Consider the following 72089-nt stretch of genomic DNA (forward strand, 5'->3'; position numbering starts at 1 on the left):
AAGACCCTCAACATCGAGTAATTTTCCGTCACCGGCCCTGCCCACCCTACTGTTCCTAGACCTGCTTCAGCTCCTGGTCCACGGTTTCCTCATTGTGGTTCCGCTTTTGGCTCTCGAAAGACACCAGGTGTTTTTGTTTGGAGTGACGGGCCAGATTTTGTTCCACAAATTCCTGTCTTTGATAATTCGGATGTTGGGATTACAGACCTTTTCCTTCATAAAGGTGCAGATATGTGTGAAATGGACTATTTTACTGCATATTTTGATGAGCCGCTAATGGAATATATTGTTCATGAAACGAACAAATATACGACTGATCTCATTGATGAGGAAGAGTTATCCGATTTTTCACGTTTGCAGCGATGGAAAGATACGACTGTAGGTGAAATGTATGTGTTTTTGGCACTGTATGTTGATGAAACATTGTGTCAAACACGTAATCGACCATTATTGGAGCAAAGACCATACTGTTCCCACACCGATGTTTGGCAAATATATGTCTCAAAACCGATTTGCGATAATCCTCAGGTGTCTTCACTTTGCAAATGATGAAGACCAGAATGATGATAGACTTTGGAAGGTAAGGCACATCCTGAATGAACTTATTGGAAAGTACAGGGATTTCTACGTACCAGCTCAGAAGCTTGTGATTGACGAATCTCTTGTGCTTTTCAAAGGATGTCTTGCCTTCAAGCAGTATATTCCCTCCAAACGCCACCAATTTGGATTGAAATTCTTTGTATTCCGTGACTGTGAAACAGGAATGGTATTACACATGATAATGTATACGGGTACAAATGTAGACATTCCTGCTAAGGACCAACATGGCTTCTCGGGTAGTGTTTTGAAGTCACTGCTTGCACTATATCTGAACAAGGGCCACATATTATACACAGATAACTATTATACCAGTCCCTTGCTAAGTAGGTTCTTGCTTGATAATAGAACTGGAGTGTGTGCCACAGTGAAGGCAAAACGAAGGGAAATGCCAGTGATTCCAGGTGCTATGCAGGCTGGTGATTGAGTTCAGAAAAATAGGTGGAATACTTTCAGTGCGGTGGAAAGACAGGCGTGAAGTAAACATGTTCGCCACCATTCATGCTGAAACCAATGCTGGACAGTGGCAAGGTGAACAGAATCACCAGAGAAATAATCTATAAGCCAGATTGTGTCTTGCACTATAACATCAACATGCGTTTGGTGGATAAATGTGATTATGATGGTGGGGGCAGTGGAGTGTGTACGGAAAAAGTGAAGTGAACCAAGAAAATGTTTTTCCACCTTGTTGACGTAACAATGCTGAACAGTTACAATATGTATCTTGTCAAAACAGGTGGTAAACGTATTTTCCGTGCATTCAATTTTACTGTAGTAACACAACTACTACAAAAGTTTGGCAAAGTAATTCCTGGCATACAGAGGCCTATTCTGAACCCGGCATTGTACCACGCTCCAACACCCAGGCTTGCTTTCAGGGATGCCTTTATGACACACAATCTAAGGTTTTTACCACCAACCAGAAGGCATGAAATAGGCCAGCGTGCGCGTGTTGTATGCTGGTCAACAACTAAGAGGGAACAGAAACGAAAAATGATGATGACTTGGTGCATAGCGTGTCAGGCCCCTGTGTTCTATGTCAAATGTTTTAACGAGTATCAGTCTTGATGACTTCCAAATGTCCAAGACTGGTGCAAAAACATGTAAATATAGAATAAGTGGGTGTATATATAGTGAAAATAAATCATAAGAAATTGTATATTTTATCGAGAAATAAGACATTTGTGCAAATACTTGACACTGATATGTGGATACAATGTACATTGACAACAGTTTTATGATAATAAATCTTCATGTGAGAACTTATTGAACCACACCAGTGATAAAAATGGGTGTAAAATACGCCATACTGTAAATAATAACGCAAAAATAAACTCGCGGCAACTCTGACTCCTCCTCCGTCACGCCTGACTCACCCCGGGCGCACAGCGGTTCAGCGACGATGATCTATGACGTCATCGACCATCTTCTCGGCTCATTTACGTTAACGGTAAGTGCAATTATATTTATTATTATTTTTCCCGTGCTCAGGGAACACAAATAAAGAGATTAATAAGAAAAACAAATTTGGATATTTTTTTTTTTTTTGTGCCTTTGGGTGTTAAAGCCATTTGGACCCCTAGCAGTTTGAGGGTTAATAATATAATATAGAAAATATAGAGTAGATAAAAATTTTCCTGTTAAAATATAAAAAGTTTCTACTGGACGCGCTCCAATTCATGTTTTTTTTATTTATTTATGCATATACAAGAATGTACATAAGGAATGTGAGGATACAATTATGGTAATTACAGTCTTGTAAAGCCACTAGCACGCGCAGCGTTTCGGGCAGGTCCTTAATCTAAGAAAATTTTAAGGAGGTAAATACTTGCAAAATTTATAGACAAAAAAATGATAACAGATTACATGGAATGAAAAAAAAAAAAGATGAGAGAAAATTATAGGTACAGTATATTAAAGCACATAGGTAGCTATGATTGATTGCAATGACAGCTTAAAATGGTAGTTGACAACAAATTGGTAGGCACAATACAGCAGAAACAATATAAGATTGATTGCAATGACAGCTTGAATGGTAGTTGACAAAAATTGGTAGTCACAATACAGCATATGGCTAGCACATAAAAGAAGACAGCAATGAACACAATGATAAGGTTGTTTGATATTACATAAAAATTAGGAGATTGGGTACCACTAGGTACAGAGCAAATTTAAAGCTCAGTGTAGGAAACTAAATAGATGAAGTTAGGTACTTTTTGGTTTTGCTTTTAAATAAGGCAAAAGTTTTACAGTTTTTCAATTCACTAGGGAGTGAGTTCCATAGACTAGGTCCCTTAATTTGCATAGAGTGTTTACACAGATTAAGTTTGACCCTGGGGATATCAAAGAGATATTTATTTCTGGTGTGGTGATAATGGGTCCTATTACATCTGTCCAGGGAGAGTTTCAGAGCATGGTTTGCATTTAAGAACAGGGTTTTGTAAATGTAGTTGACACAAGAGAATGTGTGGAGGGAGTTAATATTTAGCAAGTTTAGAGATTTAAACAAGGGAGCTGAGTGTTGTCTGAAAGCAGAGTTAGTTATTATTCTGATAGCAGATTTTTGCTGTGTGATGATGGGCTTAAGGTGGTTTGCAGTGGTAGACCCCCATGCACAGATACCATAATTAAGATAGGGGTAGATTAGTGCATAATATAGTGAGAGGAGAGCAGAGTTAGGAACATAATATCTGATTTTGGAGAGTATACCAACTGTCTTAGAGACTTTCTTAGTTATGTGTTGAATGTGGGTGCTGAAGTCGAGTCTCTTGTCTAGGAATAGGCCAAGAAACTTGCCATCATTTTTATTACTGATGTTAATGTTGTCTATCTGTAGCTGAATTGCATTTGATGATTTGCTTCCAAATAAGATGTAGTAAGTCTTTTCGATGTTAATGTTAGTTTGTTCGTTGACATCCATAAGTGGACTTTTTTAATTCATTATTCACAACATTATTTAGTGTATGTGGGTTGAGGTTTGAGTAGATAAGGGTAGTATCGTCAGCTATGTTAATAAAACAAATACTAAATATCAGAAAGTAATTTGGCTAATTGGGTAGAATGTTCTTCTCCGGAACATGAGTTATGAGTAGAGGGTAAAATTATTAAATAGCAATTGAAGCTACTAAGGCAATAGTAATGCTCAAGCATTTCTCTGCATGTGGTTACATGCGAGTAATGACAACACACTGAGTGGTGGCGTCGGACTCTCACAAGGACCTTAAACCACACGTGGTTACATGCAAGTGTTATGGCCTCAATGGGTCGCAACCGGGTTCTTTTCTGGTGGTATAAAAGTTCTGGTATCCGGCCACAAGTTAGTAGTGGCTTTCAAAGGGTGAGCTCAGTAATGCAAGTAAAACGAAGGAGGAAGGTACATTAAATACAACAGTTCATCACTTTATCCATATATAATTATTTTCCCATCACCATATATATATATATATATATATATATTTAACTCTTAAAGGGAAGTATAACTACACTATAAGTACACGGACGTCTCTCTCAGAAGACACTAAACACTCGGCGAAGCTCAATCGATGCAGTCTTGTACTTTGTTTCCTCATCCGTGGTACTGCTCTCAATAGGGTACCGGGAAACAACAATGAGTCTACCCTGGCCACGGGCCAGCCAAGCCACAATCCCACTAAGTGCCTCTTCGTGAAGGCCCACAACCACAGTCCAGCCTGTTGCTGGCAGATACCAATCAGCCTCGCGCTGTTGGGCCACTTCACTTGCAGATACTAGGGTAGGGGCCCTAGGCAGGAGCTTTGTGCAACTTGCTGGTTACTCTCCTCTTCGGCATCTAAGTCAGTTGTCTCTTCTACTAGCCAGCCCTGGGTACGGCGAATCCCGTCACTACCACTCCACAGGTAGACAGTAGAACACTTTACAGTTCTCCGGCGGCGGCTCACTGCTTTCTAAAAGCAGACTGGTGTAGAGACCTTGGCTGCCCTGGGTAGACTGACTGTCCTTGTATCCTAGCAGCCCTAGGTCGACTCTGTGAATACAGACACGTCATCAGTACACTGGGACACTACATGGGACCATTAGGAAACATCACTTACTGGCTTAGACACATACATCCAACTCTGCTTATGACAGATGACGCTGCTTTTCTAAACACCATCTCACTAGAGGTCAGCACCAGCTACCTCAAGAGTCGACTAGGACAGAAATCTAGCGTCTCTTGCCGGTATATTCCTGTCGCCCCTAGATGGCGTCGTCCATGTTGTGGGGGGTTTCGGGAGCGGACTCACAGATGGCGTTGACGTCACTGCTCCGTGCTCTGACAATGAGCTTGGGTTCGTAACAGCGAGTAATGACAAACACACAGGGTGGTGGCGTCGACTCTCACAAGGACCTTAGACAGCACGTGGTTACTTGCGAGCCATGTAGGGATAAACCAAGTGGTTGGTGCGATGTATCGTACAGCACTGGGTTGCCTGTAGCATCAACACAGCTGGGTGGTGAGTGTGGGTTTACACACACACACACACACACACACACAAAGGGTAGAATTGGCACTGGGTGGTAGCGCACAGTGTTGGCGGCACGGTTTCAGGGAGCAAGCTCTTACAACCAAAAAATATGTCTTTAAATACAGTTATCTCACTCAGAGAAACTGACAGCACAATGTGGAATACATGTTGGTCCCTCCTTGATAACTATCGACGCAATAGACGTCCGGAAGTTACCGATAATCACAGATGAACACTTGGCAGTCTTGATGCAAGTGCATGAACATGTGGTGAATACAATCTATTCTCGTTCATTTATCAATCAATATCAGGAGAATCTCCCACTACTGATCAGATTCTAGGTGTGTTACGGCCACAATGGGTCACAGCCGGGTTCTTTTCTGGTGGTACTAAAGTTCTGGTATCCGGCCCCAAGTTAGTAGTGGCTTTCAAGGAGTGAGCTCGGTAATGCAAGTAAAACACACTGGGGGAGGTGCATTGAATACTACACTTCATTAATTATCAATACATTCATATATAATCACTTTCCCATCACCTCATGTATAATCCTAGAAGAAGTATTACTACACTTAATATGTACACAAGTGTCTCTCTCATAGGACACTATGTGCTATTCGATGCTCAATCGATGCAGTCTTGTCAGCTACATGTTTCCTCAACACAGTACCGTCCTCAACCAGTACTGGGAAACATCAACGAGTCTACCCTGGCCACGGGCCAGCCAAAACACAGTCTCACTAGGTGCTCTCCGTGCACGCCCACTATCACCCTCCAGCCTGGAGCTGGCAGAGAACATCAGCCTTGTGCTGCTGGGCCTCTTCATGTACAAATACAAGGGTCGCGAACCCCTGGCAGGAGCTTCTTGCAACTCGCTTGTTACACTCCTCAGTAGCACCTTAACTGTCAGTCATCTCTTCCGTTAGCCAATCCCGGGTACGCCGAATTCCGTCACTGCCACTTCACAGGCAGACAGTAGAAACACTTCACAGTTCTTCTCCAGCGGCGGCTCACTGCTTCCGTAAAGCAGAATGGAGTAGAGAGACATTGGCTGCCCTGGGTAGACTGACTGTCCTCGTACCACAGCAGCCCTACGTCGACTCTGTGGACTCTGACAGACACGTCATCAGTACACTGGGACACTAGGAAACAACACTTACGTACTCTGACATAGACATACAACTCCTCCTTCAAAAGATGGCGCTGATTTTCTAAGCACCACCTCACCAGAGGTCAGCACCAGCTACCTCTCAAGCTAACTAGGACAGGAATCGAGCGTATATATAATTATACCAGCGTTTAATATTGCTGGTATTATCCTGTCACCACTAGATGGCGTCGTCCATGTTGTGGGGGTTTCGGGAGTGGACTCACAGATGGCATTGACGTCACTGCTCCATGCTCCGACGATGGAATCGGGTTCGTAACAGGGTGATATGCGTTAGGTGACTCTTTGTAGATAACGAGATTTAGTTTAATGTCACGATAGACGAATATTCCAGGCTGCTGGAAGACAGCTGTGAAAATCACGTCCTCTCAGGTATGGCTTCAGAATGTCGTTGACAGCATGGGGCTGGGGGCTTCTCAGTTCCCTTTCCTTGTTCTTGGAAAAGAACCAATCGGGCAACAGGCACTAAGGACTGGTCAATCAGAGCAGCCTCTCGTGGTGACGCTATATCGTGACGTCACTACTACTTCACAGAACAAGCCTATTTGTATACAAAACCGTTGGGAATTTGTCGCCTTCCTCAACCGCAACTTCACAAAAGTACAACTCCACTCTAAATCTGGATTTTTACATTCTTGGAGTTTCAAGCTGTACTTCATAATACACCTTGATGTAATTGCTGAATGGAAATACACACGTCGGCCAACGTAGTACCAATGGAATCCTAATGTCACGAGCTGTCACAGGATACCCAACATGGCAGGGTCAAGTTTTGCATTAAAGAAACTTGATCTCGTGCACGCACTCCGGTGCAAATGGTCAGGATCTCAAAATGGAGCTGTGCACTCTCTATCGCACATTTAAGACAGCTAGTGATCTACCTCCTCACATACGTGAACAGTAATAAAAGACACATTAAGTCTTTGGGTGGAACTCCGGTCTGCGAGGCCGCGGAGGACGCTCCCACAGCTGGGCTACGACAGCTTCTGTTTTATCTTTCATAAACACAGATCTTATCTTGCATAAACACCAAGAATCTAATAAGCTAAATGAAATCTAGTGTTGTTTGTTTTGTGTCGGTTGGTAAGTTACAAAATTAATAAATAAGTAAACTGTATATGAATAATATTTCTTCAATTGTTACTATTCATGAACTTTGGAATGTGTTTGAATGTAAAAGTAACGTAAATGATGTCTATATATGTATGGTCCAGCCATAATTAGCACACAAACACCAACACAAACAGTCACTCAGTCATTCACATGAGCATGCAAGTGCTGATTTAATGAGTACCTAAATAAAAAGGTACAAATTAAATCAGATTTTCAATAAGGCAGAAAAAGTTGTAAAATACATTTTATATATGTTTACTATAACATTCGGACCATAAGCACTCATCCACTGCCTTACTAATATCATCATAAAAATCATGAACACTCATCCACCACCTTACTCTAAGAAGCATGGGAGTTGTGGGAAATTTTTACCCACCATATCTAATAATCATCTAAGAAATGTATAATTACTATATCATTTCTATATCATATCAAAATCATATCTAAATCGTATCAAAATCATATTAGAATCATTATATAGCTTGATCCTAGATGACAATGTCACTATGATCACGTATGCTACAGGGCCCTATTGATGCCTACATGACTTTGTGCATGATCTCTCAAGGATCCAGAAGCTTCTAGAAGGATTTGTTAATTAAAAAACTATTGGAACATTTATTCAATATCCGGTAGGGATAAAATCGAATCCTTAATAAGAATCAGTGGTACTATCAAGTACTACTAATAATCTTTATATCCTATATCTAATTATATTATAATCACATCTTATCTCAATCATAAGTCTAGACTGTAAAAATAATCAATCAATATTCATAGAAGGCTACCGTGCTCAAGGGAGAGGGAGGAGCATCTTGGGAGCAAGAAGCGCCCACGAGACCCCTGGGCACTTGTTGTTGTTGTGTTGATTTAGGGGCGACGACGATCGTGGGATCGGATGCGCCCCGGCTGCCCGATACCGGGAAATAGCGGAGGGATGGGGTCCCTATAGTCTCTTCAGGCCTTAGACCCTACAATCTCCTCTGGCGACAAATTTTACAGTCTCTTCAGGCCGCGGACATGACGGATGAAGCGGAAGGTATGGCGAAGGATGTCATGACGGACGTCTTCGTCCTCTCGCACCTGCCCCGTCAAGGAGAACGGGAACTGTGAGGCGGGGAATATTCAGCCTACGAACGGAACTCTGTAGTCTGACGCGAGCGCTATGAAATCGAGGGCAGTGAAGTAGAAGGTGCTCCACTGTATCCTCCTGGGTCAGACACCACTGGCAATATGGGGAATCTACCAGCCGTAGACGATGGAGATGTGCGGCCAGGCAAGTGTGCCCAATCCGGAGACGAGTGATGGCAGTGTCGAAGAGTCGAGAATGATGACGAGTCCATGGACGCGGGGAGGAATCCTCCCGTAGACCCGCCAAAGAGGAGGACCTGAGTGCTGGCTCCATCATTGCCTCCCAACTCGCGAGGCAAGCCGCCCGGAGTTGCGGGAGAATTTCGGAAAGGTCTAGAGTCACATTTGTAGAGTCATGGAGAGCATGCGCCATCCCTGCTGCTGCGTCGGCTACCTCATTGCCTTTAATACCGACATGTGACGGAACCCATTGGAGATAGATGGACCAACCTGGAGTAACAGAGTATGACAGCAGTTCTCCACGGATCTGTGACACAGTATGACGATGGACTCGTGGACGCCGAGATGATATCAGATGTAGTGCTGTGATTGAGTCCACGTAGAAAACCACTGCAGAGGGCCCTGAAACTTGTCGAAGGAGTTGTAAGGCTAGTAAGATTGCAAACAATTCCCCGGCCAGGCACGAGTGAGCAGGGGAGAGTTTCCACATCTGACAGAAAGAAAAAGGAGCAAAGTATGCTGCCGCAGATGTAGATGGTGGCTGATCTTTGCGGGACCCATCTGTGTAAACCTCTAAGTATCCAGAGTATAAGGAGGCTCGTAGGTCGGCAAAAAATAAAGGGGCCAAACCCTCTAAATCTCTCTTCCGACGAGGAGGCTTGGAAAAGTCGACAGAAACTCGAATGATCTCTTCTGCCCACGGAGGCACCGGTGAGATGATCGGGCCAGGGGTGAGTACAGGGACGGGAAGGGAAAACTGTGAATATGCATCGAAGGCCCGGACAACGAAAGGCAACTGACGGCGTCTGGAGTGTCCAGCCGGCACATTCCACCAGTTAGCCTCGAGCTGGAGGCGAGTAAGTGGATGGGTAGCAGGGAGACGCACTATCCGTTGAAGTTGGCGGCAGTGGGCGAGAAGACGTTGAAAGCTCAGGGGCCATAGCCCCGACTCGGCATGGAGAGAAAGAACTGGCGAGGAGGGCATAGCTCCTAACGTTGAGCGAAGGGCACCATTTTGAATGGGATCCAGCCTTGCCAAGACAGATGCTGCTGCTGAGCCATAGACTTCACTCGCATACATGATCTTGCTACGAATGAAGGCCTTGTAGAGAGCTAGGAGCGACTCCCGTGAAGCCCCCCAAGCCGCACCAGAAACCCGTTTCATGATGTTCACGCGACGAAGGCATGAGGCCCGAAGGTAGTCGACATGGTGCCTCCACGTCAGCCGAGGGCTATCTAGAACGACCCCCAGCCACCTGTGTTCGGTAGCGATCGGGAAACGACAGCCCCCGAGGGTCACCACTGGCTGGTCTGGTAAGCGGGTCCAGGTGAAGCTCATGACGCAACTTTTCACAGGGTTAATGGAGAGCCCCTTCCCCAGCACAATTGCTGAGAACACAGTCACGGCATTTTGCAGGGAGCCTTGTGCCTCTAGGAGAGTGTCACCATCCGCCACGAGGGTTACATCATCGGCATAGGCTAAAACCTGGACCCCCCGGAATACATGGAGATCAGACAGAAGAATAGAGAATAGTAGTGGGCTCAGAATCGCTCCCTGAGGGACACCACGCGAGACAGGGCGGGACGTAGAGACGACTCCACCAACCGCCACTTTGAATGAGTGGCCCTGTAGATAGTTTTGGAACCACCTTAACACCGGACCCGAGAGACCTAGTCGAGCCAGACTCTGAAGGACAGCAGAATGAGAAGCAGAGTCAAATGCACTCTTGATATCGAAGAATGCTGCAAGGAGTACTCTTCTCCGGCGATAAGTGTCCATTATTCGATGTTCCAAGGAGAGGAGGCAGTCCATCGTGCTTCTTCCCAGCCGAAATCCACTGATACCTTCAGGTAGGAGACCTGAGGTTTCGACCACCCATTGTAGCCGGGTGTGAACAAGACGTTCCATCAGTTTCCCGAGACATGGAAGCAAACTTATGGGCTGATATGAAGTCGGGACAGACGGATCCTTCCCTGACTTGGCCAATGGTAGAAGAATGGCGTGTTTCCACGGGGCAGGGAAGACACCAGAGGACCAGCAGGTGTTGTAGAAGTAAAGGAGGTGGGACTGAAAGTTCTTGGGTGCCCTCCGAACAAATTCATATGGGACGTTGTCTATCCCTGGCATAGTGCCCGACCTAGAGAGTGACAGAGCGTCCTTCAGCTCAACAGATGTAAATGGGCGATCCAGGTCCTGAGCTAGTCCTATACCCTGTCGGGAGCCCCAACCTATGGAACTCACAGAGAGGAGCGGGGAACGGTAAACATCTTCAAAGTGGTCAGCCAAGAGTTCGGCTATTTGTACTTCCCCTAGGCCCCCATTACCACTGGGGTCTCTGAGTGGGATGGTAGGCCGGGAGTACCTACCTGTCATCTTACGAACAAAGGCCCAGGCTCCCGCAGAGGAGGAGTCGAATCGGAGAGAGGCACAGTAATCAGCCTAGGCCTCGCGTTTGGCAAGGAGGACTGTTTGTCTACACCTGGCGTCCGCCCTGTGGAAGGTCTGCCGCTACAGTGGAGTAGGGTGGCGCCGCCACGAATTCCACGCACGTCGCCGGTCCAGTACTGCCTGCCGACATTCAGGAGTCCACCACGGTGCCCCACGGCGGGAAGGATTGGTTGTCTGGCCACTAGTCCTCCTGAAATGCCGAGAGCCTACACTGAAGAGGGACTCGGAGAGAGCATCTGCTGACCCATGGAGATCTGCAGTAACTGGGGGAAGGGTCAACCAGTCATCCGCCTCATAGCCATGCCACCCCTCTTCCGAGAAGATCCATTTGGATCTACGGGAGGTCAGAGCAGGACGAACAGTGCCCCCGAAGGAGATGACAATGGGCAAGTGATCACTACCCAGGTACGGCCCGGTCCATATCTGCGCCATCATGAAGGGGCCTCTTCCAATGCAAAGATCGAGTGTTGAAGTATGGCCATTTAGTGGGTCTATCCGAGTTCCCAAACCTGGCGGCGTCAGTAAGGAGAGGTCTGGGGAGTCAAGGAGAAACTGAAATAGGGCTCGGCCAGCCATGTTGTGGTGGCGACCCGATAGCATGGGTTGCCATGATGAGTGCCGAGCGTTAAAGTCACCCATGACGAGGCAGGTGTCTGTGATCTGACCATAATAGTGTTCTAGTTCCTTCTTCGTTACCGGTAGACAGGGGTTATACAGAACTCCAAAGGTGCCCCACCCATGGGAGAGGGCGACCTTCACTGCCATGAATTCTAAATGTCCACCCGGGAAGGAGTGAATCCGGAGCAAGGAGCTGGGAACTGAGTCCCTGACCAAGAGGGCAAGTCCCCCTCCACCCCGTATTGGCCGATCTAGTCTATAGACAGAATACCCCGGCACTGTGAAGGAAAGATCGTCTGTAAGCCAAGTCTCACAGAGTCCCACGATCAACGGTGGTGCGCTGGCGATAAAATTGCGTCTTCTTAAAAAGGGAGCGGGCATTCCAAAACACCACAGTATTCTCCGGATGGGGCGCCATTATCCCTGAAATACAACAGCTAACTTTTTGACCACCAGTGCACAGACGTCTCCAAAGGGGAAACCACTAGAAAAAGCCATAAAACCCTCATACAAAGTAAGTAATATGTGTGGTATCAATGACTTCCAGTCAAGAGGATGTTGATCTATGCTTCTCTCTGCCTGACGGAAGCGGTGGTCGGCTCGCGAACTCTCTTGACGGCGTCTGCGACTGGTGGGAGCCTCACTCTGGGCCTCATGTTTCCCCAGTGTCACAATCCCTTGGGAAAGTGCCTGGGGGACCAGAGGATCATCAGGGCTGTCTGTTGGAGCAGTACCTCCTGATCGATGGGTGTGTCGACGACGCCGGTGTTGGCTTCTTTGAGGAAAGGCAGGAGGGTGACGAGTGCTAGGCTCCGGCCGAGACTGAGCGTCCATGTCTGTATCCGTGGATGAGTTTCCGTCAATGTCAAGGCTACCCAGGAGGGAAAATCGATTAGCAACCTGGGCGTATGTGGCATGTGACTGGGACAGGCAAGAGCGTCTGCTAGTTCCTACTTGTGAAGAGGCCCGACCAGGGGGAACCTGGAGGCGAGAAGAAGCGATAGGCTGATTGAGGGTGCGCAACTTCTGGAACAGCTCATGTCGAGGTGACCCCGCTGTTTTATGATCGATGTCCAACTGGAGGGCCTCAAGATATACAGGGCAACTCTTAGACGTAACCTTATGATGGCCATGGCATAAACAGCAGCGAGGTGCAGCAGAGCACCCACCGTTATCTCTGTCTGAATGGCCTGTTTTGCCGCAGTTTGCACAACGTGCTGTATTACGGCAGGTCAGGCGACTGTGGCCCAATAGATGACAAGCGTAACATCGTAAAACAGGGAAATTGTAGGGCTGAATCTGATACGAGGTCCTGTGTAGTGCCACTCGGTCAGGGAGGTGCCCATCGAACTTTACACGGACCATGGATGTCGGCCCTGCTGCTCCGCGAATCCTGGTAACTTCCAATAATCTCGCTGATGCACCCACTAATACCTGCAGAGCGGCCTGGATGTCATCCACATCTACACTCTGGTCAATTGGGCCAATCTTCCCATACCGGGCCCGAGACTCCTCCTCCTGCGACAATACCTGTCGGCACCTGACAGGCCAGTCCCCCAACTTAATAATGTCGGATACACAGATGTGTGATAGAGCCTCCTTTCTGATATGTAACTTCAGTGCTGCACCCCTACCCAGGGTACGTATGGTCTCAGGCAGGCAATGTGGCCACAATACGGAAGCCTCGATTGCTGCACCTAAGGTACGAGGATTTGCAAAGACGCACTGACCTGATTCTGACTGGATTAGGACTACCACAAACGAGGAACGGGGTATCACAAGACTAAGGTCTTCTGAAGGGGAGGATATCCTCTTAGCATCTCGCTCTGGGGCAGCATCTGCCGACTCATTTTCCAGCAGACGTTTTCCTCTCTGGGACTTGCTGTCAACATCCATGGCGCCCCCGCTCGGGGAGGCGTCCATTAGGGAGGCTCCGGCCTCCCCCGGTCCTGTGAGCCCCTGGGTAGCTGCAGTGAGCACACACTGGCCCAAAGAAGCCAGCTGAATTCAAAGATGAGTTCCAGGTAAGGTGTGGAAAGAAAGTCCAGCCAGGAGCGTTCAATCCGCACTCCAAGATGGCCGACCTCCGGCCCGCCCCCCGGGGCACTTCGCGTTTGTTTACAACTCAGTGAACAAGTGACGGATCCTTAGCGAACATTACCAGCTCAAGGACACCTTATCTAATATCTTTATCACCAGTGAACACTCTCTAGAACTGGGGGAGTACCTGGACAATATCTACAAGGAAAATCCTTGAACATTTATATAAAATAAGAGTGTATAGTGGAGATCACAGTGACACGGTTTCCACAACCTTCATTCCTAATCTTTATCAACTATCATTCTTCTGCAACTGCAGGGACAATCACGTAGCAACGCTACCAGATCATCATACAGCAACGCTGTGACAAAATACCGTGCCTAAACTCAACAAGAGAGAGTTAATCAGTCTGGCACCTTGTCAGACAAGGCACCCCGACTGGCAGAGAAGTATATTGAAGGTTATTTTGGTATATGATTGGCCAATTGTATGCTTGTGTGACTTTAATATCCTATAAATCTGTCTGTCGGTTAAAAAGCGAGCCTCACATTTCAGTAAGTCTATTAAAATTGTAGTGTAGCTGTGAATCTTTATCCAAGCACTACACCTCATGAGTGTCCATTGTGTCAGAAAAGAATTCAGCTGCAATAAGTAAATAACCTCATGAGTGTCCATTGTGTTGGAAGAGATTCAGTCAAGCTGACTGTACCTTATTCATATAAATTGAATAAATACATTGCATATATACTTGAATATATGCAACATTATAGTAAGTAAATATACCATATTTCTTCATTACTTACGTAATGCTAGGAGGATTTGGGTACTTTTGAGCCGATTTGGGTCGATTTGGGTAATTCTATGGACCGACACCACCTGCCTCCCCTGACACCGCCTGCCTCCCCTGACACCGCCTGCCTCCCCTGACAGCGCCTGCCTCCCCTGACCCCACCTGCCTCCCATGACACCACCTGCCTCCCCTGACACCACCTGCCTCCCCTGACACCGCCTGCCTCCCCTGACACGGCCTGCCTCCCCTGACACCGCCTGCCTCCCCTGACACCGCCTGCCTCCCCTGATACCGCCTGCCTTCCCTGACACCACCTGCCTCCCCTGACACCGCCTGCCTCCCCTGACACCGCCTGCCTCCCCTGACACCGCCTGCTTCCCCTGACCCCACCTGCCTCCCATGACCCCACCTGCCTCCCCTGACCCCACCTGCCTCCCCTGACACCACCTGCCTCCCCTGACACCACCTGCCTCCCCTGACCCCACCTGCCTCCCCTGACCCAACCTGCCTCCCCTGACACCGCCTGCCTCCCCTGACACCACCTGCCTCCCCTGACCCCACCTGCCTCCCCTGATACCACCTGCCTCCCCTGATACCACCTGCCTCCCCTGACACCGCCTGCCTCCTCTGACACCACCTGCCTCCCCTGATCCCACCTGCCTCCCCTGATACCACCTGCCTCCCCTGATACCACCTGCCTCCCCTGACACCACCTGCCTCCCCTGACACCACCTGCCTCCCCTGACCCCACCTGCCTCCCCTGATACCACCTGCCTCCCCTGATACCACCTGCCTCCCCTGACACCGCCTGCCTCCCCTGACACCGCCTGCCTCCCCTGACACCACCTGCCTCCCCTGACACCGCCTGCCTCCCCTGACACCGCCTGCCTCCCCTGACACCGCCTGCCTCCCCTGACCCCACCTGCCTCCCATGACCCCACCTGCCTCCCATGACCCCACCTGCGTCCCCTGACACCACCTGCCTCCCCTGACACCACCTGCCTCCCCTGACCCCACCTGCCTCCCCTGACCCCACCTGCCTCCCCTGACACCACCTGCCTCCCCTGACACCGCCTGCCTCCCCTGACACCACCTGCCTCCCCTGACCCCACCTGCCTCCCCTGATACCACCTGCCTCCCCTGATACCACCTGCCTCCCCTGACACCGCCTGCCTCCTCTGACACCACCTGCCTCCCCTGATACCACCTGCCTCCCCTGATACCACCTGCCTCCCCTGACACCGCCTGCCTCCCCTGACACCGCCTGCCTCCCCTGACACCGCCTGCCTCCCCTGACACCACCTGCCTTCCCTGACACCGCCTGCCTTCCCTGACACCGCCTGCCTCCCCTGACACCGCCTGCCTCCCCTGACCCCACCTGCCTCCCCTGACCCCACCTGCCTCCCCTGACACCACCTGCCTCCCCTGACCCCACCTGCCTCTCCTGATACCACCTGCCTCCCCTGATACCACCTGCCTCCCCTGACACCACCTGCCTCCCCTGACACCGCCTGCCTCCCCTGACACCGCCTGCCTCCCCTGACACCGCCTGCCTCCCCTGACACCGCCTGCCTCCCCTGACCCCACCTGCCTCCCATGACCCCACCTGCCTCCCATGACCCCACCTGCGTCCCCTGACACCACCTGCCTCCCCTGACACCACCTGCCTCCCCTGACCCCACCTGCCTCCCCTGACCCCACCTGCCTCCCCTGACACCACCTGCCTCCCCTGACACCGCCTGCCTCCCCTGACACCACCTGCCTCCCCTGACCCCACCTGCCTCCCCTGATACCACCTGCCTCCCCTGATACCACCTGCCTCCCCTGACACCGCCTGCCTCCTCTGACACCACCTGCCTCCCCTGATACCACCTGCCTCCCCTGATACCACCTGCCTCCCCTGACACCGCCTGCCTCCCCTGACACCCCCTGCCTCCCCTGACACCGCCTGCCTCCCCTGACACCACCTGCCTTCCCTGACACCGCCTGCCTCCCCTGACACCGCCTGCCTCCCCTGACCCCACCTGCCTCCCCTGACCCCACCTGCCTCCCCTGACACCACCTGCCTCCCCTGACCCCACCTGCCTCTCCTGATACCACCTGCCTCCCCTGATACCACCTGCCTCCCCTGACACCACCTGCCTCCCCTGACACCGCCTGCCTCCCCTGACACCGCCTGCCTCCCCTGACACCGCCTGCCTCCCCTGACACCGCCTGCCTCCCCTGACCCCACCTGCCTCCCCTGACCCCACCTGCCTCCCCTGACCCCACCTGCCTCCCCTGACCCCACCTGCCTCCCCTGACACCGCCTGCCTCCCCTGACCCCACCTGCCTCCCCTGACCCCACCTGCCTCCCCTGACCCCACCTGCCTCCCCTGACCCCACCTGCCTCCCCTGACCCCACCTGCCTCCCCTGACACCGCCTGCCTCCCCTGACCCCGTCTGTCTCCCCTGACCCCGCCTGCCTCCAAAGAAGAGTCTTCCCTATGAATAAGCATAGGGAAGACTCTTATCTATGAATAAGACTTGCTTATTCATAGGGAAGACTCTTCTTTAAAGTTTAGTGTTTACAGAAAACCTACGAATAATTTATCTTTTGTTCATTATTTTTCAGGGCATAGATACAATGTGAAAAAGACAATTTTTTCTTCAATGTATCTAAGAGCTCTTCGAGTTGTGAGTCCAGAATTCTTACACGAAGAGTTTAAGAATATTGATTCGATTGGTCTTAAGCTTTGTTACCCACTGAATTTTTTGGAAATTTGCCGTAACAAAGCACGTCGTTCATATTATAATAATGTATGCAGTGAAAGGATTCGCCCAAAGAATGTGTTATGTTTACCATATTTCTCCGGGGTTGAGAATATTGTCAAGGCCTTGAAACTTTTTAATATAGATCGATGTAATGTTTAGCTACGAAAACACTGTTGGTAAGCTATTAGTTAGGAACAGCCCTTGTAGTGATAATTGTGTCATTTATAAAATACCTTGTAAGGAATGTAATAAGTTCTATGTTGGGCAAACATCTAAAGATTTAAAATGTAGAATATCGCAACATAAATACTCTGTAAAACATGGCCAATTGTCTAATGCTTTGTTTGTTCATTTGTCAGAAAATGCTCACCAAATTGATTGGGAGAGTGCTTCTTCAATAACAAATTGTAAAAGCACCTATAACAGAAACATAATTGAATCTGCTTTCATACAGATCACTAAAGAAAGTAATTTGAATATTAGCAGTGGTCTATATAACTTAGATCCATTTTTATAGATCAGTTAAAGGGCGATTTAAGTAAGATCATTGGAACGCATTTGTCTCACTAATTCATTGTATATATTTGCCATTTTATGCTATAATTATCTATGTATTGTGCCTGTGTATGTTTGCTGTATCAGATGGGCCATTGGGCTACATCGGATGGGCCAATTGGCTGCATCTGATGGGCCAATGGGCCGTCTGCGTTGTCCACGTATTGTACCTCACCTCACTTCACCACTCTCGCCTGCCTATTTATACCCATCACTCGATCTGTAAAATCACTCTTTCTGAAGATGTATTAATATACGAAAGTACTTAAGGAAATTCCTGTTTCATTTTTCCTCCGTGGTCTGACATTGTCACATTTTATATATATATATATATATATATATATATATATATATATATATATATATATATATATATATATATATATATATATTCTCCAAAATTCATTTTTATTTCTAGTCTGACGCGACACGAGCGCGTTTCGTAAAACTTATTACATTTTCAAAGACTTTAGTTTACAAATACACAACTGGCAATCCGGCGGACATAAACAATTATAGACCAATATCAAATCTACCCATTCTATCAAAAATATTTGAAAAAATTATTTACAAACAGCTCTATTCCTACCTCGTAAAATTCGACATACTCAGCCCCTGCCAGTTTGGCTTCCGGTCCCAAAAGAGCACCAACGATGCAATCATTAGTCTCCTTGACGTTATCTACTCAGCCCTTGACAAAAATGAGTTTCCGATTGGACTCTTCATTGACCTAAGAAAAGCCTTTGATACTGTTAATCACAACTACCTCTTACTTAAACTCCAGCATTATGGAATCCGAGGCCTTGCCCTTGACTACATCCGATCCTATCTTAGTGACAGACACCAATATGTAACCATCAATGATACAACTTCGTCCACTCTACCAATTACCGTTGGAGTGCCACAGGGCAGCATCTTAGGACCTCTTCTATTTCTTATATATATAAACGATCTGCCTAATGTCTCTAATATTCTCAAACCTATACTGTTTGCTGACGATACTACTCTTATCTATTCAAACCTCAACCCACATACACTAAATAATGTTGTGAATAATGAATTAAAAAAAGTCCACTTATGGATGTCAACGAACAAACTAACATTAAACATCGAAAAGACTTACTACATCTTATTTGGAAGCAAATCATCAAATGCAATTCAGCTACAGATAGACAACATTAACATCAGTAATAAAGATGATGGCAAGTTTCTTGGCCTATTCCTAGACAAGAGACTCAACTTCAGTACCCACATTCAACACATAACTAAGAAAGTCTCTAAGACAGTTGGTATACTCTCCAAAATCAGATATTATGTTCCTAACTCTGCTCTCCTCTCACTATATTATGCACTAATTTACCCCTATCTTAATTATGGTATCTGTGCATGGGGGTCTACCACTGCAAACCACCTTAAGCCCATCATCACACAGCAAAAATCTGCTATCAGAATGATAACTAACTCAGCTTTCAGACAACACTCAGCTCCCTTGTTTAAATCCCTAAACTTGCTAAATATTAACTCCCTCCACACATTCTCTTGTGTCAACTACATTTACAAAACCCTGTTCTTAAATGTAAACCATGCTCTGAAACTCTCCCTGGACAGATGTAATAGGACCCATTATCACCACACCAGAAATAAATATCTCTTTGATATCCCCAGGGTCAAACTTAATCTGTGTAAACACTCTATGCAAATTAAGGGACCTAGTTTATGGAACTCACTCCCTAGTGAATTGAAAAACTGTAAAACTTTTGCCTTATTTAAAAGCAAAACCAAAAAGTACCTAACTTCATCTTCTTAGTTTCCTACACTGAGCTTTAAATTTGCTCTGTACCTAGTGTTACCCAATCTCGTAATTTTTATGTAATTTCAAACAACCTTATCATTGTGTTCATTGCTGTCTTCTTTTATGTGCTAGCCATATGCTGTATTGTGACTACCAATTTTTGTCAACTACCATTCAAGCTGTCATTGCAACCAATCTTATATTGTTTCTGCTGTATTATGCCTACCAATTTTTTTGTCAACTACCATTCAAGCTGTCATTGCAATCAATCTTAGCTACCTATGAGCTTTAATATACTGTACCTACAATTTTCTCTCATCTTTTTTTAATTTCATGTAATCTGTTATCATTTTTTGTCTATAATTTTGCAAGTATTTACCTCCTTAAAATTTTCTTAGATTAAGGACCTGCCCGAAACGCTGCGCGTGCTAGTGGCTTTACAAGACTGTAATTACCATATTTGTATCCTCACATTCCTTATGTACATTCTTGTATATGCATAAATAAATAAATAAACTGAATAGAACTTACGCATCTCCGATTTTATATCTACATTTGAGTGAGGTGGATGGGGTGAGGTGGCATTAATAGGGTAATAATTTCATCAACACAAGACAGAACAAGAGGTGGTATTAAGAGGGTATTAATTTCATCAACACAAGACAGAACACGAAACAATGGGTATTGAATAGAAGTGTTTGTAGAAAGCCTATCGGTCCATATTTCTTGATGCTTCTATATTGGAGCGGAGTCTTGAGGTGCGTAGAATATAGTTGTGCATTAATTGGCTGTTGATTGCTGGTGTTGACTTCTTGATGTGTAGTACCTCGCAAACGTCAAGCCGCCTGCTATCGCTGTATCTATCGATGATTTCTGTGTTGTTTACTAGGATTTCTCTGGCGATGGTTTGGTTGTGGGAAGAGATTATATGTTCCTTAATGGGGCCCTGTTGCTTATGCATCGTTAAACGCCTAGAAAGAGATGTTGTTGTCTTGCCTATATACTGAGTTTTTTGGAGCTTACAGTCCCCAAGAGGGCATTTGAAGGCATAGACGACGTTAGTCTCTTTTAAAGCGTTCTGTTTTGTGTATGGAGAGTTTCTCATGAGAAGGCTGGCCGTTTTTCTGGTTTTATAGTAAATCGTCAGTTGTATCCTCTGATTTTTGTCGGTAGGGATAACGTTTTATACTATTAACAATATCTTTCAGGACCCTTTCCTCCGTTTTATGAGCTGTGGAAAAGAAGTTCCTGTAAAATAGTCTAATAGGGGGTATAGGTGTTGTGTTAGTTGTCTCTTCAGAGGTTGCATGGCGTTTCACTTTCCTTCTTATGATGTCTTCGACGAAACCATTAGAGAAGCCGTTGTTGACTAGGACCTGCCTTACCCTACAGAGTTCTTCGTCGACTTGCTTCCATTCTGAGCTGTGGCTGAGAGCACGGTCGACATATGCGTTAACAATACTCCTCTTAATTGTACCTGTCTGGGCAGTCACTGTTGGCATTTAGGCACATTCCTATGTTCGTTTCCTTAGTGTAGACTGCAGTGTGGAAACCTCCACTCTTTTCCATGACTGTTACATCTAGAAAGGGCAGCTTCCCATCCTTTTCCATCTCGTAAGTGAAACGCAACACGGAACTCTGCTCAAATGCCTCCTTCAGCTCCTGCAGATGTCTGACCTCAGGTACCTGTGTAAAAATGTCGTCAACATACCTGCAGTATATGGCCGGTTTCAAGTTCATGTCGACTAAGACTTTTTGCTCGATGGTACCCATGTAGAAGTTTGCAAACAGGACACCTAGGGGAGAACCCATGGCGACCCCATCTACTTGCTTATACATGTGCCCATCCGGGCTCAAGAAGGGTGCCTCTTTAATACAAGCTTGGAGTAGTTTCCTCAGAATATTTTCTGGTATGTCAAGAGGAGTACAGGCTGGATCACGATACACTCTGTCGGCTATCATCCCGATTTTCTCGTCCACAGGTACGTTGGTAAACAGCGATTCTACCTCCAACGAGGCTCTTATCCCTGTGGCCCGTGTGCCCCACAGTAAGTCAACAAATTCCTTTGGAGACTTCAGGCTGAAGGCGCAAGGAACATAAGGAGTCAGCAGGCCGTTGAGTCGCTTCGCCAGTCTGTACGTGGGTGTGGGTATCTGGCTAATGATTGGCCGAAGTGGGTTTCCTGGCTTGTGTGTCTTGACATTGTTTACCAACGTACCTGTGGACGAGACAATCGGGATGATAGCCGACAGAGTGTATCGTGATCCAGCCTGTACTCCTCTTGACATACCAGAAAATATTCTGAGGAAACTACTCCAAGCTTGTACTAAAGAGGCACCCTTCTTGAGCCCGGATGGGCACATGTATAAGCAATTAAGTAGATGGGGTCGCCATGGGTTCTCCCCTAGGTGTCCTGTTTGCAAACTTCTACATGGGTACCATCGAGCAAAAAGTCTTAGTCGACATGAACTTGAAACCGGCCATATACTGCAGGTATGTTGATGACATTTTTACACAGGTACCTGATGTCAGACAGGAGCTGAAGAAGGCATTTGAGCAGAGTTCCGTGTTGCGTTTCACTTACGAGATGGAAAAGGATGGGAAGCTGCCCTTTCCAGATGTAACAGTCATGGAAAAGAGCGGAGGTTTCCACACTGCAGTCTACACTAAGGAAACGAACATAGGAATGTGCCTAAATGCCAACAGCGACTGCCCAGACAGGTACAAGAGGAGTGTTGTTAACGCATATGTCGACCGTGCTCTCAGCCACAGCTCTGAATGGAGGCAAGTCGATGAAGAACTCTGTAGGGTAAGGCAGGTCCTAGTCAACAACGGCTTCTCCAATGGTTTCGTCGAAGACATCATAAGAACATAAGAACAAAGGTAACTGCAGAAGGCCTATTGGCCCATACGAGGCAGCTCCTATTCTATAACCACCCAATCCCACTCATATACTTGTCCAACCCGTGCTTGAAACAATCGAGGGACCCCACCTCCACAATGTTACGCGGCAATTGGTTCCACAAATCAACAACCCTGTTACTGAACCAGTATTTACCCAAGTCTTTCCTAAATCTAAACTTATCCAATTTATACCCATTGTTTCGTGTTCTGTCCTGTGTTGATACTTTTAATACCCTGTTAATATCCCCCCGGTTATGTCCATTCATCCACTTGTAAACCTCTATCATGTCACCCCTAACTCTTCGCCTTTCTAGTGAATGCAACTTAAGCTTTGTTAATCTTTCTTCATATGAAAGATTTCTAATTTGGGGAATTAACAACTTCAACAATAGCAACTTCAAATTCATTTGACGTTTTGGAGGACGAGTGCTGTGGAGAGACTGTGGATCGCGCAAAAGGGAAAGCAACGAAGAGAAAGGAAGCGCAGGCCCCTCAGAAAGTAAAGGAAGTACCTAAGCAAACATTAGTTGTGGGAGATTCCCAGATAAGGTATTTGGATAGAACGTTTTGTGCTAGAGATAGGGGGAACAGGTTAAGGGTTTGCTATCCCGGAGCTGGCATTGGTGATATTATAAACAACATGAATGATATTATGGCTGGTAATGGGAACAATCCCATTATTTGCATTAGCGTGGGAGGAAATGATGTTGGTCGAGTCAGGAGTGAGGAACTGATTCAGAGGTATAAAACAGCCATAGAGTTAGTTAGGAGCAAGGGAGGAATCCCGATCATATGTGGCATTCTTCCAAGAAAGGGAGTGGGAAATGAATGGATATCGAGGGCACTTGGTGTCAATTGCCGGCTGGAAAGATATTGCAAATCAAATGCAATATCTTTCATAGACAACTGGGAACACTTCTATGGAAGAAATGAAATGTATGCTCGTGATGGGGTGCATCTATCGAGAGCTGGGGTTGTTGCTGTTGCGAACTCGCTAGAAGAAGTGGTTAGAGGTGTTTGTTTGGGTTTAAACTGTTAGTAGATAGAGGTATGGGAATTGATTTGGAGGAAGGAGGTAATAAAAGTATGTGTTTGAGGGAGAAAGGAATTGGCAAAACGATCAGGGAAAGAGAAGGTCCGCAAAATAACAATTCACTTAGGGTATATTACACTAACAGTAGAAGTCTAAGAAATAAAATTAACGAATTAAATGCTCTTGTCTGCACAGAAAAAATAGATATTATTGCACTTACCGAAACGTGGATGAATGTAGAAAATAGAGAACTATTAGCTGAATATCAAATATATGGATTTAAACTATTTCACACAGATAGATATATTAGACGAGGAGGTGGAGTAGCCATATATGTTAGGGACAATTTGAAATGTAGTCTCAAAGAGGGAATCAAAACAGAGCCACACACAGAAACTATTTGGATTGAATTAAACGAAAAAGCTAATAATATTATAATAGGAGTAATATATAGGCCACCAAATTTAGACAGAATGGAAGCAAAGCATCTATGGGATGAAATATCTAGAGCATCTAGATCTAACAGTATTTATGTCATGGGTGACTTTAATTTTAGCGGAATAAACTGGTTGAACAAAACAGGGAATAGTGAAGCAGAAGATTTTCTAGAATTAATTGACGATTGCTTTCTTACGCAACACATTAAGGAACCTACACGGGAAAATAATATTTTAGATTTAGTGTTAACTAACAGGGAAACGCAAATTAATGACATCGAAATAGGGAGTGAGCTAGGGAGCAGTGATCACAAAGAAATCAGATTTAGCATAGAATGGAATAGACCAGTAGGAGAAAATTCTGTTAAAGTGCCAGATTTTCGAAAAGCTGATTTTAATAGCCTAAGAAATTTTTTGGGTCAAATTGATTGGAAAGGCTTGGGTATGGGGTGTGGGCCGGTCTTGGAGCGAGACATGAACCCAGCGATAGGTGACTTAAATGGGTATTTCGATGTGGATTCAATATATAACTTATTTAAGAATATTCTAAACAAAGCACAGGAACGTAGTATACCATACAAATTGAATAGATCGTATACTAATGACCCAAAGTGGATAACAAAGAATTTGAAGAACCTTATAGGTAAAAAGAGAGCTTGGTACAAAAGGATTAAAAATGGGGAGGTCACTTTAGAACAGGAATTCGTACAACTGGTTAGAAATGTTAAAAAAGAGATAAGGAAAGCAAAAAGAAACTATGAAGTTCGCATAGCAGGGCAAGCAAAGACAAATCCTAAAGGGTTTTTTCAGTTATATCGTACTAAGACTAGGGAAAGGATAGGTCCATTAAAAACTGAGACAGGTCAAATAACAGATAGTGATGAAGAGATGAGTAGTATTTTTAATAAATATTTTGTATATGTATTTACTAAAGAGGAACTTAACAATATGCCTTCAGCCGAACAAGTCTATGTGGGTGGGGACGAGGACAGGTTGACGAGTTTAGCAGTTACCAGGGAGGATGTTCTTAAACAAATAGTAAAACTCAAACCAAACAAATCCCCAGGGCCGGATGAAGTGTTTGCTAGGGTGCTTAAAGAATGCAAAGAGGAGCTTTGTGACCCACTGTCAACCATATTTAATAAATCAATAGAGTCAGGCAGAGTGCCAGAGTTTTGGAAAGTTGCTAATGTGATACCAGTTTTTAAGAAAGGAGATAGATCACTTGCGTCTAACTATCGACCAATTAGCCTAACGTCTATTGTGGGTAAGTTACTCGAATCTATAATAGCAAATAAAATTCGTCTTCATCTTGAAAAACATAAATTAATAATTGAGTCGCAACATGGTTTTATAAATGGCCGTTCATGTTTAACAAATTTGTTATCTTTTTATTCTAGCATTGTTGAGGCAGTTGATAGTGGTAAGGATTGCGATGTTGTATACCTTGACTTTAGCAAAGCTTTTGATACAGTGCCACATGAAAGACTGATTAAAAAAATAGAGTCTCATGGTATTGGGGGTGCTATATTAAGCTGGATTAGGGCATGGCTATACCAAAGGAAACAGAGAGTTAGTATAAATGGAATCAAGTCAGAGTGGGAAAATGTTGTAAGTGGAGTGCCTCAAGGCTCTGTCCTGGGACCTCTGTTGTTTATAATATATATAAATGATTTAGATTCAGGTTTGAGTAGCAACATTTGCAAATTTGCCGATGATACGAAAATCGGTAGGGAAATTAATTCGGAGGAGGACTCACTATCACTTCAAGTTGATCTAGATAGGGTTTTGAAATGGTCAAAGGATTGGCAGATGCAGTTTAATGCTGATAAATGTAAAGTTCTGAGGTTAGGTAATGATGATAGAGTTACAAGATACGAGCTAGATGGTGTTGTGATTGCGAAGTCGGATTGCGAAAGGGATCTGGGAGTTATGATTAGTAAGAATTTAAAACAAAAGGATCAATGCATAAATGTTCGTAATAAGGCAAATCGGACACTTGGATTTATTAATCGCAGCGTTAGTAACAAGACACCTGGTGTGGTTCTCAAGCTATATCTTGCTCTAGTTAGGCCCCATTTAGATTATGCAGTTCAGTTTTGGTCGCCATATTATAGAATGGATATAAATTCACTTGAACGTGTCCAGCGTAGGATGACTAAGTTAATTCCCCAAATTAGAAATCTTTCATATGAAGAAAGATTAACAAAGCTTAAGTTGCATTCCCTGGAAAGGCGAAGAGTTAGGGGTGACATGATAGAGGTTTACAAGTGGATGAATGGACATAACCGGGGGGATATTAATAGGGTATTAAAAGTATCAACACAGGACAGAACACGAAACAATGGATATAAATTGGATAAGTTTAGATTTAGGAAAGACTTGGGTAAATACTGGTTCAGTAACAGGGTTGTTGATTTGTGGAACCAATTGCCGCGTAACATTGTGGAGGTGGGGTCCCTCGATTGTTTCAAGCACGGGTTGGACAAGTATATGAGTGGGATTGGGTGGTTATAGAATAGGAGCTGCCTCGTATGGGCCAATAGGCCTTCTGCAGTTACCTTTGTTCTTATGTTCTTATGTTCTTATGTTCTTAACTTAGTCATCCTACGCTGGACACGTTCAAGTGAATTTATATCCATTCTATAATATGGCGACCAAAACTGAACTGCATAATCTAAATGGGGCCTAACTAGAGCAAGATATAGCTTGAGAACCATAAGAACATAAGAACATAAGAACAAAGGTAACTGCATTACCTGGTGGAATGCACCCAGGATGGAGTATTAGGGCTATACTGTACATCTTTTAAATCATAAAAGTAATAAACATTTCCCATCAACCTTACAAACCATATTAACCTACTTTCATGTATTTCCCCCATGTGCATTTTAACAAAGTTACTAAATTGCCTTTATCATTCTGTAAAATTTCAATTACAGTATACTGTATATAATTTTGTTAGTATAAATGGACTGAATATTCTGAAATCACTATTAATTTTACAATTTCAGATTCAAAGGTGGTCTGGACACCCAATTTGGTCAGACAGGTGAAGAGAGCATTTAGGATAGTTCGAAGAGATGAAGATGGTCACAATTGTGTTTGAAGAGGCAAACGCCCCCCTTTGCTCCTGACATTATGTTCAGCCTATTGACCCCTGCACACCTAACACAAGGTAGGTTGAAAACTCCTCCTTCATGTCATTGGTTCATTAGCCAGAAACTTAGGGCCCATGCAGGAATATCCCTAAAAAAAAAAAAAGTGGCCCCAACAATGCATCCTCCAAGTCTGGAGGATGAGCAGGAGCATTGTCGAGAAGCAGGCCCTTTAGTGTCAAACTTTTCTCTTGCAGATATTTTTTGATGGCAGGGCAAACCACTCTACATCACAGTTTTTCTGCACGTTATATATTTTTTAAAACTCTTGGATTTTCGGAATGATACACGAGCAAGGGTTTAATTTTCAAATCGCCACACAGCACAAGAGTTAGCCTATCCTGACACAAGTTAGCCCAAGTTAGCTTGTGTCCGGGCAGTGACGTCTCCTCTTGGGTAATGTATGTCCTCTTCGGCAATTTTTTCCAGAATAGCCATGTCTCCTCACAATTAAACACTTGTTGTGGAATATATCCATCAATACAGTATCTACAAATTCTTTAAAATCACGAACAAATCTTTCAGCCCCTACTTTATCTGAGCTGGCACCCTCACCATGCCTCACAACACTATGAATACCACGTCTTTTTTCAAAATTTCTCAAACCATCCCCTACTCACCTTAAACTCTTTCGTATCTGCAAAACTCGTTCTAGGGGTTTTCTTTATAAGATCTTGCATGAAGATTTCATTGTTGACCAAACCACACACTGGAAATTGAATAGACGACGACATTTCGATCCGTCCTGGACCATTATAAAGTCGATTGTGATGAGATGAGGGAAGCAAGAGCATTAAGTAGGCAAGAGAGAGAGGTGAGGAGATGGCAAGTATGTACGTATGTACATGAATAAAACATGTACATACTTATACATAACGTGTGTAAATAGTGTAATAAACACAATAACAGTATTTTGGGAGGAGGAATGTTGGCAAGTAATGTGTTGGAGGAGGGAGGGAGGACTGGCAGGGTGTGGCAGCTCACTCATGTTTTTTGGGCTCACCATACCAACATAGTGGATCGTTATGGTGAATACATACGTAGATGGGTATATACAATGTGTGTATATAGTGTAATAACAACAAAAACACTGTTTGATTGTAGAATATGTCGCATATATGAGGCCCATAATTTTGAGCATAGTGATGTTCTATACTTTGAATTATATAAATTCGTCTTATTCGAATTATATAAAATGCTGTGATTTATGGGGAAATCCGGTTGTAAGACTTTTACAAAGTCACTAATATACTGTGGTAGAGTATGCAGCTGTCAGTGCCTTGGGCAAGGGTTTACGTCGCCTCACAGCTCCAGTGGATTTTCTGCTTGGTGTATATCAGGTTGTGATTTTGTGTGTGTACTGTATTGTTATGATCGCCGTCTGATAAGTCCTTTCTGGCCTCAAGAGTCATTGTTACCCACCTAGAAAGATTGCAGATGGCCAAAGCAGTTATTTAAGTTAAGAAGGGACAAGTCTTAAACAGAATTTTGCATAATATTTGACTGTAAAGGGGTAAATTGAGGTAGATTGAAAAACAAAATGGTGAACCGGGCAGGCGGTACTCACAATTAGGCGAGTACACTGGGGAACTTTTAAAGTGCAACCAAACATGCTTTAGGCTCTCACAACAAGAGGTGAGTGGTGGTGGCTTAGGTGCTCAGCCAATCAGAGCACCTAAGGAGGGCAGGAGTGAGAGGGGGGTGGTATGTGGAAGTTTGGTGACAGCTGTGTGTAGTTTGTTCATCTTCATTGTAAGTTTCATGGCTTGGTGTGCATTTCCCTAGTAAATTTAATTAGGGAAAAATTCAGGTGTTTGATTTTTTAAATCAACTTTTTAAATGTTGAGTTGTTAAAGCCTCAAAGTGCATGGAGTTGGTTTGGGAGTATGGCATCCTCATGCTGTTGCGTGCTCGCGTGAGGTAGCAAAGGTGATGTAAAGTTGTGGGGTGTACATGCTTGGGACGTCCTCTCTCGGGATGGCTAGTGTTAGACCTGCGTGTTTGTCGGTTGTTGAAAAGCCGTCATCCTTTGCTGTTGTGGTATTGATTTTACATTGTTCATCTTGTAATTAATACTGTAGTGCGATATCTAGGGCTACCATTTGTAGGTTTAAAATGCCTAATACAAACAGTTGTCCAATGAGTTTTAATAGGAAATATCATCCACCAAGCACCATTGTACAATTATATTAATTGATAGTATATGGATTGTGCAGAACTGCTTAGAATGATCTTTAACACTTGGCTATATTGGTCATGTCAAATACCTGCACGGTGAATGCTCAAATGCTTTCTTTATTCAGTGTTGTCACATACCTCATGGGGGTATGGATAGGCAAACACTCATTCGGTTAAACTTGCCTTGTAGTACTTTCAGAGCTCAGTAATTTGGAATCTGGTTAGCACTTTCCAAATAAATTGACCTTTAAAGTGATTTCCTATTTAGGTTTAAAACATTATACCGAATGAGAAACTCGGATTATATAGCCGAACACCAGAAATGTTGTTATTCAATTTGGTTGCCTAAAGCACATTCAAGGACTACACATTACATGGCATTCCAGGATTCCTCTATACCTTGCCTTATGCTGTAAACATTGCCACAACCCTGTGTTTTATTGATTTAAATGGCCACAGGGAGGCATACAACACTGCAGATTATGATGTCATTAGTTATCCACTGTGCTGACAAGTGGGCTGACTGATGTTCGTTGACACCTGTATCGTGCTTCAATTTAATCGCCAGGAGATCACCCTCTCACTAGACTCATCTGTAGGAAGTAGAGTATAGTATCTCAAATTACCTTGGATCATAAATAGCATAAGACTTGGGGGTAGGAGAGGGTTGCAGTGTTTGTCATGGCTCTCAGTTGTTCCTGGTATTAGGCAATTTAGTTCTGGAATCATTTTTGTTGGCCAATGTTAAACTTTTTCGAAAGTAGATGTTTTTCTGAAAGGGATGGGGGGGGGGGGGGACCTCTATGCTTGGATACAGTTATCTAAGTGAATACTTAGATTTATACAGTAGAATAACTACCTTCTTTTCCTTAGTCAAAAAGGTTGCTTGTTTATTTCTAGGGACTTGTATTTTCTTTTATTTTTAACTGCAGCAACTTTCAGTGAATGATAGATTCTTACTGAAAGGACCTTTACTTCATTGTTGTTGCTTTATGGTCATCTCATTGTGTACAGGGATTCCGGGAAGCTTTCGGGGTTAGTCTTTGACACTCGTTTGTCTTGGTCAGCCCATATCTCTTGCCTCCGAGTTGAATGCTCTAAGGCCCTTAACCTCCTTAAGGTTTTGTCCCATAATTCTTGGGGAGTGGATAGGCGCACGCTCCTCTATTTGCACTCCTCTCTCGTCCTGTCTAAACTCGATTATGGTTGCCCTGCATACTCTTCTGCTTCTCCTTCTACTCTTCGCCGTCTTGATGCTTTGCACCATACTGGGTTGCGTCTCGGCTCTGGTGGCTTTCGTTCGACTCCCGCCCTTAGTTTGTATGTTGACACTGGCTTTCTCTCTCTTCAGGACTGCCGTGATCGCTAATGTCTTCGCTATCTTGCGCGGTCCTTCCAACATCCTTCCTCTCGCCTCTGTCGTGCATTGACTTTTCCTCCTCCTGTGGTTCCTGTTCCTCTTCATTGTCTCCCACTTTCTGTCCAGTTATCTCGCTTACAGGATTCTCTTTCTGTTCATATTTCTAATGTTTCTCCTCGTATTGTTCCTTCATTACCTCCGTGGAGAGTCCCCCTTCCCAAGTTTTGTACGTCCTTGACTTGTATTACTAAAGCCTTTACCCCTCCTACAATTCTGAAAAGCCTCTTCCTTGAGCACTTTTCTTTGCACTCCCACTCTATTTCCATCTTCCCTGATGGGTCTAAGTCTGCGGATGGTGTGGGCTACTCTGTTGTTTTTCCTGACCGTACTTACATGTGTCGCCTCCCTTCGGAGGCTAGCGTCTTTACGGCAGAACTTTATGCTATTCTCTATGCTCTTCGTCTCTTGCTTTCTCATTCTCATTCCTCCTTTGTGGTTGTAGTTGATTCTCGTAGTGCCCTCATGGCTCTAGGGTCCTTTAACCCTGTCCATCCGGTGGTCATTGAGATTCAACATTGGCTGTTTCTTATTTCTAGTAAATTTAAATCAGTAGAGTTTTGCTGGGTTCCCAGCCATATTGGTGTTTCAATTAGCGTGCGGATGCTGCCGCTAAGGAAGCTATCCGTTCTTGTCCCATCTCCCGTAAAGGTATTCCTTATTCCGACTTTTATCCTGTTATTCATTCTTCCCCGTTGGCAGGGTTGTTGGTCCTCTGTGGTTGGTAACAAGCTGCGTACTCTCAAACTTAGTGTGTCCCCGTGGCCTTCCTCCTACCACCGTAACCGGCGGTGGGACACTGCTTTGGCACGGCTGTGGGTTGGTCATACCCGCTTAACCCACGGTCACTTAATGGAGCGCCGCCCTGCTCCTTATTGTCCGAATTGCGTTGTCCCTCTTACAGTTGTGCATATCCTTGTTGAATGTCCTGACTTCCAGGACGAGCGTGTGTCTTGCTTCCTTCCGACCGTCCCTCGCAGTCACTTGTCCCTCGATAGAATTCTAGGTGAATTGGATACTTTTGATATCGTTCGCCTTATGCGTTTTTGTTCTCGTATTGGCATTCTTGGTGATATTTAGCGCCCTCTGATTATTTCGCACTTTGATGGTGCTACATGGCCTTCCCGGTTTGGTGCCTTCTTTTGGTAATTACCTTACCTTCATTGTTGTTTCATTTTAATGTGGTAGTTGTGATATGGATTGTTCTGGCTCACGTGCAAGGTCTTGGATTTTTTTGTTTTATATTAAGAAATTGCCAGTCTTGTTACTATTTGTAGAGTTAGAGATCTGCATTAAGGCCTCAATATTATATTCTTTATTTTTTTTTTATAACATTTTATCAGCAATTTTTGTGGTTGGTAATATTTAGATTAATGTCAGTGATGTATATGACAAGGGTTAAGACCCCTTGTGGTATGACAGCATTTTTCCCAGTCATTTCTTTAACAAATGAAAGGGTCCTCATAACCATTCTTTTGTCCTTTCTACCATGTACCTGTTTGTTGCTTCTTGGTCTTTCATTTGGTACTTTGGCTATTAAAACAATGGCCTTTGGTAATGTTGCAATTACCATTTCTAAAAAAAATGAGCAGGTTCATTAGGCAGGGTTTGTTTTTAGCAAACAGTTTTACAAAAAAAATTCTATTCCTTCAGGACCTTGCAGATGTTAGGTCAAACTAATTGACAGTAATCTGTTTTGCCCTTTCAAACAATGATGGTTCTAATCTAGGTAAAATATTTCAGAATATCTGAAGTTTGGCAGACAAATCATTTAAGAGCTTTGATTAAATTTAATCAGACTGAAAATCATGTTGTATAGATGCTTCAGTGTCACTTTTCTAATGTTTTTAAATTAACAAAATCATTGTTAAATTTACATCATAATTTGTACAAAGCTTAGGTGTTTTATAGCTTTAAATTTACTTTCAAATTTGAAAACTAAAATATTGACTAAAGTTTCTTCCACTTTAATATTTCAGACTAATTTGCAATATTTGTTAGTTTATGTAAATTGAATAGGTAGTCCACTTTTACATCTTTTCAATGCATTTTGCATGCACCTATGTAACAAGTTACAAATAGGTGTAAATTTTACCAAGTATTTATTTTCAAAGTAAAAAATTCAGTTTAAACGTTGCATCAATAGTAGTAAACAATAATTTCCAGCATAATTTCAGGATAAGGTATATAAAGTAGTTTCATTAAAATTGTTTTATTTAATAAGTTTTACATAGTGTTTATAATACATTAATATTTATTACTGTTTCAGGTTGTGGGACATGCTCCTAGATGAACCAAAGATCCAAAAGGCCAAGACAACTCCAGAGCCAATCACCTGTAAAAGAAAAATAAACATTAAACAGGGACACTACTTTTATTATCACCAATGCCTAATAACAAGCCCAAAAAATCCTAACAGCCTATCTTTTAAAATAGGCCTTGCTGAATCTATCCCTTCCTCTGGTTTTAGTGCAGAGCTTGTTCCCTGAATGGGTGCATTACATCCACCACTTTAGTGCCATCAACACATTGTACATATGCTTTACTGAAAGCACTGTACAATGCATGCCAGGCACTAAAGTTGTAGATGCATCCACCCATTCAGCAAACAAGCCCTGTGAGAATTAACAATGTAAACATTGTTAAGGGTCCCTAAACCTATGCAAATCTAGTCCATCTATTAGATGGGTAGTAGAGCAAAGCTCTGAAAAAGCCAAGCCAGGGAAATCTGCAGGACTGCCTGGTCCCCTTGTATGAAATGGGGTAGGATCAGTACAAACTGCATCATCCCCTGTGGGTTGTAACAGTAGGACATGGTTACACACCTATAAATGGACTAGATAAGAGAATTAAGATTAGGTCATTGATATAGCTAAAACATCAAATTCAATCTCACCAACTTTTGTAGATTTCCTTTTGCAGAGTAAAGGAGCCTCACTCCAAGCCAGTCCATGCATCATAATCTCTTTCACCTGAAAAATATTTCAACAAATTAATTTCAGATTTAAAGCCAATCTTGCTTTACTTTTCAAATTTTTCAATGGCAATTTACATTTATCTTTAGCCAATGCTATATTGTTTAAGTTATTACTATTTTTTTACTTTTATGCAAATCTATTCAGATTAACCTTTGCTTAAACAGAATCAGGCAAGTTGTAGTAATTAACTTCCAACTCACAGAGGGACTTCTGCACTTTCCAAACCACATTTTGTAAAACTATATAAATTTAAAACCAAGCTAAAAAGTAAACATTGAATATTTTTTTTTACTTTCAAGGGAAAAATACCATCACTTAGAACAAAACTTTTCCTGCAATTAACTATTTGACTCATGATTACCCTTAACAGTGTTATACATTTATAGATTAAAGCTTATTTAACAAACATTTAATGTTAACTAAACAACATTTATATTTCATTAAAATTATTAATAAAACACCCTCAACTATGCTGTTTAAGATCTAATGCCCCACATTACAATTTTCACAATTTCAACATACCATTCTATTCAATACATTCCTGAAAGGACTAAACTTGCAGATATGGTACCCACTAGCCTAAGCATAGACTTCCATACCCTAACATTTAATAGGTTTTTAGCAATTAACTTCTACCCTCTAATTCCAATGATTCTGAATAGCAAGTGCCAATAGGCACTGCCACTGGCTTATGGCAAAAGATTCTGTAGCAATAGAACTATAAGCCACACTTTCTCCCCCCCCTTCCTCCCAACTGTTCACTGTCAAAAGGGAGGGGGGGGTGTCCATTTACTCTTACCACTTACATTTTAGTGTGGGCTTCATCCACTATTCTGATGTTAGCTGGAACATTTGTGCCAGCTGCTGGTTTGAAAGGGAGGCATACCATGTGCCAATTCAGGAAGCTTTCCACGTTCCTCACTGCATGTCAGCTCAGGACCTCACTACCATGTTGGGAGGCAGTTGAAGACTAGCCAATCAACATCCCAGGCTGGAGAGCAGTGCCAGCTCGGGGAGAATTTACCACCTGCAAAAAATTTAATACTCTTAACAATCTACACCATCTATCTTATCTTTACCTAGCCCCCAAACCTTACATTTGTAAGCATTAAACTGCATCTGGTAGTCTTAACCATTTCAAAACTATATAGGGCATCGGTATTTTTTATTTGCTAATTCTGCAACTATTGCAGTCTAAACCATAATCTTGCGAATAACAGAGGTACAAGGAGAGCTTTTAGGCACTACTTACAACACTTCTCCCAACTTAACCCCATTTATACCAATTTCCTTTGGTATAGCCATGACCTAATCAACTTCAGTCAGCATTCCCAATGATCCGAGCCCCTATCAATTTTGCGCCACTATCAAATCTCTGCTCAAGTCAAGGTACACAAAATCACAAACCTTATCACCATTTCCTCAACTATGCAACCTAATCCATGAACATTTAGTAATAAAACTATGCGATTCATGTATCTAGTCATGTTTCTCAAAAAGAGTACAGAAATGGCACTTGCAATGTTAGATTCTAGTAACTTTCCTCACAATAGACTAAGCTAATTGGTCACTAACTTAAGCGTTAAAGTTAACTCAAACTTTTCCTTTAAAGCTTGTTATATTAGGAACTTTCCACGACCGGCCTTCACCCGACATAATTAAATAGGGTAAAAACGGTATATTAAATGCAGTAAAACTACGGTAAATTCAATATGATAAACTTGCATTCTTTAAGCATGGGCTGCATAGCAAGTGAACTAAACTAAATGTTAAGCACCCTGGCAAACCACTTCGTTCTATTCAATTTATTTAATCACTTTGTCCGGCTAGAATTTTTAGATTAGATTAAAGGAACACCCTCCCTGGTAACGGCTGAACTAGTTAACCAAATACAAATATTTAGGTAAAATACTTCATAAAACCCGTCTACTTCCCCCACCAGTAGACTTGTTCAGCTAAAGGCATAATGTAATGTTCCACTTTATACTTTCTTATTTATTTACTTCAGTAAATAAAGACTTAAAAAAACACTACCCCATCTGTGTAGTTACCGGTTACCTGACATTCTACGCTTAAAATAACCCATCTATTCCCCATAATTGTTCGATATAACTTACCTCTCACCCGCTGGTCGAGTACACAGCAGTATATATCCTCCTCCATCACTCACCGCGTGGATACTATTTCACTCTGGCCGCAAATTGGCTCAAATCACCTACGTTGTCCATAAACATATATAGAAGAGCAACTGACCGTAACACCCGTATAGCGATCACATAACGTGGGAACATTAGTAGTACTGCTGTCAAAACATAGATGGCGCCAGGACAAACGGTAATTCCTATGGACTCGCCTAGTTATGCGTAGGGAATTGAGCTTCAGCTGTTTGGTCCCGCCCCTCAGCTGTATTCACCTAGTTGTACTCACCTAATTTGTGCTTGCAGGGGTTGAGCTTTGGTTCTTTGGTCCCGACTCTCAACCGTCAATCAACAGGTGTACAGGTTCCTGAGCCTATTGGGCTCTATCACATCTACATTTGAAATTGTGTATGGAGTCAGCCTCCACCACATCACTGCTTAATACATTCCATTTGTTAACTACTCTGACACTGAAAAAATTCTTTCTAATATCTCTGTGGCTCATTTGGGTACTAAGTTCCCCTTGTTCGTGTTCCACCCGTGTTAAAGAGCTGTCTTTGTAACTATCAAAATGCATATATCTTTGCTTTCACTTCAGTTATATATATGACAAGGGATTTAAAATTTGCCTATATTTCTGCTTCTCTGATGACATTAAAAACTTTCGTTTATTACAGTATCTACATAAAATTAACATTTATCTTCATTAGGTTGTAGTTCTCATCAATAGGGAGAGCGTCGGTAAAAAAAAAAAATTGTTTAAATATAAATATCTTTCCTCTCAATAATATGCCCGAAACGCTATGCGTACTAGTGGCTTTAGGTATTGTATGTACTAGCTCTATCTATAAATCCAATATTATGTTTGTAAATCGACTATTTATGTACTTTCCTGAATAAAATGAACTTTACTTTACTAATATCTAATCTCTGTGACTAAAACGTAAGAACGACTTTTTTCTGATCAGGGGGAGAAAGATACTGGCAGTATGGGGCTTTAAAGTTTATTGAAGATTAAATTCTGCAGAACATGTAAATATATAAAGTAGGAATTAACAGTAACAATTCCAAGTCCGAGGACTAGATTTAACTTAAAAGGTACACCCGTAGTAATTATGAGACCTTAGCCTATAGTGACATGGATACTAATTCTGCAGAAACCTAAAGCTTAACTGGTACTAGAATTAAGGCCGAGTGCAAATGTGTAGTAATTATATAACACTAGGATATAACAGGCAGGACACAAAGAGTAACTAATAAGTGAGAGACCACATAACACATAATGTACCCGACCAAGAGGCCGTAAAGACCTAATGAATAAGGAGAAGGGGGTGACTACAAGTAGGGCTTACTAGCACCTAGACTGGGCAAAGTATTAGCTGCGGACAGCGGGACACTTGGGGACCGGCGCTGCACCCCCCTTCCCACATGCAGTGGGGAGACAAGGGGGACAACTGTGCAAAGCATGACGGGGGTACAAAGACAGCCGCTTGCAAAGGGGAGGAGGGTGGGCTTTGCGAGGGCAGCGGCGAGGGCAGGCGGAGTGAGGGCAGAGCCCCTCTGTGCCCCCGTATTTATACGGCCCCAGACTGCCCGCGCAACGCCGCGGGACGCGCTGCGCAAATGTTTCTTTCTCCCCCATCAGAAACATCCCCGCTTTGCGAAGCAGTGGCCATATCTATGCCTTTTTGATAACATATACAATTATAAGCTTTATTAGTGAATCACTATTAATTAAACAATATATCAGAGAGTGTGTAAGGTTCGGTGTTCCATGTGCGTGTCTGTGTCTGTCCCTGTGCCTCTGCTCCTGTCCCTGTTCCTCTGTCTCTGCCTCTCCTCGTTTCTGACATTCTCTGTGTCAGCCTATCTCTGTCTCTTTCCTCGCTCTATCTCTGTCATTCTCTCACTGACTTTGCATATCCTTATCTATACGTCTCTGTGTCTAACATTCTCTCCCTGACTCTGTCTATATCTATTTCTCTGTCTCGATCTTCATCTCTTTCTCTCTCTCCTTCTCTCTCTCTCCTCTCTCTCTCTCTCTCTCTCTCTCTCTCTCTCTCTCTCTCTCTCTCTCTCTCTCTCTCTCTCTCTCTCTCCTTACATACATACATACATACATACATACATACATTTATTTAACACATGTGGTACACGCACAAGGGGACACAGGTGGAAGCTGAGTACCCAAATGAGCCACAGAGAGATTATAGAAAGAACTTTTCAGTGTCAGAGTAGTTAATAAATGGAATTCATTAGGCAGTAATGTGGTGGAGGCTGATTCCATACACAGTTTCAAGTGTAGATATGACAGAGCCCAGTAGGCTCAGGAATCTGTACATCAGTTGATTGACGGTTGAGAGGCGGGACCAAAGAGCCAAAGTTCAACCCTTGCAACCACAACTAGGTTAGTACATACATACATACATAAGATATAAAACAGTGGAGGATTCCCAGGTAGAACAATCAACCACAATGCCCATTACCCCTTTACCCTGATGTCCTTAACTACACAACTATACAAGAGTCATTAACACGTGTAATGGCTGATCCCCCATCACGATAGCATAAAGACCAATTGCCTGACCCGCAGTCCGTCTTGCTCCTCAAATAATTTTCGGGTTAACATGAAAACGTCTCTCGAGTTTATCTTTCTAATGTTGTTTTCCCATCTTTCATTTTATCAGCTTAGTTCCTTTATTATGCCCCAATTACTCATCCCTTGAGCGGTAGTTAAACTGAACCCAAATTTAAAAAAAGTTCCTTTTGCTAAGCAAGCTACAGGCTTGATAAGTCAGATATATTGTTTGTTAACACATTTCTCAACAATGAACAGTCAGTTTTATCAAGCTAACATATCTTAACACAACGAGTGAGAGTATTAACTGGTCTAATTATTTTATTAGATCAGTATATATTATTAGATTATATATATATATATATATATATATATATATATATATATATATATATATATATATATATATATATATATATGTATATATATATATATATATATATATATATATATATATATATATATATATATAATCTTCCTTAATATAATATAATAAAATATGAAACACTGAACTGCAATGCTAAACCTGTTCTTAAATACATGGTAGGGGGCTGTAACAGAATCTTTGAAATCCACACTAGAAACAAATATTTATTTGATATTCCAAGAGTGCGACTTAGCCAAAGTGGAAATATTCCACAAATCAAGAGTCCCAAAATGAAAAATGTTCTTCCCAATAACATCAAAGACTGTCAGTCTCTCAACCAGTTTAAGAGAGAAACTAAGTACTACCTAATAAATGCCATGTAACCTACCTTACCTACTGATTGTCAACCTATGTCTTGCTATTATTAAACAATAATGAATAATGACTGAACTTGTAATACTGCTATATGCCAAGTAAACAAAAAAAGTTACTATGTTTATTTAGTTAAAATTACCATCGGCTGTTCTGTTGCAGTTTTGCTGTTCCGTTCAACATGTAATTATTGTCATTCTTTTTATTTTTTCTACTTTTGTTCAACATTTGCTTTTCATCTCAATTATTTTTAGCAATTAATTTTAAGTGTTTATCCACAGCATGTCTGAAACACTGTGCATATTAGTGGCTTTAGGCATAGTATATTCTTGCTTTATCTAGAAATCCAACATTGTGCTTGTAACCCATTTTCTATGTACGTTTCTCAAAAAAACATTATCATCTTTAGCATTATCATTATGTTAAACAAGAATAACTTATGGAATAGTATAGTGAAAGGACAGAAGAGTGGGGAATATATGTGATTTTTGAGAATATACCAACAGTTTGAGACTTTGTACTGTATGTGAGTGTTCCAATTTAGTCTCTTGTTTATGTATAGGCCAAGGAACTTTTTCGTCTTTTTAATGGTAATGTTGACATTATCTATTTGAAGGTGAATTTCATTTGATAATTTACTTCCAAATACAATGTAATAGGTATTCTCTATATTTAGTTTCTTGGTTGACATCCAACCACATCCAGTTTGTTTCAATTTGTTGTTTACAATATTACTTATTGTGTGATGCATTGGAGTTTGAATAGATGAAGGTAGTATCGCCAGCAAATAGTATTGGTTTAAGGATGTTAGAGATATTTGGTAAATCATTGATGTGTATAAGCAATAGGAGAGGTTCTAAGATGCTGCCCTGTGGCACTCCTACGGTTACAGTAGAGATGTAGGGGGGGGGGGTTATGTCATTAATGGCTACATATTGGTGTCTATCATTAAGATATGATAGAATATAGTTATCAGAAAGGCCTCAGATTCTGTAATGATTAAGTTTAAGAAAGAGGTAGGTATGGCTTACAGTATCAAAGCCTGACTGTCAATTATATTAACCTGAATCTGGCAGTTATATTATCCTGAGACTGGCAATTATAAAACTCATATATATGAAAATAGCATAAATATGTTAATTACATTATCTTGAATCGGGCAGTTTTATATTTATACGGATCTAGCAATTCGATATATATATATATATGCAATTGACGATCACTAAACACTGATCATTTGTATGCGGAAAAACCACAAAGAAATGGGGAAGAGAGATGAACGTTTCGGCCTGTTAAAGCCGTTGTCAACACCAGACTGACTAGAGAAAGAGAGAGAGGATACAGGCAGGTTGTGTGTATTCGATTCCCTGCAATGATTGTGAGTCTGTGTACCTTGGACAAAGAGGAAAATCCTTACAATTACGTATGTCCCAACATGCTTATAGTATAAGAACTGCCCAAACGTCTAATGCTTTGTATCTACATACGAGTTTGTGTGATCACACTATTAATTGGGATGGGGCGAAAAGCATTGCCAATTGCAATGGCTTTGTGGAACGGAATTTAATTGAGTCTTCCCTAATTAGTCAATGTCCAAATCTTCTCAATGTTAGTACTGGTATGTACAAACTTGACCCAGTTTTAAGTTACAATATTACACAACAGTTTAAGAAAAAACTCTGAATGGGAGGCTTACAATGTCTCATTACAATTTTTTATTCATTTATTGTGTGTTCATGAGGCTTTTCTTTAATCTTCATCCTTATTCTCTGACCGCTTAATCCTCTTTGATCATTCTAAGCTAAGCTATTCCTGTTTCTGGTAATTCTTTTCCTAGAGATGGGTTGGTCAGGTTCCTGGGTTCGCCTGTATCCTCTTTCTCTCTAGTCAGTCTGGTGTTGACAACGGCTTTAGCAGGCCGAAAGTTCATCTCTCTTCCCCATTTCTTTGTGGTTTTTCCACACACACACACACACACACACACACACACACACACACACACACACACACATATATAGGTGAGTACACACACACACACACACACATATATATATATATATATATATATATATATATATATATATATATATATATATATATATATATATATATATATATATATATATATATACAGTACTGTATATGAATCTGGCAATAATATTAGCCTGATTCTGATATTTGTATTATCTTATATCTGGTATTTTATAAACCAAAACTTTGCATATATATGAGTGACTCCAGAATTTGTATTATAATGCGGAGTATTTCATCGAAGGCTTAATTACTAATATTTATTTCATTTGTTTACAGATGCCTTAATCTGACAATTTATTAATATAAAAGAATGTCTGCTTTTAAATTAGTGATTTACAAAATTTGATATAAAGTCCTTAGTTTGAATATTGTTTAATTGATAAGTATATTTATGATTATTGACCTGTATTATGAGGTGTAGGAGTAACCTATATGGTTTTGATTGGTCGTTTAATTTCTTGTCTTGATGAATGTGAATGATGTTTAATTATTATATATTTAGGCTCTATTATTAATTCAAATTATTTATAGATAGAATAATGTGCAATAGATGGCTCTTAAAACCTGTTAATTATTATATTATTATTACTTGACAATTGTCTCAACATTCCAATTTACTGTCCTCTTACTATAAGTGTTGTTTTAATTAGCACATAAATGATCTTCACGTAATATGGTTTATTTACCCCCATGACAATGCTTCAGTATTTGTAAAGTTATAATTCCCGGTTATTAAGGTAATTAGAGAAATAACAAACCCTGAATATATGAACGTTAAAAGCATTTTGGTATGTGCAAAATATTCTTGTTTTGCAAGAACACTGGCTTACATCTTATGAATATCAAAACCACTTCAAATTTATTGATAGTTCTTTTTCCACTGCCAGTATTGACATGTCTATTGACTGGTCAGGTCCTGGAAGACCCTATGGTGCTGCTGCTATCCTGGGCATAACAATATGCAATGTAAAGTTGAGGTTGTCAATATTGTATCAGGGCTCACTCCTGCTATACTTGTGTCCTATAGTTATCTGGAGATGATTTCGTGAAATGATGATGAGATGAAATCATCTGGAGATGATTTCGGGGCTTATCGTCCCCACGGCCCGGTCCTCGACCAGGCCTCCTTTTTGTTACACAATCCCAAGGAAGAAGCCTGTAGCAGCTGTCTATCTCTCAGGTACATATTTACTGCTAGGTGAACAGACTCATCAGGATGAAAGAAACTCTGCCCATTTGTTTCCGGCTCCACCAAGGATCGAACCCGGAACCTCAGGACTACGAATCCGATGTGCTGTCCACTCAGATGTCAGGCCCCTTTGCTCAGGGGCCTGAAAGATGCTCAGCAGTATTTGATTATGTGTGTGTGTGTATATGCATGGTTTCCACAAGCAATATCAACTGTGCAGATGAGTATGGAAATATATGATCAGAAATATATCAATTGACTAATTTGTATCATAATGCTGAACTCATGGGGTGGTAGGTGATTTTTAACACTGATTTTACCCGCTAAGATGTATACTTAAATTTGTTTAATGAATTCATGGATGCTGAAAATTTACATAATCCTGCTATTAATGATTTATTTACTATTACTATAGCTTTATGTCATGAGATAGGAATGGAAGGTCTCATATTGATCATTTTCTTATTGATGATATAACTGGTCTCACCTTTAAGTATAAGGCTGTCAGTGATGACAACCTGTCCTGGTATCATCCTGCCATGGCCACCTCCAATATACCTCACTCACAAGTTGCTGCTGCCAATGAAAACATAAACCTCCCTAGAACACACCTAAACGTAGGAAGGCCACTCTTGCTGACCTGGATAAGTTTAAATGCCTGCTTAACCAATACTCAAATCACAAGTGATGCAATTGCTTGCAATATTATTCAGTGCAATTTGCATCAGAACAATCTCAAGGACTTTTTCACATCAGTCGTTTCAGTGCTAGATAGGGCCGGGGAAGAGAGTATTTATCTTATAAGCAATTAAAGAAGTAGTATGCCAGGTTGGAATAATCATGTTAGGGAATTTCAAAATAGATCTACCTTTTGGCATAACCTACAGAAAGTTGCAGGGGGCTCCAGATCTTTTGGTATAATCTTCTGAAAGATGCTGCAGGCCCCAAACCTTTTGGCATAATCTGTGGAAAGAATCAGGGGGGGGGGGGGGGAGGCCCAGACCTTCTGGCATAACCTATGTAAAGATGCAGGGGGCCCCAGAGACGGTTGGTGGCCCCAGCTCAGGTGTGGCACCAGGGGCTCAATATCATCAAGAAAGAGAAAGATAATATTGTGAGATCAAAAGTTGCCGATAATCTTATAAGGAAAAAGTTGTATGATTTTTTAGGTGAAATTAGAAACAAAAGGTTCATGCAGAGGAGTAACAAAAGTTATAGATGATGTCTCCGGGGCCCAATAATATATGAAATGGTTTAAAAGAAAAATCTTTAACATTGTAGAACACTGCGAGGTGCAGGACAGATGAGATTGAAACTGACCTAATTACAGCTGTATGTGAAACCTGCATGGACCCTGCCCCCCCCCTCAATGTTAAACACCTGCACACAGTAACCCCTGTAATGCTTGAGAAAACTTAGAAAGCTAAACAATAGGAATGATGATATTTTACATAATTATGATATAATACAGTAATATATTATGATATATTACTGTACTTTATTTATTATTTTTGTATACAAGGGTTCTTACATTCTTGTACAGCCAATAGCACGCATAGCGTTATGGGTGAATGTCTATGTGTCTTACAGGCACACTCTCCCATGGTACACCAACACCATGTGTCTTACAGGCACACTCTCCCATGGTACATCACCACCATGTGTCTTACAGGCACACTCTCCCATGGTATATCACCACCATGTATCTTACAGGCACACTCTCCCATGGTACATCACCACCAAGTGTCTTACAGGCACACTCTCCCATGGTACATCACCACCATGTGTTGTACAGGCACACTCTCCCATGGTACATCACCACCATGTGTCTTACAGGCACACTCTCCCATGGTACATCACCACCATGTGTCTTACAGGCACACTCTCCCATGGTACATCACCACCATGGGTCTTACAGGCACACTCTCCCATGGCACATCACCACCAAGTGTCTTACAGGCACACTCTCCCATGGTACATCACCACCATGTGTCTTACAGGCACACTCCCATGGTACATCACCACCATGTGTCTTACAGGCACACTCTCCCATGGTACATCACCACCATGTGTCTTACAGGCACACTCTCCCATGGTACATCACCACCATGTGTCTTACAGGCTCTCTCTCCCATGGTACATTACCACCACAATGTCTTACAGGCACACTCTCCCATGGTACATCACCACCATGTGTCTTACAGGCACACTCTCCCATGGTACATCACCACCATGGGTCTTACAGGCACACTCTCCCATGGTACATCACCACCATGTGTCTTATAGGCACACTCTCCCATGGTACATCACCACCATGTGTCTTACAGGCACACTCTCCCATGGGACATCACCACCATGTGTCTTACAGGCACACTCTCCCATGGTACATCACCACCATGTGTCTTACAGGCACACTCTCCCATGGTGCATCACCAGCATGTGTTTTGACCTTGTCATGCACAAGGCGAAGCTTGAAAAAGTTCAGAGGTATGCCACTATACTAATCCCAGAACTAAGAGGCATGAGTTACAAGGAAAGGCTGCGTGAAATATATCTCACGATACTGGAAGACAGAGTAAGGGGAGGCATGATCACTACCTACAAAATTCTCAGAGGAATTGACAGGGTTGATAAAGATAAACTGTTTAACACGGGTGGTACGCGAACAAGGGGACACAGGTGGAAACTGAGTACCCAAATGAGCCACAGGGACGTTAGAAAGAACTTTTTCAGTGTCTGAGTAGTTAAAAATATAAAATACAAATACAAATATTTATTCAGGTAAAGTACATACATACAAGGTGAGATACACAACGTTGATGGATTTATAGATAGAGCTAGTACATACAATGCCTAAAGCCACTATTACGCAAAGCGTTTCGGCCAGGAAAAACACTAAGACTAAAACTTAATACTAATTGTGATTAAAGTATAAATTGTGTTGAGAAAATAAAAAAAAATAAAAAAGGGGGGAACATGGCAGAAAAATACCAAATATACAATTTAGTCAACAAACAGCATTGTTTAAAATAGTAGACTATGGGTTGACATTTAGGGGTAAGGTAGGTTACAGGGAGTTAATTAGGCAGTACTTAGTTTTTATCTTAAACTGGTTGGGAGAGGTACAGTCTTTAACATTGTTGGGAAGGTCATTCCACATTCTGGGTCCCTTGATTTGTAGAGCATTTCTAGTTTAATTAAGTCGCACTCTTGGAATATCAAATAGGTATTTGTTTCTAGCGTGGTGCCCATAGGTTCTGTTACAACCTTCTAGGAAGCTTTAAGGTCAGGAATGATATTACAGTTCAGCGTTTTACATATATAAAATACACATGAGAGAATGTGCAGTGACCTAATATCTAACATATTCAGAGATATGAGTAGGAGTACCGAGTGATGTCTGGAGCCAGAGTTAGATATTGTCCTAATAGCAGCTTTGTGTTGAGTAATTTATTTATTTATTTATATATATACAAGAAGGAACATTGGCATTGTGAGGACGCATAGCATAGTAATTACAGCCCGAAACGCATTGCGTAATAGTGGCTTTAGGCATTGTATGTACTAGCTCAATCTATAAATCGATCAATTTATGTAAAATCACTTGTATGTATGTACCTTACCTGAATAAGCATATTTATTTTATATTTATTTATTTATTTACATTCTTGTAAAGTCGCTAGTACGCGCAGCATTTCGGGCAGGTCCTTAATCTAAGAAACTTATAAGTAGGTAAATACTTGCAAAATTTATAAAAAGGATAACAGTTACATAGCATGAAAAAAAAATAAAAGATGAGAGAAAAATTGTAGGTATATTAAGGCACATAGGTAGCTCAGAATGACTGCAATGACAGCTTGAATGGTAGTTTAACAAAACTTAGCAGGCACAATACAGCATATGGCTAGCACATAAAAGAAGACAACAATGAACACAATGATAAAGTTGTTTGGATTAAGTACATAAAGATTGGGAGATTGGGTAAGGGAACGATTGGGTAATTAGAGGACGTACACATGCGCGCCTCATATCTATCATTACTAAGAGGGTTAATATTCCCCCCCCCCCCACCCCTCCAACGAGACAGCGGAAAGCTGACTGGTAATCCGGATACCCGTTGTCTCTCGGGCCAAGGTTGAGACACATTAGAGATATTGATTCTCTTTCGCGCCAGTTTACCCTATTAGTGAAGCCTCCATTCTCTAAATTATAGAGAACGGAGATCGGAGAACTGTACAGATGGTAAACTATACCATTCCGGTCCTTCCCGGAGATCTTGGAAAGTAAGTCTCACCACGTCATGGTCAGGAATTCCAGCTGGCAGCTGATTGACAGTAAAAAACTGATTTTTAATTTTAATTTCTGTCTATCTTTAATTCTGTCGGCCTCTGTCTGTCTCTCTCTCTCTCTCTACCCAGCCACTTGGGGTTGACGGTAGAGAGACGGTCTGGCTTCATGCAGGTTGGCGTTCAATCCCTGAACGTCCACAAGAGGTTGGGCACCATTCCTTTCCCTTCATCCCATCCCTAGTTCTTATCCTTACCTCTCCCCAGTGGTTGGACACCATTCCTTAATCCCCCCGTCCCATCCCTATCCTTATCCCGACCCCTTCCAAGTGGTTGGGAACCATCACCAGCGATGGACCAGTGATGACAGACCAATGATGGACCATTGATGGAGCAGTAATGACAGACCAGTGATGGACCAGTGACGAACCAGTGATTGACCAGTGATTGACCAGTGATGGACCAGGGATGATGGACCAGTGATGGACCAGTACTCACCTAGTTGTACATACCTAGTTGTGCTTGCTGGGGGTGTGGGAAAATTTGACTTATGTAAATCATGTAAAACTCATGTAAATCTGCCCGAAACGCTACGCGTACTAGTGGCTGTACAAGAATGTAACAACTCTTGTATATATCTAAAAAAAAAAAATCATTTAAATTAATAATATTTTCGATAGCTATGAAGGACATCCACTTTTTGTGAAAAAGTGGAAAACTGGTTGGAGCAAGTGGTTTGATATTAATTCCATGAAGTATTGTCCCATGGATGTTCTTAATTAATAATACATTGAATATTAAAGGGACTGTATTATGAGTAAAACTAACTCACCCAAAATGGGGGTTACATGTGAAATGACTAATATATCCCAAGCATGATTTCAGTGCTGGTTCTTCACTCAAGTAATTGAATATGGTTAAAATTGGTTATATAATAATAATTAGAAGTAAATGTACTTCAATATACTACAGTAATATAAATAGTTTATGATGAATCAATGGGTTAGTAAAATTGATCTCAATATGAGATCATTAATATACTGTAGGGTTATTTATCTGCAGACAAACATTAACAGCTTAACTGTAAAATAAGAGTTGTGAAATCGGTTGCCACACTCCACTGACGACGTGTTGCGTCGAGGAAATTGTTGCAGGTGAAGGTGGTGGTGGGATAGCCTAGCTCCTTGTGTGGTGGGGACCCAGGTGGTGGTGGGATAGTCTAGCTCCTTGTGTGGCGGGGACCCGCCCAGCAAACATTTTCACGTTTTTAAAACATTCTAAAAACAACATTTCATTGTTTTCAGCACGTTTATAATTATGTTTTAAAAATGTTTTTTGAGAATTTTTATATATGACCTTAGAACGTAAATAAATAACATTTAAAAAAACCTTTTTATAATATTTTAATTACCTACAAAAAAACGTCTAGGGTAAATCAGGGTATAATAATTTTTTAAATTATATCTGAAATAGAAAGGGAGAGAAAGAAAGAAGACATATCTGAGAAAGAAATGGACATCCTATATATGTACGTGTAAATTACAAATAAATAGGGTACAAAAAGAGAATTAAAATATTATATTTATTTAAGATTGAGTAATACAACAAAATATATGTAATAGCTCGAAATATAGACTACATCTATAACAGAATATAAAAGTAAAAATCTAAAATTCTATAAAAATTTATATATGCAATATGTGAACACAATAGATTTTGTGATCAAGCAGCCTGTGATTCATGTCATGCTGAGATCAGTCTGACGTTACAAGCAGTTATTGTTACTTAAAACTAAAACAAGTAAAATTTCCCGAATATACATATAACACTATAGTTTTTCTAAGACTAAAAATAAAAATCTATAAATCAAAAGTTTAGGACTAATTAACTAAAAATAAAAATCTACAAGTGAATGTAAACACAGTCAAGTATAATATTCATGTAGAAAGAGAAAGAGAGGATTTCTTTCTTTCAGAGAAAGAAAGAGAAAAAGAAAGAGAAAGAAAACAAGAGAAAGAAAGAGAAAGAAAGAAAAAGAAAAAGAGAAAGAAAAAGAAAGATAGAAAGAAAAAAGAAAGAGAGACAAAATATATATTATTCAAGAGAACTTGACAATTAAGCACCTTCAAACAATTCATGATCAAGCAGGCTGTGATTCATGTCATGTCGAGATCAGTCTGACGTCACAAGCAGTTATTGTTACTTAAAAGTAAAACAAGTAAAATTTCCTGAGTATACATTATATACTATATAACATAACACTATAGTTTTTCTATGACTAAAAATACAAATTATAAATCATTTATTCAAATTATAAAGTAAAATCTTAAAGTTTAGGACTAATTAACTAAAAATATAAATCTACAAGTGAATGTAAACACAGTTAAGTATAATATTCATGTAGAAAGTGAAAGATTTTTCTTTCTTTCAGAGAAAGAAAGAAATAGAAAAAGAAAGAGAAAAAGAAAGAGAAAGAAAGAGAAAAAGAAAGAAAGAAAGAGAGAAAGAAAACAAAAGAGAAAGAAAACAAAAGAGAAAGAAAGAAAAAGAAAGATAGAAAGAAAAAAGAGAGAAAAAATATATATTATTCAAGAGAACTTGACAATTAAGCACCTTCAAACAATTCATGATCAAGCAGGCTGTGATTCATGGCATGCCGAGATCAGTCTGACGTCACAAGCAGTTATTGTTACTTAAAACTAAAACAAGTAAAATTTCCTGAGTATACACTATATACTATATAACACAACACTATAGTTTTTCTATGACTAAAAATACAAATTGTAAATCATTTATTCAAATGTTAGCACCATGCAAGAAGAGAGGAGACAACAAAATTAAGGCAAGGGGAGAGAAGACAGAATAGAAACAACAGAGAGGGGAGAGAGAAATGAGAGAACATTGAAGAGAAGGGGAAGAGAAAGACAAGATAAGAAAAAGATACAAGATAAAAATGACGCAAGTGAATTCCACAAATGTAAAAAGTAAAGGAAGAGAGAAGCTAGAAGAGACAGAAAACGAGAGGTGTTAGAAGAGAGGAGGAAAGGAGAGATAAAAAGAGACAAGAAAAACAGGAGAGAAACGTAAAAGAAATTAAAAAAAAGGGACATTTGTGAGGAGAGAAAATAAAGAGACCAGAGAAGACCATATACCAAGAGTGTGAGGATAAACACTTAATTGTGAATTTTCTTAGTAGACATCCTCTGCCTCTTGTTGCCCCTCTTGTATACGAATCGTACTTGCAAGTTTTCCCTGAAAAGATATTAACAAAATTAATTAATATTTATTTGTTTATATAAATTACACACACACAAATATATATATATATATATATATATATATATATATATATATATATATATATATATATATATATATATATATATATACATATATATATATATATATATATATATATATATATATATATGTATATATATATATATGTATATATGTATATATATATATATATATATATATATATATATATATATATATATATATATATATATATATATATATATATATATATATATATATATATATATATATATATATATATATATATATATATATATATATATATATGAGGGAAGGGGATGTTCCCTCCATGCTGGATATTATATTTACCAGGAAAGAGGAGAGATTTATCATTCAGTACCTCCCTTCCTTGGGTAAAAGAGACCATGTCTTTTTGGGACTAAAGTATGCAATGCATTATAATCTGGAAGAAAATGAGCTTGAAGCAATTGAAAAACCTGATTTGTGGAGAGGTCATAATGGGGAACTCAGATATTTCCTTAAGGAATTTGACAGAAACACTTGCTGTTAGGACATTAGGACATCTTCGGACATTAGGACATCTTCAGAACGAGTGGATTTACAGGTCGAGAACTGGACATAAATAGGCAGGAGAGAATGGTGGAGTGAGGCGAGGTACAATACGTGGACACTGCAGAGGGCCTATTGGCCCATCCGATGCAGCAACCACACACAGGCCCAAACATAGATTGGGAGATGGCTTCTTCAATAATGAATTGTAAAAGTACCAATAACAGAAACATAATTGGATCTGCTTTGATACAGATCACAAAAGAAAGTAAATTGAACATTAGCAGCGGTTTATATAACTTAGATCCATTTTTAATAGATCAATTAAAGGGCGATTTAAGTAGGATCATTGGAACACATTTGTCTCACTAATTCATTGTAAATATTTACTATTTTTATGCTATGATTATCCATGTTTGGGCCTGTGTGTGGTTCCTGCATCGGAAAAATTCTTGTTTCAATTTTCCTCCGTGGTCTGACACTGACTAACTAACTAACTAACTATATATATATATATATATATATATATATATATATATATATATATATATATATATATATATATATATATATATATATATATATATATATAATATATATATATATATATATGTCGTACTTAGTAGCCAGAATGCACTTCTCAGCCTACTATGCAAGGCCCGATTTGCCTAATAAGCCAAGTTTTCATGAATTAATATATTTTCTCTAATTTTTTTCTTATGAAAAGATAAAGCTACCCATTTCATTATATATGAGGTCAATTTTTTTTATTGGAGGTAAAATTAACGTAGATATATGACCGAACCTAACCAACCCTACCTAACCTAACCTAACCTATCTTTATAGGTTAGGTTAGGTTAGGTAGCCGAAAAAGTTAGGTTAGGTTAGGTTAGGTAGGTTAGGTTGTCGAAAAACAATTAATTCATGAAAACTTGGCTTATTAGGCAAATTGGGCCTTGCATAGTAGGCTGAGAAGTGCGTTCTGGCTACTAGGTACGACATATATATATATATATATATATATATATATATATATATATATATATATATATATATATTTATATATATATATATATATATGTCGTACCTAGTAGCCAGAACGCACTTCTCAGCCAACTATGCAAGGCCCAATTTGCCTAATAAGCCAAGTTTTCAAGAATTAATGTTTTTTCGACGACCTAACCTACCTAACCTAACCTAACCCACCTTTTTCGGTTACCTAACCCAACCTAACCAATAAAGATAGGTTAGGTTAGGTTAGGTAGGGTTGGTTAGGTTCGGTCATATATCTACGTTAATTTTAACTCCAATAAAACAAAATTGACCTCATACATAATGAAATGGGTAGCTTTATCATTTCATAAGAAAAAAAATTGAGAAAATATATTAATTCATGAAAACTTGGCTTATTAGGCAAATCGGGCCTTGCATAGTAGGCTGAGAAGTGCGTTCTGGCTACTAGGTACGACATATATATATATATATATATATATATATATATATATATATATATATATATATAACTACCCATATATATATATATATATATATATATATGGGTTATATATATATATATATATATATATATATATATATATATATAAACAGATAATTAGTAAAAAAAAAAAATTTAAATTATTTTACCTTGTACCTAGATCCACCAGGCCTGTTTGGTGCATGTTTCAGTACTTCAGAAATTTGAAAGGTCACGTCTTCCACCTTAACTTGCGGATGTGCGTTGATAGATGATTCTGTAAAATTAACAGTTATTTATATAACAAATTCTGTATAACAATAATATTCTGTAAAATTAAAAGTAATTTACACATCAGATAAAACTCTCCAGAGATGGTGATACACAACATATAAAAGACAAGTTTCAGAACAAAATATGCATTTAGGAATAAGGTTTCGTACATGTAGGTAGCACATGAGAAAATAAGTGGAAGGTGATCAAGTTTATATTAACATGTTAACGGCTTTATTGAGGCTTTGCAAGAATGAAAAAATATTACTAATATAATCTCACCGACCAATGAATTGTACGTTGTTTAAAAGTAAATTATTTACATTATTATTATTATTTAATACTAATGATATAAAAATGCATTTTGCAATCTACTATTTATGCAAGTATTAACCACAGGATCATGAAATAAACTGCAAAATACTGTAAAGGATAAACCAATTAAGTTTACATTTTCCCATAGCTAAGTCAGTCAGTTCTACAGTACTAGCAGCAGAGAACAATTATGACCAACCTCTATTAAATGAAACAATCTTAAGAGCAAGTGATAGAAATATAATCATTTATACTTAAGGTATACTTAATTTGAACTTAAAATTTTAATTTTTTAGTGAATTTTAAATAAAAAAAAATTATTTAATTTTTTTGTTACTTACTTAAAATAACATTATATAGTTCTTGTTTTTCTAGAAATGCTAATTTCTTCTTTTGTCCTTTTAGGCTGTATAATGACCAAAGGCCGTTTGTTCCTATCTTCTTCATCATTCTTCGAACCGTAGTTACACAATCAGACCCACGTACACTGGTTAAAAGCAACACCTAAAAGCAACAACAAAAATGTAGTACACTAGTAATTTTGATATATGTATGTATGTATGTATGTATGTATGTATGTATGTATGTATGTGTGTATGTATGTATGTATGAGTATGTATGTGTATGTATACATATATATATATATATATATATATATATATATATATATATATATATATATATATATATATATATATATATATATATATATATATATATATATATATATATATATATATATATATATATCATCATAAATAACTTATTTATGATAAGGAATCTTATCATAAATAACATCTCAACAAAAATCACATCATTCTAGGAGGTGATTTCAATATTGACCTGGGTCTACAAAATAACCCTCTAGTTGACTATTTCCATAACAGCATGTAATCCTCTATGATAATCCCCACAATCACCAAGCCCAAGCCAAGCACTTGACCAAAGTTCTCAAGTCAAGCCTAGCCTCGGGCCGGGCTTGGGGAGTAGAAGAACTCCCAGACCCCCATCAAGCAGATAAGTGTGTGTGTTATGAAGAGATACATCTCAACGACTAACAAAATTAGCAAGAGAAATATAGTCGTTGAAATGTAAGCCTCATCCTAACCATACACTCAAGACCTTGAGAAAGCACTCAGGAGAATGTGAAAGACTGTGTTAATATTACATAATTTACAAATACGTAAGTGTTAGATTTTATCCTATTCTATATAAACAAGATTATATCATTATTCTTATTATTTAGCAATTTTATCTTTTCTGCATGAACTATCAAAAAATTTTAATTACAAAATTAGCAAATATCTGTAATATTTAAGAAGATGAAAAATTGAAGGAAACATTACTGTTAAAATACCACTTACAAATTTTGTTCTGAAACTCGATTCCGCTAACTTCCTATTGAGAGCATTAAGATCACCTTCTGCAGCAATAGGATTTGGTATTAGATCTTCTATGATCTTGTCTGTTTCTTTTGTAGTAAAAGTTGTTTTCAATATCTTCACATCACTTTTCAGTTCATTCACTTCAGTGTATATGGCCTGCAACATGTTACCTGGAAATTTATACAGTATATAGAAAGTGTACATGTTAATATATTACATATCTTGAATGTACATTTAAAATAAAAGCATTATAAAGTATATGTTAAAATAACTGACACTGAGAAAGCACCCAAAAAGTAGGCTTTGACTGATGTGATAGATAATGGGATAATTTCTTAGTAATTATGAAACTGCTTATATAATGGGAAGCAAATTCAGCAATCTAACCTGCTCAGTTTGCAGTCTACTTGAACATGAAACTTATACCTATCACCCATAGGGTACGTATAGGTTATAGGCTACATAATAAATTAATTAAACTTTCAAAACTTACTCATATTCTGCATCATTTCTTTCAAACTCCCATCGTTCTTGTCTGGTGACTTTGGGTCGAATAAATTCCTTGACCTTGGAGTCCTAAAGACTGATGTACTTGGCGTGACCAGCTCATTGTCATTAAGATTGCAAGATTTAGCTATTAAAATCTAACTACTTTATTTTTATTTTATTTTATTTTATTTATATATATACAAGAAGGTACATTGGGTTTGTGAGAATACATTGGATAGTACAGTATATACATTCTTGTAAAGCCACTAGTACGCACAGCGTTTCGGGCAGGTCCTTAATCTAGCAGATAATTTTAAGTAGGTAATTTCAATCAGAATTGATAAATGATAAAGATGCATTACAAGAGAAAAATGAGATGAGAGAGATAAGTAGGTATATTAAAGCATATTGTTATATTAAAGCTCTGATTGATTACATTGACAGCTTGATTAGTAATTTAAACAAGGGTAATAGACACCATACAGCAGATTGACAGCACATATAAGACAGCAATGATCGCAATGGTAAAGATGTTCAGATTGGGTACATAAAGATTGGGAGACTGGGTAGCAAAAGATACAGATAAACAAGATTTATAAACCCCATACAACAGATTGGCAGCACATATAAGAAAACAGAATGATCACAATGGTAAAGATGTACAACTTGGGAACATAAAGGTTGGGAGATTGGGTAGCAATTGATACAGTGCAATTTTAAGGCAAAAAGTGAAAAACTATGAAGATGAAATTAGGTACTTTTTAGTATTGATTTTGAATGATGTAAAAGTTGGACAGCTTTTCAATTCAGTAGGGAGTGAGTTCCATAAACTGGGTCCCTTTATTTGCATAGAGTGTTTAGACAGATTAAGTTTAACTCTGGGGATATCAAAGAGATATTTATTTCTGGTGTGGTGATAATGGGTCCTATTACATCTGTCCAAGAAGAGTTTCAGACAAGGATTTGCATTTAAGAACAGGGTTTTGTAAATGTAGTTGACACAAGAGAATTTGTGGAGTGAGATTATGTTTAGCATGTTTAGGGAGTTAAACAAGGGGGCTGTGTGTTGTCTGAAAGCAGAATTTGATATTATTCTGATAGCAGATTTTTGCTGGGTGATGATGGACTTGAGGTGGTTTGCAGTGGTTGAACCCCATGCACAGATACCATAGTTGAGATAGGGATAGATTGGTGCATAATATAGAGAGATGAGAGCAGAGTTAGGAACATAATATCTGATTTTGGAGAGTATACCAACTGTTTTAGAGACTTTCTTAGTTATGTGTTGTATGTGGGTACTGAAGTTGAGTCTCTTGTCTAGGAATATGCCAAGAAACTTTCCATCATTTTTATTGCTAATGTTTACATTGTCAATCTGAAGTTGAATTGCATTTGTAGATTTGCTTCCGAATAGGATGTAGTAGGTCTTTTCTATGTTAAGTGTTAGTTTGTTGGTTGACATCCATAAGTGGACTTTTTTTAGTTCATTATTAACAACACCATTTAGTGTATGTGGGTTGGGGTGGGAGTAGATGAGGGTAGTATCATCAGCAAACAAAATAGGTTTCAGAATGTTAGAGACATTAGGCAGATCATTAATGTATATAAGAAAAAGAAGAGGTCCCAAGATGCTGCCCTGTGGCACTCCAACAGTTATTGGTGTAATGGAAGAGGTTATATTATTGATGGCTACACATTGGTGTCTATCACTAAGATAGGATTGGATATAGTCCAGTGCATGGCCTCGGATTCCATAATGATGGAGTTTACTTAAGAGGTAGTCATGATTAACAGTATCAAAGGCCTTTCTCAGGTCAATGAAGAGTCCAATTGGAAACTCATTTTTGTCAAGAGCTGAGTAAATTAAATCAAGGAGACTAATAATTGCATCGTTGGTACTCTTTTGAGAGCGGAAGCCAAACTGACAGGGGCTAAGAATGTCGAATTTTACGAGATAAAAGTAGAGCTGTTTATAGATAATTTTTTCAAATATTTTTGATAGTATGGGAAGGTTCGATATTGGTCTATAGTTGTTTATGTCTGACGGATTACCTCCTTTATGAACTGGCGTTACTCTTGCTTTTTTAAGGATATCAGGGAAGGAATGACACTCAAGGGATTTGTTGAACAGCAGAGCTATAGGTGGCGCAAGGGCATGGGAGGCGCTCTTGTATACAATGCATGGGATTTCACTGATGTTCCCAGCTTTGGTTTTTAGTGAGTGTATGATGGACACAACATCTGACGGGCTGACTGGTGAGAGGAGAAGAGAGTTTGGATAGCTGCCTGAGAGATATGTGTTGATATGTGTCTGAGTCTGTGGGATTTTACTTGCAAGGTTAGCACCAATCGACGAAAAGAAGCTATTAAATTCATTCGCCATTTCTAAGTCAGATGACAGTGTAAGGCCATCCTTAGAGAGTGTTATCTGGTTGTGGGAGTGTTGATTAGTTCCCAGGATGTTAGAGATGGTATTCCATGTGCTTTTCATGTTGCCTTTTGCTTCTTTGAATCTAGTCTCATAATATGAAAGTTTTGCTTTTCTTATGATACTGGTAAGCACTGACGAGTACTTCTTAACTACTTCCACTGGAACTAGGCCACTCCTAAATTTCTTTTCATATTCATGTTTTTTGTTGATTGATTTAATTATGCCACTTGTGAGCCACGGGTTATTTTTTCTTTTATCAGTTACTTGTTTGGTAAGGAGGGGACAGTGAGTGTTGTAGAGGCTTAGAGTTTTGGAGAGAAAGAGGAAAGATCCCATAATATTGGGATCAAAGAAGATTTTAAATAACAAACCAACACTCCTTTCCAATAACGTTGGTCAGCTTTCAGCCTCTGATTCTGCTATTGAGTTCAATAGGTTCTTCTCTTCCATTGGGTCATCCCTTGCAAATGATATTCCATCTTCCTGTACTGATGTTAAGGACTATCTTACAGGTAACTATCCACAGTCTCTGTACCTAAAGCCTACTAGTTCCACTGATGTCAATGAAATAATCCTTTCCCTTAAAACCAAGTCTAGTGCCCTCGAGGAGATACCAACTTTAATTTACAAAAAAGCCTCCAGATCTCTAGCCCCTGCTATTGCATTGCTCTTCAACAAGTCACTTGAACTCCAAACCTTTCCTGACATTCTAAAAAAAGCAAGAGTAACCCCTGTCTACAAATGTGGTGATCTCACTGATGTTAACAACTACAGACCTATATCAATCCTGCCTAACTTGTCAAAAATATTCGAAAAGCTAATCTACAAGCAGCTTTACTCTTTTCTAGCCAAACACAATATACTTAGCTCTTGTCAATATGGCTTCAGACCCAAAAAAAGCACTAACGATGCACTTATTAGTATGATTAACTTAATTCACGCAGCTCTTGATAAAAAGGAGTTTCCTGTTGGGTTATTTGTGGACCTGCGTAAGGCTTTTGACACTGTCAACCATCAAAACCTTCTTCTTAAATTACATCATTATGGAGTCAGAGGACACTCCCTGCAATACCTCAAATCTTATCTTACTGACAGGCTTGTTGAAGAGCAATGCAATAGCAGGGGCTAGAGATCTGGAGGCTTTTTTGTATGTTTCTGTGAATAATACAATTTCTCCCACCCTACCCATCAACATTGGTGTTCCTCAGGGCAGCATACTTGGCCCTCTCCTCTTTCTCATCTACATTAATGACCTTCCAAATGCCTCCCAACACCTCAAACCAATTCTATTTGCTGACAACACAACCTTCATTTACTCCAGTCCTGACCCCCTTGCTCTAAATGCCACAGTAAATACTGAGCTAGAGAAAGTCCATCTTTGGCTAACTGCCAACAAACTCACCCTTAACATTGACAAAACGTTTTATATTCTGTTTGGCAATAAATCCTCTAATCAGATAAATCTCAAAATAAACAATACCCAAATTTGTAACAAATTAGATGGCAAATTCCTTGGCGTTCTCATCGACCACAAGCTGAATTTCCAGGGTCACATTCTAAATATATCAAAAAAAGTTTCAAAAACTGTTGGCATTCTTTCTAAGATCAGATATTATGTACCCCGCCCTGCCCTGGTTACTCTCTATTACTCCCTCATCTATCCATACCTCAACTATGGTATTTGTGCTTGGGGTTCTACTACCCAAAATCATTTACGTCCTCTCATTACCCAACACAAAGCTGCTATTAGGACAATAACCAACTCTGGCCCCAGACATCACTCGGTACCCTTACTCAAATCTCTGAATATGTTAGATATTAAGTCACTGCACATTCTCTCTTGTGTATTATACATATATAAAACGCTGAACTGTAATGCCAATCCTGACCTCAAAAGCTTCATTGAAGGTTGTAACAGAACCCATGAGCACCACACCAGGAATAAATACAGTTTTGATATTCCTAGAGTACGACTTAATCAAACTAGAAATGCTCTACAAATCAAGGGACCCAGAATGTGGAATGACCTTCCCAACCATGTTAAAGACTGTACCTCTCTCAACCAGTTTAAGATAAAAACTAAACACTACCTAATAAATTCCCTGTAACCCACCTCACTCCTTTATTGTCAACCCATGTCTGTTACTTTATTTTATTATTATTATTTTTTTTTAATCAACACTGTTTGTCAACCTATTGTATTTGTGCTGCTTTTTCAGTCATGTTCCCCCTTTTTTTTATCTTTATTTGTATTTGTTTTCAACACTTTTTATTCTTTATGCTCAATTAGTATTAAGTTCTAGATATTAATGTTTTTCTTGCCCGAAACGCATTGCGTAATAGTGGCTTTAGGCATTGTATGTACTAGCTCTATCTATATATCAATCCATTAATGTAACATCACTTGTATGTATGTACCTTACCTGAATAAACATATTTATTTATTTATTTAGTTGATGAGTTTATATCCTGTGAATTATTAAATTCAGATTCCCAGTTAATATTGTGGAGAGCATTAGAGAGATTGCCTAAAGCAGATTCACTATGTAGCCTGAATGAAAGTTTTTTGATTTCTGGTGGTGATGTGTCAATGTTTGCTAAGAGGAAAGTAGGATAGTGGTCAGTTGTTGTCATAAATTACCCCAGATGTAAGGGGAGCTGTTATATTAGTCCATAGGTGATCCAAGGTAGTGGCAGATGTTTGAGTGACTCGGGTGGGCTTGGTGATTGTGGGGATTAACATACAGGAGTGCATGCTGTTACTGTATACTCTACTGCACTGCACATACATATACTGTATGCACTACAGTGCATACTGTACTGTATAATCAACAAATTTCATGAGCTTTTACTACTGCATACTAATATTATAAGTTATACTACATGTCTACATCACATTTAAACTACCCAACATCAGAAAGAGGGTGAGCCAACATCAGAGAGAGGGGGGGGGGTTATCATGAGAGAGAGGAGGGCCAACATGAGAAGAAAAAAGAAAAGAAAGAAATAAATAAAGAAAAAGAAATAGAGAAAGAAAAAGAAAGAAAAGCAAGATAGAGAGGCATACAGAGAGACAGACACATACACACTGAATAAGAAGAGGTGACAGAACAAAATTAACAAAACAAATTTCAACATGAGAAAAGGGAGGTCAACATGAGAGAGAGAATGAGGGTCAACATGAGTGTGGGGGTCAACATGAGTGTGGGGGTCAACATGAGTGTGGGGGTCAACATGAGATATATTTTAAATAATTACTTATTACCTTCATGAAGAAATACTGATGGCGTCAACGGTGTATTGTGAAGTGTAGTCTTCACTGGAGACGGCTATTGTAGGACTGTTCTATTAGCTGAAAAGTAGTTATGTTGTCGTGTCTGGCTTTTCATGCTTTTGGGCACTAACTGCATGCCTGCTCCGTGGCCACCAGCACAATATGGTTTCCTGAAAAGTCAAAATAAACTGTTACATGCTAATTTTAGCACTAATTTGGAATATTTTTAAACCAACTCAATATATGCAATTTTTTAGTTTCAAAGTAATGCTTACATCATCAGATTTTTCAATCCAGGTTGTGGAGATATAATAATATAATAATAATAGTAATATTTTATTTAGGTAAGTGTTACGACCCTGGGTTCTCCAGTGGAAACCAGAGGTCAAAACTTGAGCTATTAAACTTTCTGGTGTACAGTTGAGTGCATCACGAACGGCAATTGTTTGTATCTTCCCTGCCAGACGTAAGACTATTATTGTTTCTCAAAGAGCATTTAAAGACTGTGCTGGGGGTTGATTATTAAATAATAACATAGGCACCAACTTTGCTTACTAATACTTTCTAATCATTTGTAAAGTAACAATACGTTGCATAGGGGAAGATCTTTAATGTGCTTAGCTGCACGATCAATTAGGCTCCTTCCGGCACCACGACATGGGAGGCCTAGCTGGTCGCTAGGAGGTTCTTCTCTGGCTGGCGTTCGTGCGGACGAGACCTACTCTGTGGCTGCACCCCTACTCTTCTCCCTTCTCCTCTTACTTATTTCCCTTACCTGAAGTTCCTGTACCCTTAAGTTAAGTACGGTTCATTATTAAGTGTACCTACTCTGGTAGTAACGATTGGTGAGACCTGGGGGTAGTATTTGCCAGTGTTTTGGGTACCCCTAAGTGTTGTGTTTTGTATTAGGGTCCCACGTGGTTTCCCTACCCTAAGCTGCATCCAGCTTCAGTGCTTATCCAGTAGTACTTTACCCTAGCTTGTTCTTAGTGTAAACCTTGTATCCTGCCTACGTGGACCAAGGCTTTTAACGTAAGATAGTGTGGTAAAGTTATTATTATTATTGTTATTGGTGTGAGTGTATATGGGGGGTTGTTAAGGGGTTAATAAATAAGTACATGAATTACAGAGTATCCCTTCTTCCTATGTGGGAGCGCATTGATCAACCCTTAGACTAACATATATGGTCTAGTAGCAAGTTATTACTACTGTGGATAGTTTATTTTGGGGGCCGGGCCTTTTAGCTCTCCCATATTTGATACTCTGTCTTCTAACTACCCTTACCCCTTAATAGTACCAGTACCCCATAGAAGCCCCACACACATATAATTTATAACAAGTGGTTGGCCAGTCCGGGAGGAACATTATAAGTGTAAAAAATTAGATTCTTGAGTGCCAAAACTAAAATTTTTTGTTTCCGCAGAACGGTTGTGTGTTAGCCTAGGGTCCAGCTCTTCTAGCAAAGGACATTCTTGCACTGACTGGACACCCAGCTGGATCCCTTCACGATTAAGGTTAGTGTGGCCTTGTGTTAGGGGCCGTGCAAATTTTTGTTTTTTTCCAATTTTTATTTTTTAATTTTTTCTTTGGCTGGGAGCTAAAATTATTAGTGATGTCTTCTGAAATGCAGAGACTGGCAAGCGAGTCTTCAGTGGTAGAGATAAAGAAACTTAAAAAGTCTAATTTAGTATTGTTAGGCAAGGAATTTGGCCTAGAATTAAATGACGCGGATAAAAAGTGGACTTTGGTGAATGAAATATTACAACATTGTATTGATGAAGAACTATTGGCAATTGATACACCTTTATGCCAGCCTAGCCAAGCAGAAAGTGCATCTCATAAGGATAGAGAATTAGCTCTAGAGTTAGCAAGAATAAAATTAGAGGAGCAAAGACTCAAAACCGAGGAGGCTAGAATTAGAGTGAATGCCACTGGACCTCCACCTGCCGGGGATTCAAACCCCAGGCATTATGAGAAAAAGCATAATTTGCCTGAATTTTCCGAGTCTGACCCTGAAAGGTTTTTCAACCATTTTCAGAGATTGGCCACGTCCATGAACTGGCCAAAAGAAGAGTGGGTGAAAATCCTACAGGGAAGACTTAGGGGTAAAGCACAAGATATTTTTATAAACATGCCTGACGACGAGTGTTTTGAATATGATAAAGTCAGGGAATGTATTTTGCGGGCATATGAAATTACTCCTGAAGCTCACCGCCAAGTTTATCGCAACCTTAGGCCTACTCACAACCAGCAGCTCACTGAATTTATGAATGATCAAATTCGATTGTTTGATAGATGGATTCGCTCGGCGAAAGCCAAAACATACGAGGCTCTCAGGAACATAATTTTAATGGAGCATTTTATAGATATTATGCCAGAGAATGTTTCACAGTACATTAGAGGAAGGGTAGAGGTAAATTCTAAAATAGGTGATTTGGCCAAGTTGGCAGAAAACTACCAATTGGCGGGCAAAGGCCAAATAAAAATAATTATACCCCACAGAGTAGCAAAACTTATACCCACAGCCAGTCCAGACCAGCTCATTCTAACCCTTTAACTAATACACCTTCTGTTTCAGACATAACTAACCCTGTTAAAGTGTCTAGCCCCACGGCACCTAAGGGTGAACCGAAGGGTAATTCTGTTAGTAATGTCTCTTCTCCCCGACGTTTTTGTGGTCACTGTAATCCTCCAAACCACACTATTAGCCGTTGTTGGCAACTGTACCCGGAAAAAAGACCCAATGCTCTAGTTGTGACACAGGGCTTGAGGCCTTCAGAAGGGTTATGGAGTAAGACCTCCAACCCACAGTGGTTGGACTTGCTTGCCCCATTCTTATCGAAAGGGATACTACTTTTGTCTGAGGGTTCTTCCTGGAAGGACGTGGTGATCTTCCGAGACACCGGTGCCATCCAGACTTTAATTTTAGAGAGTGCGTTGCAAGGTGCCAACACTCTCGACACTGGAGAGGTGGTACTGGTCGAGGGTGTCACTAGTGATACTCGAGCAGTACCCCTCCATAAGGTTACCCTGGAATCTGATTTCCACAAGGGTGTTTGTACAGTCGGAGTCACTTCATACCTACCTTTCCCTAATGTTGATGTAATAGTTGGTAATGATTTAGCAGGGGATAAGGTAGGGGACTCCAGACTGCCTATTATGTTGCCTACCCCTAAGGTTTGCCTGGATCCACCCGCCGCAGAGGATAATGTTGTTTACCCTGCGTGCGCGGTGACCAGGTCTATGGGACTTAAATGTAAGGGCAGCCCTGTGCTTGCCAAGGTGGTAAATCCCGAGGTCACGAGGAGCTTTCCGAGTGGTGAAAACCAAGTGGACCTCGCGGACACATTCATGGCCCGACTCGATGACGTGGCCGAGGACATTGTGGAGAGCCTGCCACCGCCATCTACCGAGAGTAGTGGGGAGGTGGAGGAGAACACTGTTGAGCCTCGGCCAATGGCATCTGACCAAGGCCTAGATGCCTCCTTGAGTGAGTTACAGAAAGCTGACCCCACTCTTGCAGATTGTCATGAGACAGCCGTCTCTATGGAGGAAATTGTAGACGCAGCAACTGGGTACTACTACAATGATCGGATTTTGATGAGAAAATGGAGACCACAGAGTGCTCCCTTGTCAAATGAGTGGGAGGTAGTCCACCAGGTTATGTTGCCGACCTGCTATAGAGAAAGAGTTTTGGCAGCTGCTCATGATGATCCTATGGGGGGACATCAAGGTATAAATATTACGTATCACAAAATTTTAAAGTATTTTTCTGGCCCAAGCTGAAAAGCGATGTGGCAAAATTTTGTAATGCGTGTATTGTTTGTCAACTGGTTGGGAAACCAAACCAGACTCCACCTAAAGCTCCTCTAAGGCCTATTGTCGTGCCAGAGGAACCATTTTCTCATGTGGTAATGGACTGTGTTGGACCATTACCTAGAACTAAGTCTGGTAATATTTACCTAATCACAATGATGTGTATCACTACTCGTTACCCAGAGGCTTTTGCTGTAAGGAACATCCGAGCAAAAACTGTTGTTGCTCGTATGTTGCAATTTTTTTCCACTTTTGGACTGCCTCGGGTCGTGCAAACTGACAATGGTACTAATTTTAAGTCTGATATTTTTGAGCAATTTTGTAAGGAACATGGAATAACTCATAAGGTTTCCAGCCCATACCATCCACAGAGTCAGGGGGTAATTGAACGTTTCCATCTAACTCTGAAGCAGATGTTGAAGACATCGTGCGAGAGTTCCCACACCTTCTGGGATGAGAATTTACCGTATGTTTTGTTTGCGGCTAGAGAGGGATTACAAAGTTCACTGGGTTGTTCTCCTTTTGAGTTAGTCTTTGGCCATAAAGTTCGTGGACCCTTGCAAATGTTACAGGAGAATCTGTTAGGGAACGTAACGTTAACCGAAGGTTCGGCTTTCTTTGCGCAACACCACCAGAGACTCAAGGACTGCAAGGCGGCTGCATTAAAGTATCTTGGCAAGGCCCAAGAAAAGATGAAAGAACGTAACGATGCTAAATCTAAGTTACGGGTATTTCAGCCTGGCGACCCTGTCCTGGTATTAAAGCCTCGACTAGGGAACACTATGTCCCACAAGTACGAAGGCCCCTACATTGTGACAGAAAAGACTGGGGACCTCACGTACAAAGTGAGGCACTCTGACAAACGTAACCAGGTAATGCTCATACATGTAAATCGACTGAAGAAGTTCCAGGGCCCCAGGCCCATTGCACTAACCAATGTTTCCATTTCCAGTGAGAGAGGGGATGATTGTTCTGGAGACCCAACTAATCTCATTTTCAATAATTCTAGTTCTGTGAATGCTGTGGAGGGACTGTCCCATTTGCAGATGGCCCAACGTGAAGAGGTGCAGTCGTTGGTTGATGAGTTCTCCAGTCTGTTCGGGGAGGTCCCGACCCAGACTGATGCCATTTGCCATGATGTCGAGTTGACGGACTACACTCCCATTCGCCTTCAACCCTATCGAATGAGTCCAGAAAAGAAGGCCATCGTACGGAAGGAGGTCGACTTCTTTATTTTATTTTATTTTATTTATTTTATTTTATTTATGCATATACAAGAATGTACATAAGGAATGTGAGGATACAAATATGGTAATTACAGTCTTGTAAAGCCACTAGCACGCGCAGCGTTTCGGGCAGGTCCTTAATCTAAGAAAATTTTAAGGAGGTAAATACTTGCAAAATTATAGACAAAAAATGATAACAGATTACATGAAATGAAAAAAAAGATGAGAGAAAATTGTAGGTACAGTATATTAAAGCACATAGGTAGCTAAGATTGATTGCAATGACAGCTTGAATGGTAGTTGACAAAAATTGGTAGTCACAATACAGCATATGGCTAGCACATAAAGAAGACAGCAATGAACACAATGATAAGGTTGTTTGAAATTACATAAAAATTAGGAGATTGGGTAACACTAGGTACAGAGCAAATTTAAAGCTCAGTGTAGGAAACTAAGAAGATGAAGTTAGGTACTTTTTGGTTTTGCTTTTAAATAAGGCAAAAGTTTTACAGTTTTTCAATTCACTAGGGAGTGAGTTCCATAAACAAGGTCCCTTAATTTGCATAGAGTGTTTACACAGATTAAGTTTGACCCTGGGGATATCAAAGAGATATTTATTTCTGGTGTGGTGATAATGGGTCCTATTACATCTGTCCAGGGAGAGTTTCAGAGCATGGTTTGCATTTAAGAACAGGGTTTTGTAAATGTAGTTGACACAAGAGAATGTGTGGAGGGAGTTAATATTTAGCAAGTTTAGGGATTTAAACAAGGGTGCTGAGTGTTATCTGAAAGCTGAGTTAGTTATCATTCTGATAGCAGATTTTTGCTGTGTGATGATGGGCTTAAGGTGGTTTGCAGTGGTAGACCCCCATGCACAGATACCATAATTAAGATAGGGGTAAATTAGTGCATAATATAGTGAGAGGAGAGCAGAGTTAGGAACATAATATCTGATTTTGGAGAGTATACCAACTGTCTTAGAGACTTTCTTAGTTATGTGTTGAATGTGGGTGCTGAAGTTGAGTCTCCTGTCTAGGAATAGGCCAAGAAACTTGCCATCATCTTTATTACTGATGTTAATGTTGTCTATATGTAGCTGAATTGCATTTGATGATTTGCTTCCAAATAAGATGTAGTAAGTCTTTTCGATGTTTAATGTTAGTTTGTTCGTTGACATCCATAAGTGGACTTTTTTTAATTCATTATTCACAACATTATTTAGTGTATGTGGGTTGAGGTTTGAATAGATAAGAGTAGTATCGTCAGCAAACAGTATAGGTTTGAGAATATTAGAGACATTAGGCAGATCGTTTATATATATAAGAAATAGAAGAGTTCCTAAGATGCTGCCCTGTGGCACTCCAACGGTAATTGGTAGAGTGGACGAAGTTGTATCATTGATGGTTACATATTGGTGTCTGTCACTAAGATAGGATCGGATGTAGTCAAGGGCAAGGCCTCGGATTCCATAATGCTGGAGTTTAAGTAAGAGGTAGTTGTGATTAACAGTATCAAAGGCTTTTCTTAGGTCAATGAAGAGTCCAATCGGAAACTCATTTTTGTCAAGGGCTGAGTAGATAACGTCAAGGAGACTAATGATTGCATCATTGGTGCTCTTTTGGGACCGGAAGCCAAACTGGCAGGGGCTGAGTATGTCGAATTTTACGAGGTAGGAATAGAGCTGTTTGTAAATAATTTTTTCAAATATTTTTGATAGAATGGGTAGATTTGATATTGGTCTATAATTGTTTATGTCCGCCGGATTGCCTCCTTTATGGACTGGCGTTACTCTTGCTTTTTTGAGGATATCAGGGAAGGTGTGACACTCTATAGATTTGTTGAACAGTAGTGCTATGGGTGGGGCAAGGGCATGGGAGGCTCTCTTGTACACAATGGACGGAATTTCACTGGTGTTCCCTGCCTTGGTTTTTAGAGAGTGTATGATTCAGCGTAGAGAGTTCTTGCTCCAGCACGGCCTCATCCGGCCGAGCCAGGGCTCTTGGTGCTCGCCCTGCCTTTTGGTCCCCAAACCAGACAGCTCCTGGCGATTATGCACCGACTATCGGCAAGATAAAATCAGTGCCATTCTGGAGTATCCAGTACTAAAGTCTAAAAAGGACGTTCAAAGATTTATCGGTATGTGTGCGTACTATCGACGTTTTTGTCAGAACTTTTCCAGTGTTGCCACCCTTCTCACAGACTTGTTGCAGAAAGCCGTTAAATTTAAGTGGTCATCAGACTGTGCAGAGGCATTTAAAAATTTGAAATTGATCTTAGCTTCCGCCCCAGTGCTTGCTAGTCCAAGGTTCGACCGACCGTTTAAAATTCATGTTGACGCGTCTGACTCGGGTGCTGGTGCAGTGTTGTTGCAAACTGGGGATGATCAGGTGGAACACCCAGTATATTATTACTCTGTGAAATTCGACAAGGCGCAACGCAATTATTCAGTGGTAGAAAAAGAGGCGTTGGCGCTAGTGTTAACATGTAAAAAGTTCGAAGTTTACCTCACAGGTAATATAGTGGAAGTGTACACGGACCATAACCCACTAGTCTTCCTGACTCAGATGAAGGGTAAGAATAAAACGCATCCTCAGGTGGGCGTTGTACCTACAGGACTTCAATCTTTCCATTACCCACCTACCGGGCAGACTCAACGTGATAGCCGACGCTCTGTCCCGGTTGCCTGAATAACATTCATCTGAGACACAGAAAGCCATTTACCAACTGTCATGCTTTAGTTAATTTTTTTTTTAGGTTCTCCTGTGACATTAAATATTCCGTCTCCAATTTATTTACTTCCCTGTTCTTTTATTTTTTTGTGTATGTTTTTTATTTCTTTCAGAGAACTCCTTTGTATTTTTTTTTTTTGCAGAGAAATTGTTTTTGATTGATTTTTTGTTTGTCATATGGTTTTTCTTTTTATTCTCTGTATACTCTTACAAAAAAAATATGACTACTATTCTAGTAGTCACATTTTTTTTTCTCTGAAGGGGGGAGGAGTGTTACGACCCTGGGTTCTCCAGTGGAAACCAGAGGTCAAAACTTGAGCTATTAAACTTTCTGGTGTACAGTTGAGTGCATCACGAACGGCAATTGTTTGTATCTTCCCTGCCAGACGTAAGACTATTATTGTTTCTCAAAGAGCATTTAAAGACTGAGCTGGGGGTTGATTATTAAATAATACCATAGGCACCAACTTTGCTTACTAATACTTTCTAATCATTTGTAAAGTAACAATACGTTGCATAGGGGAAGATCTTTAATGTGCTTAGCTGCACGATCAATTAGGCTCCTTCCGGCAGCACGACATGGGAGGCCTAGCTGGTCGCTAGGAGGTTCTTCTCTGGCTGGCGTTCGTGCGGACGAGACCTACTCTGTGGCTGCACCCCTACTCTTCTCCCTTCTCCTCTTACTTATTTCCCTTACCTGAAGTTCCTGTACCCTTAAGTTAAGTACGGTTCATTATTAAGTGTACCTACTCTGGTAGTAACGATTGGTGAGACCTGGGGGTAGTATTTGCCAGTGTTTTGGGTACCCCTAAGTGTTGTGTTTTGTATTAGGGTCCCACGTGGTTTCCCTACCCTAAGCTGCATCCAGCTTCAGTGCTTATCCAGTAGTACTTTACCCTAGCTTGTTCTTAGTGTAAACCTTGTATCCTGCCTACGTGGACCAAGGCTTTTAACGTAAGATAGTGTGGTAAAGTTATTATTATTAATGTTATTGCTTTGAGTGTATATGGGGGGTTGTTAAGGGGTTAATAAATAAGTACATGAATTACAGAGTATCCCTTCTTCCTGTGTGGGAGCGCATTGATCAACCCTTAAGACTAACATATATGGTCTAGTAGCAAGTTATTACTACTGTGGATAGTTTATTTTGGGGGCCGGGCCTTTTAGCTCTCCCATATTTGATACTCTGTCTTCTAACTACCCTTACCCCTTAATAGTACCAGTACCCCATAGAAGCCCCACACACATATAATTTATAACAGTAAGGTACATACATACAATAAATTTTTACAAAGATTGGTTGACTTATAGGTAGAGCTAGTACATACAATGCCTAAAGCCACTATTACGCAAAGCGTTTCGGGCATGATAAACTGAAATGACAAGCTTAATACTAATTGAGCATAATGAGTAGATGAAAACAAGAAATGAAAACATAGATGAAAAAGCAGCACAAATACAAATATGTCGACAAACAGCGCTCTTTAAAGAAAAACAGACAATGGTTGACAATAGAAGGGTAAGGTAGGTTACAGGGAATTTATTAGGTATAGCTTCGTTTTTAACTTAAACTGGTTGAGAGAGGTACTGTCTTTAACATGGTCGGGAAGGTCATTCCACATTCTGGGCCCCTTGATTTGAAGTGCATTTCTAGTTTGATTAAGTCGTACTCTAGGAATATCAAAACTGTATTTATTTCTGTTGTGGTGCTCATGGGTTCTGTTACAACCTTCTATGAAGCTTTTGAGATCAGGATTGGCATTATAGTTTAGCGTTTTATATATGTATAATACACATGAGAGAATGTGCAGAGACTTAATGTCTAACATATTCAGAGATTTGAGTAGGGGTACCGAGTGATGTCTGGGGCCAGAGTTGGATATTGTCCTAATAGCAGCTTTGTGTTGAGTAATTAGAGGACGTAAGTGATTTTGGGTAGTAGAGCCCCAAGCACAAATACCATAGTTGAGATATGGATAGATAAGGGAGTAATAGAGAGTCACCAGGACAGGGCGTGGTACATAATATCTGATCTTAGAAAGAATGCCCACAGTTTTTGAAACTTTTTTTGATATATTTAGAATGTGTCCCTGGAAATTCAGCTTGTGGTCAATGAGAATGCCAAGGAATTTGCCATCTAATTTGTTACAAATTTGGGTATTGTTTATTTTGAGATTTATTTGATTAGAGGATTTATTGCCAAACAGAATATAGAAAGTTTTGTCAATGTTAAGGGTGAGTTTGTTAGCAGTTAGCCAAAGATGGACTTTATTAAGCTCAGTATTTACTGTGGCATTTAGAGCAAGGGGATCAGGACTGGAGTAAATGAAGGTTGTGTCGTCAGCAAATAGAATTGGTTTGAGGTGTTGGGAGGCATTTGAAAGGTCATTAATGTAGATGAGAAAGAGGAGAGGGCCAGATAGAGAGATGATACCCACACTATGATCATTGAAGCCTACCACTGCATACCTCTTTTCAGATGTCATCTACAAAACTGAAAAATCTTATTAAGGGTTATCTCCCCCAAAAAAGAAATTAGCATCAAGTTGGTAATAGATTTACTTGATTATGTCAATCATAGATTAGCCACATTTGTAAATTATTTTCGGTTGGTATAAACAGTAGCTGCCATGTATGGACTAAAAGGCTTAATAGTTTTATCTCTTAATGTGCTCTAAAAATATTAATAATTTTCATGAAATACAGGCTAATGGGATTTTTAAACAGGTAAATATTGGTCAAAAGATAATAGCTTTAATAAAAAACAAAATTGTGAATCTCATTAACTTACAATATTAGTTCAAACTATTATTAAAGAATGGATACAGTATTTAAATACGTACTTGTCATAAGTTATGTAGTATTGACAGAAAAGTATTTGCGCTTTCTGTCTCGATCATCATACCTGTGCGGTTTAGTTTTCTTGCTGGAATCACCTTCATGGATGAATTCCTAGTAAGAACCTTACCTTGAGGTTACCTTGAGGTTACCTTGAGGTGCTTCCGGGGCTTAGCGTCCCCGCGGCCCGGTCGTCGACCAGGCCTCCTGGTTGCCGGACTGATCAACCAGGCTGTTGGACGCAGCTGCTCGCAGCCTGACGTATGAGTCACAGCCTGGTTGATCAGGTATCCTTTGGAGGTGCTTATCCAGTTCTCTCTTGAACACTGTGAGGGGTCGGCCAGTTATGCCCCTTATGTGTAGTGGAAGCGTGTTGAACAGTCTCGGACCTCTGATGTTGATAGAGTTCTCTCTCAGAGTACCTGTTGCACCTCTGCTTTTCAACGGGGGTATTCTGCACATCCTGCCATGTCTTCTGGTCTCATGTGATGTTATTTCTGTGTGCAGGTTTGGGACCAGCCCCTCTAATATTTTCCACGTGTAAATTATTATGTATCTCTCCCGCCTGCTCTCAAGGGAGTACAGATTTAGGCTCTTTAGTCGGTCCCAATAGTTTAGATGTTTTACTGAGTGGATTCTAGCAGTAAAGGATCTCTGCACGCTCTCCAGGTCAGCAATTTCTCCAGCTTTGAAAGGTGCTGTCATTGTGCAGCAGTACTCTACTCTAGAGAGCACAAGCGTTTTGAAAAGTATCATCATCGGTATAGCATCTTAAGTGTGAAAAGTTCTTGTTATCCAACCTGTCATTTTTCTTACAGTTGTGACGGCTACTTTATTGTGTTCTTTAAAGGTAAGGTCTTCCGACATGAGTACACCCAGATCCTTTACATTGCCTTTTCGTTCTATGTTATGATTTGCCTGAGTTTTGTACGTGGTTTCCGTTTTTATATTTTCATTTTTTCCATAGCGCATGAGCTGGAACTTATCTTCGTTAAACACCATATTATTTTCTGTAGCCCATAGAAAGACCTGATCTACATCTGACTGGAGGTTCGCCGTGTCCTCTATGTTGCCTACTCTCATGAAGATCCTAGTGTCATCTGCAAAGGATGATACAGTGCTATAGGATGTGTTCTTGTCTATGTCCGAAATGAGGATGAGAAAAAGTACTGGAGCAAGCACAGTACCCTGGGGGACTGAGCTCTTCACGGTTGATGGGCTGGATTTTATTTTGTTGACCATTACACATTGGATTCTGTTGGTCAG

At 40.6% G+C, this 72089-nt stretch overlaps 2 long non-coding RNA genes across 2 annotated transcripts; one reads left to right on the top strand and one right to left on the bottom strand.

Moving 5' to 3' along the window:
- The first annotated feature begins 26861 nt into the window (after positions 1–26861).
- LOC138361286 (uncharacterized) lies at positions 26862–33166 on the top strand. The gene is made up of 2 exons (XR_011226903.1): positions 26862–27225; positions 33070–33166. It is a non-coding gene; the product is annotated as an uncharacterized lncRNA (long non-coding RNA).
- Positions 33008–36021, bottom strand: LOC138361285 (uncharacterized). Its single transcript, XR_011226902.1, has 4 exons — positions 35896–36021; positions 34585–34805; positions 33697–33772; positions 33008–33135 (listed from the first exon to the last, which is right to left on the bottom strand). It is a non-coding gene; the product is annotated as an uncharacterized lncRNA (long non-coding RNA).
- Positions 36022–72089: the final 36068 nt, after the last annotated feature.

This window comes from Procambarus clarkii, unplaced genomic scaffold, assembly GCF_040958095.1.
Source record: "Procambarus clarkii isolate CNS0578487 unplaced genomic scaffold, FALCON_Pclarkii_2.0 HiC_scaffold_281, whole genome shotgun sequence".
Taxonomy (NCBI): Eukaryota; Metazoa; Arthropoda; class Malacostraca; order Decapoda; family Cambaridae; genus Procambarus; species Procambarus clarkii.